We start from the raw sequence: 72,089 nt of genomic DNA on the forward strand, positions 1-72,089 counted from the left end.
TTATCGATGTGTGATGAACATGATCACTACAGCGGATCATGTCCATTGGCACTTTCATAAATTGGCCCCATGGTCTCCTGAACTGTGTGCAAAATTCCAGTATATATACTAGTCCTAGCTAGTTATCTGTTAAGTGACATAAGAACCCTGCTATTCCTGTTATTAACACCTCTCTCAATTCAACTAATTATTAAACTGGCCTTATTAGCTGCACAGCTGCATTGTCTACCAAATTTAAATAATCTGAAATAATATTTTCCAAGTCCTGTTTCACTTTAGGTACAGTCAGTAATGTACCATTGAGACTATAATTGGCCTTTGGGTTTTTGGATCCTATATGCATAATTATGCTCCTGGTAATATTACATTTTAGATCTCATTTATTTGTGCAGTCTTACAGGTTTTTTTTTAATATCACTAATCATCTAATATAGCACCAAGGCAAAGGCAATTCAATCTGTCTCTTCTAGCACTTCATATAGGACATCTAAGTTGAAACATGTCCAAATGAGCTAACAAAGAGTTATGGCTTTGTTTTTTGCACTTATTAATACTAAGTTTACACTAATTATTATGGTAGAATCAACATATATTTGTGCATATCCATCTTTGATTTATCTACTTGTTTCCCCAATGACACTTTGACGATACTCTCAGGCAGCTGGTACTGTGCTTCCTGTATTAAGTGAGTGCTTTTTTGTTTAATGGTTGCATAATTACATTGAATCATCTTTATAATATATCATTTAAATATATTTTGTTGTTTATATGATGTTTATTGATGTTGCATGTATCGTTATATTGGAGGAGGTCTCACATGGAGGTGTAGAGGCTCTGACTGGCTGTGGGCCTTTGTCCATTCATTGTACAGTGACGTAACTTCCAGCTTGCAGTCATGATGATGTTTTGAGAGTTCTATTGGTGGGCTGATGAGCTTCAATGGATGAACGTCTTTTATGGAAGACACCAATCAATCTAGATACACACTGTGAAAGCACCAATCATAGGTACATATCACACGCACACCCACCACCTGGCAATACCTCCCCCTCTATGATTGCTCTCAGTTCTTCCCTTTATAAGACCCTGAGTTACAAGGTAATGTTATGCCTGATGAAACAGCAGAGTTACACGCCAAGAAACGTGTTGCATATTCTTTGGAGACATATATGATATGTACTCCTGGTCAGCACTTTGGTAACTGTGTATGTTTTTATATTTTTTATTAAACCGAATGTTTTAACAAGTTGCTTTTGGAGCTGATTCTTTTTGGTAAGATTGCTGCTGCCTCTGGGCTTGGGGAGTTGTCAGTGTGCATCTGCTAGCAGAAGAGAGTGCTTTCTATAAATGTGAGTATCCTTGTTTCCAGTGTCCTGAAGTCACAGATTGTTGGAGATTAATACACACATGGGTGTCTCTTTGTTTTTTGTATCATTTAAGTGATATAAGAACCCTGCTATTTCTGTTACAAACACCTCTCGCAATTCAACTAAGTATTCAACTGACCTTATCGGTTGCACAGCTGCATTGTCTACCAAATGTAAGTCATCTGAAATAATATTTCTCAAGTCTGTTTCACTTTAGTTAGTCGGTAATGTACCAATATGCATAATTTTGCTCCTGGTAATATTACATTTTAGATCTCATTTATTTGCGCAGTCCTACAGTTTTTTTATTATCACTGCTCATTGTATCTAATATTAGCACCAAGGCAAAGGCAATTCAGTCTCACATGTTGTTCTAGCGCTTCATCAAGGACATGTAAGTTGAAACATGTCCAAATGAGCTACTATTGCCTTGATACTGTATTCTTTGTTGAAATAAGACAATTTTTAAATTTTCTCTTAGTGTACTCATATACATTTTCTTTTACATACTCTTTTGTTTGACAACTTGGCTATCCATCTTTTCTTTTTGGTGGAGTTAGAAGGTGTGTGTTTGGGTAGATGCCCAGTTGAGAGGGAGTCGCTGTGAGTAACATGTACTATGTTACCATATGCATCCATATACATGAGAATTTTAAAACTTTCACTTTTTGAACTTGATTCAAAAGCCATTTGCTCTATGACCTAAAGCAGGGTATCACTTGGCAAACCCTCTTTTGAAGGTTCAGCACTTTCACATTAGAAGTTGCATACTTTTATAATAATAAGGCGATAGCCATACAATGGTGATAAATTGATACATCAGCTAATTTGGGTAAGAAATGGGGCACTAATGAAACCTCTCTCTCTATTTTGACTGAGATAGACAAGTGATCCTTCATTACAAATAAGGAGTCAATTGTAATTTGATGCAAGTAAACATAATGAGAAACAGAGATCATTTGCACCACTGGGAAACAGAGGTGTCTTCTATATAAGAGATCTGTTATAGAACCCCTTTAATCTCTTCTACTTTGCCTAAAGAAGAATAAGATAGTTAATTTCAAAGGGAGCACAGGGAGGCGTTGTCATGATAAATGTATGTTCTTTCAGAGCTCCTATATTCTCATAAAATACACAAAGACAACATTTTGTATGGGGCTCTTTCTAATGAGGGGGTTTCAGACTCCTATTACTTATAGGGAATTGTCCATAAAAGCTCATAAATACCTATTTTCTCTGAGAAAGATATCTAAATGCATTAGGTGAGTGTGTTTTATCTTTTACTACAATAAGATTTAACTATTCAAGAAGTATACAAATATTGTCCAAAAAAGTGCCCATTTTGTGTGAAATTATATTCTTGTGTAATCTTAATAGTGTCTTTTATTCCTACTCATTTTGCATAATAATAAAAAAAAAAAAAAAATATCTCCATGTAAAAGCATAGCTTGTTGTGTTTGGTTAAGTTGAATGAATTCTATGGGATTGATTTACTAAGCAGCGGACGCGGTATACTCCAACAATCATTTCAGGCTCGCCTGAAATGGAAGTTAAGAAGCGGACTGAAGTCATCCCAATCCGATCAGGATGATTTACACCCCTGCTAGTAGCCGATTGGTCGCGAGTTTGCAGGGGCAGCATTGCACAAGCATTTCACAAGAAACGCGTCTGCATTTAGTGAATCAGCTAAATGAGCTACAGCGAATCATGTCCCTACCCAACCTATAGTAAATCTACCCCTAAATTTTTTCATTAAAGTAATTAGACTAATAAATTAATAAAGACTCCTGAGATATTTTTTTTCCTGCACTCTTTAGAAAAAGGCAAAAAAAATAAATGATGTTTGGTAAACTTTAAAGGTGACTTTTGCCATATTTTTATATTTCAGCAGGCATAAGACATAGTAGCCTGGTCACAGACATCATGTGTCAGGAATCAGATATCAGGAGTCCAAAGTCAGGGACCAGACATTTTGCATAAGGCAGGATTTATCGGACACAACGACCATCAAATATCACATCCATCCTTTTAAATTTGGTACATATGATAGTATTTCCATGTTTAGTAGTTATTATAGTACTAAGAGAGCTGTTAATTTTTCACAGGTATAATTGTGTTTGTTCCTGTTTCAGCCACAGTGGGGGAGATTTGTTCCTTCCCATAATTATTAAAGTGATTTTTCTTTTAATTAATTAATTTATTTATTTATTTTTTCAACTGATATATTTTCGCTATTTCAAAACTTTTATTGAGCATTAATATAAACTCAGACCAAGAGACTAAATATGTTCAAAATGTCAAAATCTTATTTCTATTGTTTTTATCAGGCAGCATAATCACACAATCTATCCCCATTCTTTTATATTTTGGAAGTATGATGATTTGTTATTGTTCAGGAATTTGTAAAACATTAGCTCTGTTATATTTATATATAATATTGTATGTCCAAAAATAAATTGGATTGCATTATGGCTTTGATATTTCATTAAACGTGATATTGCATGACATATTACTCCTGAGGTCTGTTGCATCAGGTAGGTGGGATTTGGAGAGGAGAGAACATGGTGTTTCAATGTATAACAAAGTGTGAGAGGGAAGAAAGAAAGAAAGAAAGAAAGAAAGAAAGAAAGAAAGAAAGAAAGAAAGAAAGAAAGAAAGAAAGAAAGAAAGAAAGAAAGAAAGAAAGATGGTCTTTTAATTTTTATTAGTTTTCAAAAACCAAGTACAGACAAGAATTATATATAATCAATAGATCAGATATTGCTTTCTATCTGGTCATACAAAACCAAAACAAATAAGTCCCTATTCAAAAGAAAAGGGAACAGCATAAAACCCAAATCATACAATATTTGAAATCATAAAATATTTGGAGACGCAGCTCCTTTCAATTTATAGACATGTGCTTGTATCCGGTATAACATTTAAACAAACAACATAACAGGATAGTATTCATAACATAAAATCCAGCCCAACTAAGACCTACTACAATTATGTATCCTTGCTAACTCGATCATGTCATATATTCCACAATATATACCTATTACAAAATATATTATTTCTCCATTTCTATAGAGATCTAAATATGAGGAGTGCTCCATTTATTTATTTATGGCAAGGGGGTAGAAGAAGAGAGAAGAAAAAAAATGACTATTCTTTAACAAACAATGTTTTGGATAATGCCCCTACTTCCTATCTGCTGTCTCACCCATTCAGCAGTTTTAAAATATGACACAACCTGCTGTTGTAATCGTAATGGTAGTGAGTTAATATAAGGCTTCCATTTACCAAAATAGCGGCCAATTTGTTTATTATTGGGATTATTTAAGATGAACTGTTCAAAAGTCATCTGATGTTGGACATTATTAGGAAATTCTGATATTTTGGGTCCCTTATGTCCTTTCCAATTTCTCAAAATCCAATTTCTTCCTACCAGGATAGTTATATTAATTAATCTGACATTAGTTATGTGCACTGTGTAGTTACGCAAAAAGAATATCTGTATAGGATCCATTTTAAAGGGAACTTATCTTCATACACCAAAAATAATTTTTTTGCCAGAATTGGAAAAATTTTGGGCATGCCCAGAAACAGTGAGCTATATCTGCATTTTCCAGTCCACACTTATAACACTTCCCTTCCTCCTTCAACCATTTAGCCATTCTGGCTGGCGTAAAATTGGCCATATTTAATATCTTCGTATGTGATTCTCTCCAGCTAATGGGAGCCGCTGCCTTAGTTGCTAATGTCATACTGTGTATAATTTTGTCTCTATCTACATGTATCCTAGCCTTATCTCCTTTAACTATCATATTTGTAATATGTCCTTCTCCATGAATTTTCAACATTAAGTTATAGGGCTGAGAGATGGTGTTCGCCCCCTCGCGACAATTCCTTATTACTACTCCTAGTTTCCCAAGGTCTAGCTCTGAACCTGTTTCTTATCTCAGGTTCCCTATCCAATGTCTTATCTGGAGATAGGCAAAGAAGTCGGCCCTCGGCAGGCCGTAGCATTGTCTCAACTCCTCAAAAGCTTTAACTCTCAATATCTTATTTTCACTTATTTGCCCTACACTTTTCAGACCCTTATCTGCCCACCTCAAAAAAGTCAAAGAATCCAGTCCCGGGGGGAAATCAACATTACCCGAAAAAAGGGAGGAATTCAGTTTTACAATAGCTTAATTGGATTTCCGTGCAATTTTTTTGCCATGTATAAATGATATAGTTAAATGAGTACAATGCCAAAATATTACTAGGGAGTCTAGCAAAAGGACAATGTAAAATTGATTTTAAATCAAAAGAGGTAATCAATCTGGCTTCTATATCATAAAACGTAACGTAACTTTTTTCCGTTATCCAATCTAGCGTGAATTTGGACAGTGTTGCATAATTATAAAATTGAATATTTGGACATGCCAGGCCCCCATGAGTTTTAGCTAGGGTTAATGAAAAAAATAAATACGCGTTTTTTTATTCTGCCAGATAAATTTATTAAAAATGCTGTTAAGGAAGCCGATATCCTTTTTATACAACAAAAGTGGTAAATTTTGCAGAAAATAAAGTAGCTTAGGGAATAGAATAACAAATCATTATTACGCGAGCAGTAATTGAAATTGGAAGCTTAGCCAAATTTTGGAGTTTAGTCAAATTCATTAATGCACTTTGTAAAATTCAATTTATACCACTGTTCCAGATTATTACTCAGATTGATACCTAGGTATTTAATCTGGTTGATTTCCTTGAAAGGATGTGGGGTTACCTGCACTGGTTTATTTATCCAAAGTAGCTCAGATTTCTCAAAATTAATTTTATAGCCAGAAAATGAATTGAACATTTTACATATCTGCAAGAGCTGTGGGATCGATTCTGCTGTCTTACTCAAAAATAGTAGGAGATCATCAGCATAAAGCGATAACACCATACTTTGTCACCCTATCTTAATTCTTTTAATGTCTGTCTCATATAAATCGCAAGTGGCTCCAGAGACAAATTAAACAGTAATGCTGACAATGGGCACCCCTGTCTCGTGCCTTTTTTCAAAATAAATCTATCTGTGAGACCCCGTTAACTATTATTGTTGAAAATGGGGCCCGATATAATTCCCTAACAAATTGTTGGAAGGCTCCTATTAAGCCAAATCCTTCTAATGAATAGAAGAGGTGATCCCAAATGATAGAATCAAATGCTTTCTCAGCATCGACCATAAGAATAGCTAGATCCGGCTTAACATGTGACTTTTTATCCACCTTTTTGTTCCAATAATAGTCTAACACTATTTGAGCCTTACGTAGGTTCTTGACCGGATTCCTTCCGGTCATAAAGCCAGTCTGATCTGGATGGATGATATAGTTTAAACAGGATTTTAGTCTTCTAGAAATAATAGCTGTTAGAATCTTATAATCCTGATTTAACAGGGAGATAGGCTTATATGTTGAGGGTAATTCAGGATCTTTCTCTTTTTTAAGGATCAGCGTTATGTTAGATACAGCAAAGTATGGAGACTGTGGTTTATATTCAATAAAATAATCATTATATAGAGAGCATAATATAGGTGAAATTTGATCATTTAATAATTTGTAAAATTCGGCTGGCAATGAATCAGGTCCTGGGGATTTCCCTAATTTGATTTTAGCTATTGTTTCAGTTATCTCTGGTTCCCTGATAGGTTCATTTAGACTATAATTCCTTATAATAGTTAAAGAAAGCCTGTGTTATCTCCTTGACATTAGTAATTCTTTTATTCTCATATTTCAATTCAGCTATGTAATTCTTCTGTTGCCTAATTTTAGAGATCTTGGACAGATATTTTGCTGAGGTACCCTGTATGCCCGCTTTCTGCTTTTTTTCCTCCAAAATAATATTTTGTTTAAAGAATAGATCACATTCTGATTTAAAGCCTTTATATTTATTCCATAGGGAGATGGATGGATTATTAAGATACCTCCTATAGCTATTTTTAACCGCATTAGCGATTTGTTCCTCCTTCCTTCTCCTTATTGCCTTCATTTTTACTAAATATGCTTTGATCTTCCCTCCAAACACTGCCTTTGCAGTCTCCCAAAATATTTCAGGTCTATCCATATACTCCCTATTATTATCACAGAATTGTTTCCACCGATTTTGAATCCAGGACTTAAATTGCATATTTTGCATGAGGTATTGAGGGAAGAAGAGTCTAGTACTGCCCACAGGTGCCAACCTCCATACCCATCTCCAGAGTAATAATAGCATGATCTGATATCATTATTTATCTGATATCAGACTTTATTTTCATCCCCATCATGTTTTTTGTTAATAAAAAAAAGTCGATTCTAGAGAAAGATCTATGTACCTTTGAAACACATGTATACTCTCTACTAGGATTTTGCATCTGCCAAATATCTTTAAATGCCAATTTCTGGCGTAAAGTCTGTAGTAGTTTTGACTCTTTTTTTTTCCTAGTGGTGTATCTCATGTAAGTTCTATCTAAAGTATATGAGGAAACCATATTAAAGTCATCCACCAGTACTATATTCTTCCCAATAAAAGGGAATAATTTTAGGGTGAGATCTTTCCAGAACTCTTTCTCCACTGTTTTAGGCCCGTATATATTACAGAAGACAAATTGAGTTTTATTTATTTCTATTTCTATTATCTGATATCTTCCTTCTATATCATTGTTTACTGATATTATATGGTAATCCAGCTTCTTATTAATCAGAATATCAAGACATCTTTTAGATTTCTCGTAGGGGTGAACAACACCTCCCCCACCCATTTAGTTTTAAGTTTAACAGCTTTCTGTGGTTTCGGGTGTTTCTCCTGTACAAACGCTATATCTGTTTTTTGTGCCCCTAAATATTTTATCATCAACTTCCTTTTAATAGGTGGTGAGATCCCTCCTGTATTCCCTCCTATAGTATATTGATGCTAGCTTAAGCTTATTCATTGCTTTTTAAAGCGGGGCACCCCAAGAAGAGAAATATATATATATATATATATATATATATAAAACAACCCCCCTGTCCCACAAAAGAACAACACCGCTCCTTCATACTTAGATCTAACTATCTGCAAATCATCACTTTTCTTCATCCATCTTAAAGCCACCTTATTCCACCAGCACAGTCTTAATTTATACATTGTAATAAGGGAAAAATACACAATCTTTTCCATATATACTTTATATCTAGCAACTTTTTACTTTGCACCATTCTTCTGACAAAAAACATAAACTTCCTCTACTTTGAAAAAAGTTGTTATATCACCATCTTTATCTAAGATTATTTTGGCAGGGTAGATCAGTCTTGCCTTCAAATTGGCTTTAATTAACCTGGAGCAGTATGGTGCTATATCCCTGCGTTTAGCCTGTGTCTCTGCTGAGAAATCTTGGAACAATAAGTATTTTAAAGGTCCCTATCATAATATTATTGTTTTTACGGTATAACCTCAGGATATGAAATTTGTCCTGAAAATTCAGAAACTTAATTATTAACGGTCTAGATCTTACTGTACCGTCTGAGTTTTTCCGTAAAGGTCCCACTCTATGGGCCCTTTCTACAGGGATCCTCAAATTATCTAAATTACTGCCTACTAATTGAGGGAGTTTGACTGATGCGAAATTTTAAAGATCTTGAAAGTCTCCTGTCTCTGGGAGCCCAATAACCCTAAGGTTATTGCGTCTAGGCCTGTCCTCTAGTTCTTCTATTCTACGCTGTAAAGTGTGCAATTTGTTTTCCTGAGCTGTATAAACCTGTTCCTGAGCAACAGATCTATCTTTCATATCTAAAACTTGTGATTCTAATTCAGTCATGCGTGCTGAAAATTGACTTCGCCAGTAAGATTAACCATCTGATGTTTTAAGGCGTCAAATTGTGGCAAGCATAATTCTGACATTTGTTGTAGTATTACAGTGGTATCTAAATTTCCTACATTTGTCTCATTATGGATTTCTGTTGAGCTATCCTTGGGCTTAGGTTTTCTGTCTTTATGTTTAGGTGGCATGATAGGTGAATTGGCCTTAGAATGTGAAATATATCTTTTCATAAGGAAAGACACGTGTAATATCAGTTGAAAGTTTCATTGTTAAATTTGCAAATTTAGCAATTTAAAAAAAAAAAAAAAAAAAGCAGAAAAATAGTAATCACTAAGCGGATTACTTATATAAAGGTATATACCTTAGTGAGAGATAAAAAAGAACAAAAACCACACAAACCGTGTAATAGTTTAGAAAAAACAGCAATACCAGAAATAAGCAAAAACTTGCTAACTTCCAATCCCTACTAAGCTGGGATATGTGAGCTGTGAAGTTAAGGATGTACTATTATACAGTAAATAATACATTCAGTTGAAATAGTACATTTATGTCAATATACTTATACTTAAGGGAAAAGTGCAAAGAATTATATAAGTAATATTTGCGTGTTGTGCACGCTCATGCCACTTATCAACCCTTATTAGCCCTTTTAGGCTCCGTCGTATCCTAATGCACTATCACCTGTAGATACCGGAATTAAAAAAACTAATACAACTTAAGTATTCCTTATCCACCTTATGACTATTTGGTTAGTCACTCCTAATATAAGTCAATAATTATATATCCATTAGTGCAATAGCATATACAGTGATAATCCACCTAATAGCATATAGGGTTAAAGCAGAAACATCACAGTAAAGGCAGAGAAACAAAGAATGACCCTGTTAACTTAGCTCTTTAGATGTAAAACTAGATATTTAAATCTTGAACATATTTAAGAAGTGATATAGATATTAAGACTCTTACGGCTAGATTTAGAGTTTTGTCGGTAAGGACCCGCGTAGCTAACGCCGGCTTTTTTCTGGCCGCACCATAAAAATAACTCTGGTATTGAGAGTCCACATAAAGGCTGCGTTAGGCTCCAAAAAAGGAGCGTAGAACATTTTTAACGCAGCTTCAACTCTCGATACCAGAGTTGCTTACGCAAGCAGCCAGCCTCAAAAACGTGCTCGTGCACGATTCCCCCATAGAAAACAATGGGGCTGTTTGAGCTGAAAAAAAACCTAACACCTGCAAAAAAGCCGCGTTCAGCTCCTAACACAGCCCCATTGTTTGCTATGCGAAAACACTTCCTACGTCTGCACCTAACACTCTAACATGTACCCCGAGTCTAAACACCCCTAACCTTACACTTATTAACCCCTAATCTGCTGCCCCCGCTATCGCTGACCCCTGCATATTATTATTAACCCCTAATCTGCCGCTCCGTAAACCGCCGCTACTTACATTATCCCTATGTACTCCTAATCTGCTGCCCTAACATCGCCGACCCCTATATTATATTTATTAACCCCTAATCTTCCCCCCACAACGTCGCCTCCACCTGCCTACACTTATTAACCACTAATCTGCCGAGCGGACCTGAGCGCTACTATAATAAAGTTATTAACCCCTAATCCGCCTCACTAACCCTATAATAAATAGTATTAACCCCTAATCTGCCCTCCCTAACATCGCCGACACCTAACTTCAATTATTAACCCCTAATCTGCCGACTGGAGCTCACCGCTATTCTAATAAATGTATTAACCCCTAAAGCTATGTCTAACCCTAACACTAACACCCCCCTAAGTTAAATATAATTTACATCTAACGAAATTAATTATCTCTTATTAAATAAATTATTCCTATTTAAAGCTAAATACCTGTAAAATAAATCCTAATATAGCTACAATATAAATTATAATTATATTATAGCTATTTTAGGATTAATATTTATTTTACAGGCAACTTTGTAATTATTTTAACCATGTACAATAGCTATTAAATAGTTAAGAACTATTTAATAGTTACCTAGTTAAAATAATTACAAAATTACCTGTAAAATAAATCCTAACCTAAGTTACAATTAAACCTAACACTATACTATCATTAAATTAATAAAATAAATAAAATACCTATAATTACCTACAATTAAACCTAACACTACACTATCAATACATTAATTAAATACAATATCTACAAATAACTACAATGAAATAAACTAACTAAAGTACAAAAAATAAAAAAGAACTAAGTTACAAAAAATAAAAAAATATCTACAAACATAAGAAAAATATTACAACAATTTAAACTAATTACACCTACTCTAAGCCCCCTAATAAAATAACAAAGACCCCCCAAAATAAAAAATGCCCTACCCTATTCTAAATTACTAAAGTTCAAAGCTCTTTTACCTTACCAGCCCTGAACAGGGCCCTTTGCGGGGCATGCCCCAAGAAGTTCAGCTCTTTTGCCTGTAAAAAAAAACATACAATACCCCCCCCTACATTACAACCCACCACCCACATACCCCTAATCTAACCCAAACCCCCCTTAAATAAACCTAACACTAAGCCCCTGAAGATCATCCTACCTTGTCTTTACCTCACCAGGTATCACCGATCCGTCCTGGCTCCAAAATCTTCATCCAACCCAAGCGGGGGCTGGCGATCCATCATCCGGTGGCTGAAGAGGTCTAGAAGAGGCTCCAAAGTCTTCATCCTATCCGGAAGAAGAGGCGATCCGGACCGGCAACCATCTTGATCCAAGCGGCATCTTCTATCTTCATCCGATGACGACCGGCTCCATCCTGAAGACCTCCACCGCGGACCCATCTTCTTCCGGCGACGTCCAACTGAAGAATGACGGTTCCTTTAAGGGACGTCATCCAAGATGGCGTCCCTCAAATTCCGATTGGCTGATAGGATTCTATCAGCCAATCGGAATTAAGGTAGGAATATTCTGATTGGCTGATGGAATCAGCCAATCAGAATCAAGTTCAATCCGATTGGCTGATCCAATCAGCCAATCAGATTGAGCTTGCATTCTATTGGCTGTTCCGATCTTTATTATAGTAGTAGTTAATAAGTGTAGGCAGGTGGAGGCGACGTTGAGGGGGGCAGATTAGGGGTTAATAAATATAATATAGGGGTTCGGCGATGTTAGGGCAGCAGATTAGGGATACATAGGGATAATGTAGCTGGCGGCGCTTTGCGGTCGGCAGATTAGGGGTTAATAAGTGTAGGTAGCTGGCGGCGACGTTGTGGGGGGCATATTAGGGGTTAATAAATATAATATAGGGGTCGGCGGTGTTAGGGGCAGCAGATTAGGGGTACATAAGGATAACGTAGGTGGCGGTCGGCAGATTAGGGGTTAAAAAAATGTAATCGAGTGGCGGCGATGTGGGGGGACCTCGGTTTAGGGGTACATAGGTAGTTTATGGGTGTTAGTGTACTTTAGAGTACAGTAGTTAAGAGCTTTATAAACCGGCGTTAGCCCAGAAAGCTCTTAACTACTGACTTTTTTCCTGCGGCTGGAGTTTTGTCGTTAGAGTTCTAACGCTCACTTCAGACACGACTCTAAATACCGGAGTTAGAAAAATCCCATTGAAAAGATAGGATACGCAATTAACATAAGGGGATCTGCAGTATGGAAAAGTCGCGGCTGAAAAGTGAGCGTTAGACCCTATTTTGAGTGACTCCAAATACCGGAGGTAGCCTAAAACCAGCGTTAGGAGCCTCTAACGCTGGTTTTCACGGCTAACGCCAAACTCCAAATCTAGGCCTTATTCTCCTTTTTATCCATTAGAGTAAACCAGCACAAAGTCCAGTTCAACCAGAATAAAATTTTGTTCTTTATCCAACCAGGTTCTGCAGGGGTTCTATGGAGATTCCAAACTCAGCTTTCACAGCTGTAATATATTGCCAGATTTTTTTTTATTATGCACCTACCCGTAGGTAGTTCTATACCACAGGTATGCAGTTCCAGCAGAGTAGCTTTACAGGGAGTTCAGAATTATTAGGCAAGTTGTATTTTTGAGGATTAATTTTATTATTGAACAACAACCATGTTCTCAATGAACCCAAAAAACTCATTAATATAAAAGCTGAATAGTTTTGGAAGTAGTTTTTAGTTTGTTTTTAGTTATAGCTATTTTAGGGGGATATCTGTGTGTGCAGGTGACTATTACTGTGCATAATTATTAGGCAACTTAACAAAAAACAAATATATACCCATTTCAATTATTTATTTTTACCAGTGAAACCAATATAACATCTCAACATTCACAAATATACATTTCTGACATTCAAAAACAAAACAAAAACAAATCAGTGACCAATATAGCCACCTTTCTTTGCAAGGACACTCAAAAGCCTGCCATCCATGGATTCTGTCAGTGTTTTGATCTGTTCACCATCAACATTGAGTGCAGCAGCAACCACAGCCTCCCAGACACTGTTCAGAGAGGTGTACTGTTTTCCCTCCTTGTAAATCTCACATTTGATGATGGACCACAGGTTCTCAATGGGGTTCAGATCAGGTGAACAAGGAGGCCATGTCATTAGATTTTCTTCTTTTATACCCTTTCTTGCCAGCCACGCTGTGGAGTACTTGGACGCGTGTGATGGAGCATTGTCCTGCATGAAAATCATGTTTTTCTTGAAGGATGCAGACTTCTTCCTGTACCACTGCTTGAAGAAGGTGTCTTCCAGAAACTGGCAGTAGGACTGGGAGTTGAGCTTGACTCCATCCTCAACCCGAAAAGGCCCCACAAGCTCATCTTTGATGATACCAGCCCAAACCAGTACTCCACCTCCACCTTGCTGGCGTCTGAGTCGGACTGGAGCTCTCTGCCCTTTACAAATCCAGCCACGGGCCCATCCATCTGGCCCATCAAGACTCACTCTCATTTCATCAGTCCATAAAACCTTAGAAAAATCAGTCTTGAGATATTTCTTGGCCCAGTCTTGACGTTTCAGCTTGTGTGTCTTGTTCAGTGGTGGTCGTCTTTCAGCCTTTCTTACCTTGGCCATGTCTCTGAGTATTGCACACCTTGTGCTTTTGGGCACTCCAGTGATGTTGCAGCTCTGAAATATGGCCAAACTGGTGGCAAGTGGCATCTTGGCAGCTGCACGCTTGACTTTTCTCAGTTCATGGGCAGTTATTTTGCACCTTGGTTTTTCCACACGCTTCTTGCGACCCTGTTGACTATTTTGAATGAAACGCTTGATTGTTCGATGATCACGTTTCAGAAGCTTTGCAATTTTAAGAGTGCTGCATCCCTCTGCAAGATATCTCACTATTTTTGACTTTTCTGAGCCTGTCAAGTCCTTCTTTTGACCCATTTTGCCAAAGGAAAGGAAGTTGCCTAATAATTATGCACACCTGATATAGGGTGTTGATGTCATTAGACCACACCCCTTCTCATTACAGAGATGCACATCACCTAATATGCTTAATTGGTAGTAGGCTTTCGAGCCTATACAGCTTGGAGTAAGACAACATGCATAAAGAGGATGATGTGGTCAAAATACTCATTTGCCTAATAATTCTGCACTCACTGTATATAGAACGTGGGGTACAGTCTATATGCACACACCATATAGAGAATTATCAATCACCGGCGTATTATATCCTTAATGTGTCCTTCAGGGGACTATTTACATATATAATTAGACCAGTCAGATTTTAACTCCACTTTAGCTGGTTAATTATTTGCCCAACAGCATGAGTCACTCCCTTGCCCCGCTAATCACCACAACAAACTTGAAACAGTACAATATTTCAAATGAACATGGCTTTTTAGGAATTCCATCAGGCACATAAGCTAAATAGTAATTAGCTAAAAAAAAGTACTTGTGTTTTTTTTCTACGGTACGGTGGAGGGAAGCCGTCTGAGCCAGGCACCTCTGATACCAGCGGCCTCAGCTACGCCGTCCAAGTGGCTTTTCTTGCTCCACCTTTGTTACCCAGATACAGCTCCCAAACACAGCGGACCTATCATCACTGCTTCATCAATTACAGCTTCTCCATTCTGTAATGATCTGCATGTGTATTAACGCCCGATGGCATACTGACTCTGCAAAATGAGTCCTGTTGCAGAGAACTTCCCAGCAGCTGTATGGTTCTCCAGAACTGAATAACCAGGCTGGCCCTTGTCTCTTAACTGGCCAAGGATTCAGTGCAGCATGCATGGCTAGGTTGATGTTGTCCTTCACCTAGAGCTCGAAGTTAGCGCTCCCTTTTCTTGCTAACTCCGACCCCGCCAGAAAAGCCTTAGATATATTTCTATAAACAATTTGATAATCATTTCTTGATTTTTCTATTTCTTCTATTGTAACCAATGCAATCTGCACATTAAGTGTAGTTTAACATGGACTTAAGTATGGTGATTCTCAAATACTGCAGTTTAAGTAATCCACCTTAAAAAGAAAAAAAGTCACCATAATAAGGAATTCCTCCTTAAAATTCAATGTGCCAATGACCAATGAACTAACAGAGAAGGGTATTTAAAAGGCAGTTACGAATACCCATAATATGTTTTGAGAAAGCCCTGTCTTAAGGGCAAAACGCGTTAATATTGGATCGCATTACTGGAGCATTTACACACTAATCCCCCACCTAAGGAGTCTGTATGCAAGGACGCAGACAGAGGGGTACTAGAAAGATAATTTTGAATGGCTGTTCAACTACATGCTGACATCACATAGCGTGCTACAGGACTATCATTCTGATGGAAAGGAAAGCCAGATGTGTAAGGAAAGTGGTTGCAGTAATTGCTCATATGACACTTGCTTCAACTTGTGTGACTTGCTTTAAGAGAGTGTGCCTTTAACAGAGTAAAATACATTAATTTCAAGTAGATTACACTGAATTTTCACTAAGTCATGCTACAAGTGGTAAACAACCGATGGACACTAATGATAAGAAGTCAAAACCCAGACAGAACGAGGGTGTAACCTTGGCAGGGGTCGCTTACTGACACAAAAAGAACATCTTGACAACACATTAGTATAGGGGTTAATGCTTAGCTATTATTGTTAAAGGATTAATTATTATTAATTGCAATAGGCTAAGTAATAAAGCCATTATGGTGTTTAGCTATTATTAATTATATCTATGTAAAGATTGTTAAAACTATTATTGATGTATTTGACAGAAGTAACTGCATAAGACCACATAATCAGATGTATAATGTTAGGCAGAAAAACATGAAAGATGACGGCATTTGAGTTTAGGAGCACATCAGAGATAGTACCTGGGCATGCCCTGATAAGCTTGGGTGAGGCTAAGGCAGACTGGCCAGATGCCTTGGGTCACAGCCAACCTCAGAGGGAGCGGCTTTAGGGTCTGTGGATTTGCGCCAAAACTGTTACGTAAGTGAACAGTATAAAGAAGGGTACCTGTGGGCAATCTGATCAGTGTATTTTTGAGACCTGTGACCTGTAGATGGACGCATCTTCAGTGTTGCTTTTCCCATTGATCGCCTTTTTTTCTCCTGATCCAAGATTGCCCAGATGTCCCCTCCCATTGCGCCCCAGCGGCATGGATAGGATGAAGGAACCAAAGATCATGGTGATGTATTATTTGTTTGTTTGAAACTAGCTAGAATTGTTTTAGTGGTAATATAACATAAGATTGTTATCAGTCGTTGCGCAGGCAACTAAACTGTAACTGAAGGCTGCATAGATAAGTGTATAAGTATTGTAATTGCATAAAGTATTATAAGCATGAACAGTGGTTTTTGGTATTTCGTTTCTATAATTATATTGCAGAATAAAACCATTATTGTTATCATAAGATTGCAAAAAACCTGTGTGATGTGTCAGTCGTTTCCTTGCTGAAAAGTGTTACATGATAACATCATATCCTGATAAAAGAACCACATAACACAGACGTCATAGATGTCAGAATGCCACCTGTGCTGGGATCAACGGTCAGAGTAAGAACGCAATGTAACGCCACGCTTGTGGCTGAGGGTCGATAAGTAATTATCTGATTTCCCCGAATATCTTGATACTTGTATACCATCTAAAAGATAGATCCTACTAAGAGAGAACACCCGGGTAAAGCTGCGAGGATAGCGAGGGGTCTCCTGAACCTGTTTATTGCGGCAGCCGTTGCACTACAAGTACTTGCCTAAAGACTACACTCTGAGGGGTAGTTATCAACGCGTCTACTTATACGCCCGCCTAAGCTCGCCTCACATCTCCGCCACGGACCTGCAAAAATTCGCCTAAGTTATCAAAAAAGCTGTCAAAAAGCCACGCACCAAGTACGGGGCGATGAGCAGCGGACTGTGAGAGTTATCACTCATCCGATCTCGCTGCTCTTCGGCTTTTTTACAGCTTTATTGCTAGCCTGTCACTAAGCACCCACACTAAACTACACTATTCTACCCCCTATACTGGCGCCCCCCGCAACTAAATAAAGTTATTAACCCATAAACCGCCGCTCCTAGACCCCGCCGCAACTCTTATAAATGTATTAACCCCTAAACCGCCGCTCCCGGACACCGCCGCCACCTACAATATACCTAGAAACCCCTATCCTGCCCCCCCTATACCGCCGCCCTCTATAATAAAGTTATTAACCCCTATCCTGCCGATCCCGGACCTCGCGGCAACTAAATAAATAGTTTAACCCCTAAACAGCCGCTCCCAGACCCCGCCGCAACCTATATTAAACTTATTAACCCCTATCCTGCCCCCCCTACACCGTCGCCACCTATAATAAATTTATTAACCCCTATCCTGCCCCCCCTACACCGCCGCCACTGTAATAAAATTATTAACCCCTAAACCTACGTCTAACACTAACCCTAACACCCCCCTAACTTAAATATTAATTAAATAAATCTAAATAATATTTCTATTATTAACTAAATTAATCCTATTTAAAACTAAATACTTACCTTTAAAATAAACCCTAATATAGCTACAATATAAATAATAATTATATTGTAGCTATCTTAGGATTTATTTTTATTTTACAGGCATCTTTCAATTTATTTTAACTAGGTACAATAGCTATTAAATAGTTATTAACTATTTAATAGCTACCTAGTTAAAATAAAGAGAAATTTACCTGTAAAATAAAAACTAACCTAAGTTACAATTACACCTAACACTACACTATACTTAAATAAATTATTCCTATTTAAACTAAATACTTACCTTTAAAATAAACCCTAAGATAGCTACAATATAATTAATAATTACATTGTAGCTATTTTAGGATTTATATTTATTTTACAGATAACTTTGTATTTATTTTAGCTAGTTAGAATAGTTATTAAATAGTTATTAACTATTTAATAACTACCTAGCTAAAAGAAATACAAAATTACCTGTAAAATAAACCTAAGTTATGATTAAACCTAACACTACACTATCATTAAATTAATTAAATAAATTAACTACAAATAACTACAATTAAATACAATTACATAAACTAACTAAAGTACAAAAAATAAAAAAAGCTAAGTTACAAAAAATAAAAAAAATAAGTTACAAACATTTAAAAAATATTACAACAATTTTAAGCTACTTACACCTAATCTAAGCCCCCTAATAAAATAACAAAGCCCCCCAAAATAAAAAAATTACCAGCTCTATTACCTTACCAGCCCTTAAAAGGGCCTTTTGCGGGGCATGCCCCAAAGAAAACTGCTCTTTTGCCTGTAAAAGAAAAATACAACCCCCCAACATTAACATTAAAACCCACCACCCACATACCCCTAATCTAACCCAAACCCCCCTTAAAAAAACCCTACCTAATCTAACACTACCCCCCTGAAGATCATCCTACCTTGAGTTGTCTTCAGCCAGCCGACCCACCGATGGAACCGAAGTGGAGATCCGGAGCGGCAGAAATGATCCTCCAAGGGGCGCTGAAGAAGTCTTCCATCCGATGAAGTGATCCTCCAAGTGGCGCTGAAGAAGTCTTCCATCCGGGCGATGTCATCTTCCAAGCTGCGCTGAAGAATTCTTCCATCCGGGCGATGTCATCTTCCAAGAATCCTATCAGCCAATCGGAATTGAAGGGACGCCATCTTGGATGACGTCCCTTAAAGGAGCCTTCATTCGTCGGTAGTCCGTCGGGGGAAGAAAGATGTTCCGCGTCGGCGGAATGAAGATGGATCCTGAAAAAGAAGATTGAAGACCCCGCTTGGAAGATGACATCGCCCGGATGGAAGAATTCTTCAGCGCCGCTTGGAAGATGGCATCGCCCGGATGGAAGACTTCTTCAGCGCCGCTAGGAGGATCACTTCATCGGATGGAAGACTTCTTCAGCGCCCCTTGGAGGATCACTTCTGCCGCTCCGGATCTCCTCTTCGGTTCCATCGGTGGGTCAGCTGGCTGAAGACAACTCAAGGTAGGATGATCTTCAGGGGGGTAGTGTTAAGTTTTTTTAAGGAGGGTTTGGGTTAGATTAGGGGTATGTGGGTGGTGGGTTTTAATGTTGGGGGGGTTGTATTTTTCTTTTACAGGCAAAAGAGCAGTTTTCTTTGGGGCATGCCCCGCAAAAGGCCCTTTTAAGGGCTGGTAAGGTAAAAGAACTTTGAATTTTTTTAATTTAGAATAGGGTAGGGCATTTTTTTATTTTGGGGGGCTTTGTTATTTTATTAGGGGGCTTAGATTAGGTGTAATTAGCTTAAAATTGTTGTAATATTTTTTAAATGCTTGTAACTTATTTTTTTTATTTTTTGTAACTTAGCTTTTTTTATTTTTTGTACTTTAGTTAGTTTATGTAATTGTATTTAATTGTAGTTATTTGTAGTTAATTTATTTAATTAATTTAATGATAGTGTAGTGTTAGGTTTAATCGTAACTTAGGTTAGGATTTATTTTACAGGTAATTTTGTATTTCTTTTAGCTAGGTAGATATTAAATAGTTAATAACTATTTAATAACTATTCTAACTAGCTAAAATAAATACAAAGTTACCTGTAAAATAAATATAAATCCTAAAATAGCTACAATGTAATTATTAATTATATTGTAGCTATCTTAGGGTTTATTTTACAGGTAAGTATTTAGTTTTAAATAGGAATAATTTATTAAAGAATAGTGTAGTGTTAGGTGTAATTGTAACTTAGGTTAGTTTTTATTTTACAGGTAAATTTCTCTTTTTTTTACTAGGTAGCTATTATATAGTTAATAACTATTTAATAGCTATTGTACCTAGTTAAAATAAATTGAAAGTTACCTGTAAAATAAAAATAAATCCTAAAATAGCTACAATATAATTATTATTTATATTGTAGCTATATTAGGGTTTATTTTAAAGGTAAGTATTTAGTTTTAAATAGGATTAATTTATTTAATAAGAGAAATATTATTTAGATTTATTTAATTAATTTTTAAGTTAGGGGGGTGTTAGAGTTAGTGTTAGACTTAGGTTTAGGGGTTAATAATTTTATTACAGTGGCGGCGGTGTAGGGGGGGCAGGATAGGGGTTAATAAATTTATTATAGGTGGCGACGGTGTAGGGGTGCAGGATAGGGGTTAATAAATTTAATATAGGTTGCGGCGGGGTCCGGGAGCGGCGGTTTAGGAGTTAAACTATTTATTTAGTTGCGGCGAGGTCCGGGATCGGCAGGATAGGGGTTAATAACTTTATTATAGAGGGCGGCGGTATAGGGGGGCAGGATAGGGGTTAATAGGTATCATGTAGGTGGCGGCGGGGTCAGGGAGCGGCGGTTTAGGGGTTAATACATATATTATAGTTGCGGCGGGGTCATGGAGCGGCGGTTTAGGGGTTAATACATATATTATAGTTGCGGCGGGGTCAGGGAGTGGCGGTTTAGGGGTTAACATGTTTATTATAGTGGCGGTGGGCTCCAGGAGCGGCGGTTTAGGGGGTAATACAGTTATTTAGTTGCGGCGGTGTAGGGGGGGCAGATTAGGGGTGTTTAGACTCAGGGTACATGTTAGGGTGTTAGGTGTAGACAGCTCCCATAGGAATCAATGGGATGTCTGGCAGCAGCGAACATGAACTTTCGCTATGGTCAGACTCCCATTGATTCCTATGGGATCCGCCGCCTCCAGGGCGGCGGATTGAAAACCAGGTACGCTGGGCCGGAAAAGTGCCGAGCGTACCTGCTAGTTTTTTGATAACTAGCAAAAGTAGTCAGATAGTGCCGCACTGTGTTGGACTGAGTCCGGCGGATCGAAGCTTATGTCACAAAATTCTACTTTTGCCGGTATCTAGCCTTTGATAACTATGGCGAATCAGCCTCGCCACAAATGCGCTGTGGAATTCCAGCGTATTTGAGGTTGAGGGCTTGATAACTACCCCTCTCTGGCTGCTTTAAATCATCATATTCAGAGGTCATTTCACATGCATATCATATATATGGATACCACTAAGACACTTTAGGCATACTATAATTTCTAAAGTAAAAGAACGATTGCATTGGGAAATTAATTTTGTTTAACTAGACACTTCACAATTATTTTCCTTGTTTAATTTAATTTGCATATTGGCATTAGTTGTTGTAACAGATTTGTGATACATTAGACTAGATATATGTTATCCATTTAACATCCACTTTTGATAATAATTAGCTTTTTCTTTATCCACACTTGTATTAGTCACTCACCTGAGTACTAACGATATATATCACATCTAGCACTTAATGAACATTAACTTTTAGCACTTTATATGTACTTTTAGCACATTATATGTACATTATATGTACTAAAAAATTCCCTTATTCCTTTTCTCTATTAGGTCTTATTAAACCTCATTTAATATATGATCTTTACTAATTCTTAGACACCTACGGTAGGGCAAAATTGTTCAATGTGTTATATTAGCATTTATATGCCTTTGCGTATTTGAGACTTTTATACCAGGTATATCAAATTTATGCTGACATAAGATTTTTAGAACCTCTTTGTCTCATTTTTATAGTTAAATATGGTTATATGAGAAAATATTTTTATTTTTCTAGGGGAGACGTCCAATTTTTATACTTTAGCAATGTACTAATTTTTAAATTACTTGTTTGATAATTATTAAACCATTAAACTGTAGCAATATTTTATACTATTGAATTTGTGTTATCACTCTTCAGTCCTCTATTGCTCTACGGTTGAGCGATCCTTGTCTATATATTTTGTGACCTTACTATTGTTTTAACTTTACCTAGGGAAGGGTAGGTTTAGACAGGAGCTTATAGAGGGCATTTCTGAGCGCCTCTTATCCATTTCTTGAATACTTACTATTTCAGCATTATTAAAAATGCTCCATGATCTAAATTTATATCACAGAATTAATTGTTTTTTTTATTATAAAAAAATCAGATTTTAAATTTAAAAAGTGCAATTATTATTATTATTATTATCATTTATTTATATAGCTCTGCTAGCGTCCGTAGCTCTGGGTACAGAGAATGGGGTATACAATAATAAAGATGTTTAACAAGATTATAAAAACATAACAGACTAGGAGGAGGATGGCCCTGCACCAGAGAATTTACAATCTACAGGTTGAGGGGCAGAGACATAAGGTTTGAGGTAGTTTGTCACATGGATTGTAGTTGCAGCAGCGAGTCAAGGCAGTTAAAGACTTGTTTTGGGTAGGATGAAAAGTATAGGAGAGATGATAAGCCTCTCTGAATAGGTGGGTTTTCAGAGAGTGTCTGAAGCTATACAAGGTTGGAGACAGTCTGATTGAGCAAGGTAGAGAGTTTCAGAGCACAGGAGCAGTGCGTGAGAAGTCTTGGAGGTGTGAGAGGGATGTAGAGACAATAGGAGGGGAAAGACATAGATCAGAGGTTGATCGAAGAGAATAGCGTGGAAAGTATTTGAAGTTGAGAGAGGAAATATACTTGGGAGCAAGGTAGTTGAGTACTTTATAGGTTAGGGATAATACTTTGAATTGCATTCTAGAGTGTATGCAGTGCCAGTGTAGAGACTGAAAGAGCCAGGCATCTGATGTAGATTGGGGACTTAATTGATTGAGTCTAGCTGAAACATTCATGATAGATTGGAGGGGGAGAAGTGGAGTTCGGGAAGGCCATTTAGAAGTAGATTGCATTCAATGTGTGGCAAAATGAGGGAATAGATAATTATTTTTGTGTTTTTTTGAGGAAGGAAAGGTCAAATTCTGGAAATGTAGTGCAGATGTGCACTGCAAAATTTGATGAGGAGAGATGATGTGGAGAGAATATGAGTTCAGAGTCAAGTGTGACCCCCAAGACAGTGGACCTGAAGTGAGGTGCTGAGAATGGAGTCTCCAACTGAAAGAGAAATTTCAGGTGTAGAATGTCTTGTAGAGGGAGGAATAAGAAGCAGCTCAGTTTTAGATAGATTGAGTTGGAGGTAGTGCAAAGACATCCAAGAGGAAATTGCAGAGTTGGTAATCCAGTTGAGTAAAGGAGAGATATCAGTAGAGGAAAGATAGATTTGGGTGTCATCAGCATACGTGTTACTGGAACTTAAAGGAGGACATACGTTTTCCATATTGAGGACATATAGATAGAAAAAGGTAAAATAACTAAGATAGAGCCTTACTGTACTCCTACTGAGAGAAGCAATGGATAAGAGGATATGCTGTTAAAGGAAACTGTAAATGAGCTGTTTGAGAGATAGGAAGCAAACCAGGAGAGAGCTGTGTCTCAGATGCACAAAGAATGCAGGATTTTTAAGAGTAAAGTGTGGTCAAGTGTATTAAAAAGTAGCAGAAGAATTAGAAAGCTCTCTTTGCTTTAGCTGATAGCTGATCCTTTGTTACTTTAGTATGAACATTTTTTGTTGAGTGTTTAGGGTGGAATCAGTTTGTAGCGGCTCAAGTAAAGAGTTAGTTGAGAGAAATTGAGTTATGCGATTATAGATCAGCCATGTCAATAATTTGGAGACAAGGGGAAGTAAGGAGACAGATAAATAGAAGGCATGGAGGGGTCAAGCAAGGTTTTTGTTTTAGGATTAGTTTGACGCATGGTTGAATTTTTCAGGAACTGTTCCAGTGGTGAAACACTGGTTAAATAGATAATTTAGGACAAGAGTTAAAGAAGCAGTGAGAAAGGGAAGTAGTTGTGATGGAATAGGGTAATGTGGACAGGTTATAAGATGAGCAGAGGATAAGAGTTATAAGAATTATTCCTCTGTAACAGGAGAGAAGTAACAAAGAGTTTAGTTAATCAAAGGGGTGGGGATGAGGGTTATTTTTTTTTTCCGCTTGCGGACAAACTTCAGTAGAAGTAATCTTGGGTTGTTCACAAGCAAAACCTGATGCCCACTAACCTTTTATTTTCCAGTATTAAATATAATTTTCCATTTACATGCCCATTCTTCTATTTTTTGTAAATCCCCTTGTAAAGCAATTTCATCCTGCACTGACCTAGTGACCTTACACAATTTTAATTATCTGCAAAAATAGAGATGTTGCTATTTAATCCTTACTCCAAGGGCCTATTTATTATGTGTCTGTCTGACATGATTCGATCAACGGATCATGTCAGACAGACAGACATCGCTGAAAGCGGAGAGCAATACGCTCTCCGCATTCAGCATTGCACCAGCAGCTCTTGCGAACTGCTGGTGCAACGCCACCCCCTGCAGATTCGCGGCCAATCGGCCGCTAGCAGGGGGTGGCAATCAACCCGATTGTATTTGATCGGGTTGAATTGTGGCGACGTCTGTCTGCCTCCTCAGAGCAGGCGGACAGGTTATGATAAGTTATCGTAACTTGTGTTTCTGGCGAGCCCCAAAGTCATTAATAAAAGTATCAAAAAGAACAGGGCCCAGTACTGATCCCTGGGGGACTCCACTGATTACCTTTGTCTAATCTGAATACGATCCCTTTACAACTACTCATTTCTCTCTGTCTTTTATCCAGTTATTTATCCATGAGCTAACAATTTCCCAGTCCATTCATTTTGTACATTAAATCCTCAAATGCATTTGCAAAATCCAAGTATATCACATCAACTGATTCCCCTTTATCTATATTTTTACTTATTTCCTCATAGAATCAAATTAGATTAGTTTGACATGATCTATTTCTCATAAAACCATGCTGATTTGAACTCATAATTTTCTTTACATGAATATATTATTCAATATAATCCCTTATAATTCCTGCAAGTATCTTCCCCACTATAGATGTCAGACTCACTTTGGAATATATATATATATATATATATATATATATATATATATATATATAGTATTAGAAGAAAGAAAGACGAGGAACTGCAGACTCTATTCCAAAGTGGTTAGTTTAATGAACAGGCAAGTGAAAGACACAGTCACAGTGTGCAGGGCTGGATCTGACGCGTTTCCCGCATGCTCACATGCGCTTCATCAGAGATCTAGAGGTGTTCACCTGCTATCAGGTTAAATACTGGTGTTAGCCAATAGTGTGTAAGCAAAGCCTAATTGGTATTGTGTGAACAAACATAGTGTACAAGTATTTGGTGCAAAAAAGAAAATCTTGAATGTGAAACTCTCAAAAGGAAAAAGTGTTATTAAGCAGTGATTTAGTAGGCTATGCATGTAATCAAAAAATTAACGTGGTTGTGTATTTATTATGATTAGGTTGGAAAATGGTGGCATATTACTAGGAACTAAATACTAAAGTTTAAATTTTAATAGTTATTTTGTGCATAAAGATGTAAGCACAACTAAGTTCAACAATCACCACAGTGATAAACAGGATTATACTATAGGAGTGTAGGAAAAACAACTATTATCAAAGCTCACATTGTACATGGAAAACTTGTAGTTGGGCACAAAAGATAAGAATAAGAATAAAAATACAGATTGAAAAGGGTAAAGATAGCAACATTGTTGTTTGGGAACAAAAGGGCTTTTCTTGCTAATGCCTGATATTTCACACTATCCATGACCAAGCAGTTGTTATTATATGTTTTGGATTTATGGTAAGTATTTATTTATTTGTTTATTCGTTTATTTATTTGGTTGCCACCTAAATGTGCTGGTTGTTAATTACAATTTAATTGGGAATTTGACATGGTGGCTGCATTGCTGGACATGGTAGGTGTGGTACTTCGGGAAATGTGAAATGTGGTATTCCTGCTAACCTAGGTAGCAAAGTAATTGCTACAGGTTTCAACTATCCTGTACAAAAGGATCTGGTTGGATGTTGAGTTCCTAGGTGATAGCGAGATGGCATGAATAAATGTAGAAGGGTGTGTGATGAGGGTAAGTGTTTATTGGGGACAACATTCATTTGGCATATATATAGTGAATACTTGTAAATTGCCTGTTGAACTCAATCCTAGGTGATCCTATCTGTATGGCACCCAGGTGGTTACCCAAATTTGTGCTTCACACACCTGATGGGCCTATGATGGTGGTGACATCCTATAGGTCCAATATATATAATTTGAAATTTATATACAAGAATAGTTGCTATTAAGGGAGGGAGTCACAAAGGAGTGCAATGATGTTATGAAGAATTTAGTGAACTGATAATAATAAAATGATAAAATCTTTTTAATGGGTGGTGTAGCCTAGAATAAGCCTATATATCTAAAAAAATTAAAGATAAAACACATTATTTTTTTGTATATAAAACCGATGAACACTCATTGGTTGTTGTTTATTATTTTTATTTTTATGTGTGCCAAGGGGCAATGGGATTGCCTACAATACTAGGTAGGGAGAGAATAATATGCTCTGTACAGATAATATTATATATGTTGCTTCCCTTGTTCAGAGAAGCATTGCCTGGTATTTTGGCGCTGGTATTTTGGCGCTGGACTGTCATTGGGCAACGTCAGACTGATATGCTTTAGGATATTTTTTCTCTGTGAAGGGGCATAGTGTGCTAAAGGAACACGCACCTTGAGTTGCATTAAAAATGAGCAGACATGGAAATCTGTTCTATCTCAGGAGTGCTGTTCTTTCCTCAGAATTCTCATTTATTTATGCAAATTACTTTTGGGTCACCTAAGAGTAATGGGGGAAACCAGACGTGGACTCCCTGCACACTTGCCCTTAGAGAGCTGTAACTGCACCTCACTGAGGAGGCCCATATAAGGCTGAAACGATCGTTTGGGGTTGTTGCTTCCCTTGTTCAGAGAAGAATTGCCTGGTATTTCGGCACTGGACTGTCATTGGGCAGGGTCAGACTGATATGCTTTAGGATATTTTTTCTCTGTGAAGGGGCATAGTGTGCTAAAGGAACGCGCACCTTGAGTTGCATTAAAAATGAGCAGACATGGAAATCTGTTCTATCTCAGGAGTGTCATCCAAGATGGCGTCCCTTCAATTCCGATTGGCTGATAGGATTCTATTAGCCAATCGGAATTAAGGTAGGAAAAATCTGATTGGCTGATTGAATCAGCCAATCAGATTCAAGTTCAATCCGATCAGATTGAGCTTGCATTCTATCAGCCAATCAGAATTGAAGGGACGCCATCTTGGATGACGTCCCTTAAAGGAGCCTTCATTCATCGGTAGTCCGTCGGGAAAGAAGGATGTTCCGCGTCGGCGGGATGAAGATTCAAGACCTGGCTTCGAAGATGACCTCGCCCGGATAGAAGACTTCTTCAGCGCCTCTTGGAAGATGACCTCGCCCGGATGGAAGATTTCTTCAGCGCCCCTTGGATGATCACTTCTGCTGCTCCGGATGTCCTCTTCGGTTCCATCGCTGCTCGGTTGAGTGAAGACGACTCAAGGTAGGATGATCTTCAGGGGATTAGTGTTAGGTTATTTTAAGGGGGGTTTGGGTTAGATTAGGGGTATGTGGGTGGTGGGTTTTAATGTTGGGGGGGGTTGTATTTTTCTTTTACAGGCAAAAGAGATGAATTCTTTGGGGCATGCCTCCACAAAATGCCCTTTTAAGGGCTGGTAAGGTAAAAGAGCTTTGAACTTTTTTAATGTAGAATAGGGTAGGGCATTTTTTTATTTTGGGGGGGTTTGTTATTTTATTAGGGGGTTTAGATTAGGTGTAAGTAGCTTAAAATTGTTGTAATATTTTTTTAAATGTTTGTAACTTATTTTTTTTATTTTTTGTAACTTAGCTTTTTTATTTTTTGTACTTTAGTTAGTTTATGTAATTGTATTTAATTGTAGTTATTTGTAGTTAATTTATTTAATTAATGTAATGATAGTGTAGTGTTAGGTTTAATTGTAACTTAGGTTAGGATTTATTTTACAGGTAATTTTGTATTTCTTTTAGCTAGGTAGTTATTAAATAGTTAATAACTATTTAATAACTATTCTAACTAGCTAAAATAAATACAAAGTTACCTGTAAAATAAATATAAATCCTAAGATAGCTACAATGTAATTATTAATTATATTGTAGCTATCTTAGGGTTTATTTTACAGGTAAGTATTTAGTTTTAAATAGGAATAATTTATTAAAGTATAGTGTAGTGATAGGTGTAATTGTAACTTAGGTTAGTTTTTAGTTTACAGGTACATTTCTCTTTATTTTAGCTAGGTAAGCTATTACATAGTTAATAACTATTTAATAGCTATTGTACCGAGTTAAAATAAATTGAAAGATGCCTGTAAAATAAAAATAAATCCTAAGATAGCTACAATATAATTATTATTTATATTGTAGCTATATTAGGGTTTATTTTATAGGTAAGTATTTAGTTTTAAATAGGATTAACTTAGTTAATAATAGAAATATTATTTAGATCTATTTAATTAATATTTAAGTTAGGGGGGTGTAAGGGTTAGTGTTAGACTTAGGTTTAGGGGTTAATAATTTTATTACAGTGGCGGCGGTGTAGTGGGGGGCAGGATAGGGGTTAATAAATTTATTATAGGTGGCGACGGTGTAGGGGGGCAGGATAGGGGTTAATAAATTTAATATAGGTTGCGGCAGGGTCAGGGAGCAGCGGTTTAGGGGTTAAACTATTTATTTATTTGCGGCGAGGTGCGGGATCGGCAGGATAGGGGTTAATAACTTTATTATAGAGGGCGGCGGTATAGGGGGGGCTGGATAAGGGGTTACTAGGTATAATGTAGGTGGCGGTGGGCTCCGGGAGCGGCGGTTTAGGGGTTAATATGTATAGAGTAGCTTGCGGTGGGCTCCGGGAGCGGCGGTTTAGGGGGTAATAACTTTTTTTAGTTGCGGCGGTGTAGGGGGGGACAGATTAGTGGTGTTTAGACTCGGGGTACATGTTAGGGTGTTAGGTGTAGACAGCTCCCATAGGAATGAATGGGATGTCTGGCAGCAGCGAACTTGTACTTTCGCTATGGTCAGTCTCCCATTGATTCCTATGGGATCCCCCGCCTCCAGGGTGGCGGTTTGAAAACCAGGTACGCTGGGCCGTAAAAGTGCCGAGCGTACCTGCTAGTTTTTTGATAACTAGCAAAAGTAGTCAGATTGTGCCGCACTTGTGTGCGGAACATCTGGAGTGATGTAAGAATCTATCTGTGTCGGACTGAGTCCGGCGGATCGAAGTTTACGTCACAAAATTCTACTTTTGCCAGTCTCTAGCCTTTGATAACTAAGGCGAATCAGCCTCGCCACAAATATGCTGCGGAATTCCAGCGTATTTGAGGTTGACGGCTTGATAACTACCCCCCATAGTGTGCTAAAGGAATGCTCACCTTGAGTTGCATTAAAAGGAGCAGACATGGAAATCTGTTCTATCTCAGGAGTGCTGTTCTTTCCTCAGAATTCTCATATATATGTGTGTGTGTGTGTGTGTGTGTATATATATATATATATATATATATATATATATATACCCACATACACATATTTAGACAAATACATTATAGCCTTTTCCAGTCAAATACCTTGACATATACCCTATACATTTTAACTCTTATAAAACATTTTTATTAATAATTATATGAAGTATTTTTATCAGTAAGTGTATATATGAGTGTAATAGTTTATTTAAATATACTTCTGTTGTGTTTGGTGAACGCTATCCGCATTTAACATTGCACAAGCATTTCTCGTGAAATACTTGTGTAATGCCGCCCCTTCAGGGGGTGTCAGTCATCCCGATCGTATTTGATCGGGATAATTGCAGTCCGCCACCTCAAAGGTAGCGGATAAGTTAAGGAGCAGCAGTCTTAAAACCGCTGCTTCTTAACTCCTGTCTCCAGTGAGCCAGGAAGGATTGTATTAAATTGCCCCCTAGGTGTTAAGTCGCTGTCACGAACTGGCACTTCTGCTTCAAGTTTGCTTAAAGGGATAGTAAACACCAAAAATGTTATTGTTTAAAATTATAGATAATCCCTTTATTTACCATTCCCCAGTTTTGCATAACCAATACTGTTATAGAAATATACTTTTTACCTCTGTAATAACCTCATATCTAAGCTTCTGCTGACTGCCTACTTATCTCAGATCTTTTGACAGACTTGCATTTGGACCCTCTCTCACCATTATCCTGACTTGTCTATCTGGTCAGCTTAGCCTCCCATCTCCTCTGGATAGGGTGTGGTCATCATGCATGCTCAGTGTGGCCCCTTGTGTCGTCTGCTTGTGTCCCCTTCTTCCCCTTTTGTGGGTGAGTGTGTATTTTATGGAAAACGTTTAACTCCACCCCAACTGAAGAGGTTAGGTTCACATAAATGCTTGGCTAACACTAATTACAGATTAATTAACATTTTTGTTAATAAGCTAAGATTTAGCTGTTAGAATATTTTTCCCTCGGAAGATGGCACTCGTCACTAAGCTATAACAGACAAATATGTATTTTGCAAATATATTGTGAAAAACAAATCAGTATCTCGATTTGACCATTAACCAAGGCTGAACCCCACTAATGTTTATAGAAAAAGAGACTTACTGGAACCATGTATGACAAACATGGGGATATTTGTGGATATTTATACCAGTAATATAATGATAGGAATCATGCAGTTATGCCAGGGACCTTGAATATCATAGTAACTAATCATGAATTATTTTGATAAAGTACAAAAACTTCACAGTAAGCAATTATATACTGACAAGCAACACTAGCTAATATCAAAATGGTGAATTTTCCCAGACAATTGTCCTGACATATTGCTGACTCTTAAATAACTTTACCTGCATGAGCACAGTGTAATCTATATGAAACACATGAACTAAAGCCCTCTAGCTGGGAAACCTGTCAAATGCATTCAAATTAAGGGCTTAGAAATTAGCATATGAGCCTACCTAGTATTAACCTTCAACTAAGAATAACAAGAGAATAAAGCAAATTTGATGATAGAAGAAAATTAGAAAGTTGTTTAAAATTACATACCCTATCTGAAACATGAAAGTTTAATTTGGACTTTACTATCCTTTTAATTATATGTAGACCTCAACTGCAGGACTAGATTCAAGTCTGTTAATGCTTTTTAGAGTTTCAGGCTTCTGTTGAATTTAATTGTATCTCTTATAGCAAGACAGTAGAATTGCATCATTAACCGCTAGATTTAGAGTTCTGCGTTAGCTGTCAAAAACAGCGTTAGGGGCTCCTAACGCTGGTTTTGGCCGCCCGCTGGTATTTAGAGTCAGTCAGGAAAGGGTCTAAAGCTCACTTTGCAGCAGCGACTTTTCCATACCACAGATCCCCTTACGTCAATTGCGTATCCTATCTTTACAATGGGATCTTTCTAACGCCGGTATTTAGAGTCTTGGCTGAAGTGAGCGTTAGAAATCTAACGACAAGACTCCAGCCGCAGAGAAAAGCCAGGAGTTAAGAGCTTTCTGGGCTAACGCCGGTTCATAAAGCTCTTAACTACTGTGCTCTAAAGTACACTAACACCCATAAACTACCTATGTACCCCTAAACCGAGGTCCCCCCACATCGCCGCCACTCTATTAAATTTTTTTAACCCTTAATCTGCCGACCGCACACCACCGCCACCTACATTATCCCTATGTACCCCTAATCTGCTGCCCCTAACACCGCCGACCCCTATATTATATTTATTAACCCCTAATCTGCCGCCCCCAACGTCGCCGCCACCTACCTACAATTATTAACCCCTAATCTGCCGACCGGACCTCACCGCTACTATAATAAAGTTATTAACCCCTAATCCACCTCACTCCCGCCTCAATAACCCTATAATAAATAGTATTAACCCCTAATCTGCCCTCCCTAACATCACCAACACCTAACTTCAAGTATTAACCCCTAATCTGCCGACCGGACCTCACTGCTACTCTAATAAATTTATTAACCCCTAAAGCTAAGTCTAACCCTAACACGAACACCCCCCTAATTTAAATATAATTTTTATCTAACTAAATAAATTAACTCTTATTAAATAAATTATTCCTATTTAAAGCTAAATACTTACCTGTAAAATAAACCCTAATATAGCTACAATATAAATTATAATTATATTGTAGCTATTTTAGGATTAATATTTATTTTACAGGTAACTTTGTATTTATTTTAACCAGGTACAATAGCTATTAAATAGTTAATAACTATTTAATAGCTACCTAGTTAAAATAATTACAAAATTACCTGTAAAATAAATCCTAACCTAAGTTACAATTAAACCTAACACTACACTATCAATAAATTAATTACATAAAATACCTACAAATAAATACAATTAAATAAACTAACTAAAGTACAAAAAATAAAAAAGAACTAAGTTAAAAAAATTTAAAAAATAATTTACAAACATTAGAAAAATATTACAATTTTAAGCTAATTACACCTACTCTAAGCCCCCTAATAAAATAACAAAGCCCCCCAAAATAAAAAATGCCCTACCCTATTCTAAAATAAAAATATAAAAGCTCTTTTACCTTACTAGCCCTTAAAAGGGCCTTTTGTGGGGCATGCCCCAAAGAATTCTGCTCTTTTGCCTGTAAAAAAAAACATACAATACCCCCCCAACATTACAACCCACCACCCACATACCCCTAATTTAACCCAAACCCCCCTTAAATAAACCTAACACTAAGCCCCTTAAGATCTCCCTACCTTGTCTTCACCACGCCGGGTATCACCGATCCGTCCAGAGGAGGCTCCGAAATCTTCATCCAAGCCCAAGCGGGTGCTGAAGAGGTCCATCATCGGGCTGAAGTCTTCTATCAAGCGGCATCTTCAATCTTCTTTCTTCCGGATCCATCTTCATCCCGCTGGCGCGGAACATCCATCCTGGCCGACGACTTCCAGACGAATGACGGTTCCTTTAAGGGACGTCATCCAAGATGGCGTCCTTTGAATTCCGATTGGCTGATAGGATTCTATCAGCCAATCAGAATTAAGGTAGGAAAATTCTGATTGGCTGATGGAATCAGCCAATCAGATTCAAGTTCAATCCGATTGGCTGATCCAATCAGCCAATCAGATTGAGCTTGCATTCTATTGGCTGTTCCGATCAGCCAATAGAATGCGAGCTCAATCTGATTGGCTGATTGGATCAGCCAATCGGATTGAACTTGAATCTGATTGGCAGATTAGGGGTTAATAAGTGTAAGATTAGGGGTGTTTAGACTTGGGGTACATGTTAGGGTGTTAGGTGCAGACATAGGAAGTGTTTCCCCATAGGAAACAATGGGGCTGCGCTAGGAGCTGAACGCTGCTTTTTTGCAGGTGTTAGTTTTTTTTTCAGCTTAAACTGCCCCATTGTTTCCTATGGGGGAATCGTGCACGAGCATGTTTTTGAAGCTGGCCGCGTCCGTAAGCACTGCTGGTATTGAGAGTTGCAGTGGCGGTAAATATGCTCTACGCTCCCTTTTTGGAGCCTAACGCAGTCCTTCTGTGAACTCTAAATACCAGCGGTATTTAAAAGGTGCGGGGGGGAAAAAGCACGCGTAGCTAATGCACCCCTTTGGCCGCAGAACTCTAAATCTAGCGGTAAGTAAATTGTTTAAGTACATACCAAAAAATATGGTAGCTGTCCCTTTAAGGATTGCAACATACATGCAAAGAATAAGGCCTGCTGCGCAGGATGACAGATGCAAAGGAATATTTGTATAGTAAGAGGAAATGACTCAGTTTCTGCAGGCTGTATATACTGGTCCTTGGTGAAGCTGTGCTATCCCAGAGAAATGGTAATGACAGGTTAAGCACATATTCAGCTATTGCAGCAACAGTGATTCACATAATTCAGGCTCCAAAATCCAGTAGGCAGCAAGAAATCTCAGAAGGGAACTGCAGTTTGCTCTGTCTCATGAAGTGTTAGTTCACATGAAAAAATGGCTGAAAAGAGAACAGAACTCAGCACAGCTCCGACTCAAGTGATTTTATTAAACAAATGGGTAAGTGCAACACACAATAGATTGCACTCACCAGATTAAAAAGTTAAAACACGTCTTATGTCAAAGGAGCATGCAGTTCACACTTTTTAGAGCTCAAAAAGTTTTTTAACGGCTCGTATGGATCAGAGTCCCCTGCGGAGCAGTTAGCGTCTAAGCGTTTGCATGAAGATTCCAAGATGTCAGATGTGTAATATTCCCTCAACGCATTTCACCCGACAGCAGTCAGGCTTTCTCAAGAGGAGTAAAATATGAGAAGTCGGATCAGGTATACCACGTTATTAAAGTAATTTTGCTATAATGGCGAGTGCCTTCCTGGTTTTTGCTTATGTTTGATATATTTGAAGTGCACCCCAGAAGTTATCTTTGAATGCGAGTGCTGGATCTCTACTGTTTTATATATATATATATATATATATATATATATATATAAAATGATATAAAAGTGTAACATTCATTGCAAAAGTTTGAAGTTTGTACATGTTAACGATTTTATATAGAAGAGAAACTTTAAAACAGATCGGCCTGGCAATTTTGATCTTTTTTATTTCATTAAAGGACCACTAAACTTACGGCTAGATTATGAGTTTTGCGGTATGAGTGAAAAAGCGTTAAGACTCTTTTTCACTTCCGCTGGTATTACGAGTCTTGCAGGTTTAGGGGCACCAAACACTTTTTTGGCCGTAACACAACGTAAATTACTGCAGCTTTCAAAAAGTCCTTTTTCAATGGGAGTTCCTTTGCGCTGGTATTACGAGTCTTGCAGGTTTAGGGGCACCACACACTTTTTTGGCCGTAAAGCAACGTAAATTACTGCAGCTTTCAAAAAGTCCTTTTTCAATGGGACTTCCTTTGCGTCGGTATTACGAGTCTGTCTGGGAGGTTAAAAAGTGAGCTGTACAGCCTATACCGTCAAGATCCATACCGTAAACTGAAAGTCAGTAGTTATGAGTTTTACGCTACAAAGCCGTACCATAAAACTCATAACTAAAGTGCTAAAAGTACACTAACACCCATAAACTACCTATTAACCCCTAAACCGAGGCCCGTAAACTGAAAGTCAGTAGTTATGAGTTTTACGCTACAAAGCCGTACCATAGAGCTCATAACTAAAGTGCTAAAAAGTACTCTAACACCCATAAACTACCTATTAACCCCTAAACCGAGGCTCTCCCGCATCGCAAACACTAAAATAAAATTATTAACCCCTAATCTGCCGCTCCGTACATCGCCGCCACTATAATAAACATATTAATCCCTAAACCGCAGCACTCCCGCATCACAAACACTAGTTAAATATTATTAACCCCTAATCTGCCACCCCTAACATCGCCTCCACCTACCTACATTTATTAACCCATAATCTGCCGCCCCCAACGTTGCTGCCACTATACTAAATTTATTAACCCCTAAACCTAAGTCTAACTCTAACCCTAACACCCCCTAACTTAAATATAATTAAAATAAATCTAAATAAAAATTACTATCATTACCTATAAAATAAACCCTAAGCTAGCTACAATATAACTAATAGTTACATTGTAGCTAGCTTAGGGTTTATTTTTATTTTACAGACAAGTTTGTATTTATTTTAACTAGATAGAATAGTTAGTAAATAGTTATTAATTATTTACCAACTACCTAGCTAAAATAAATACAAATTTACCTGTAAAATAAAACCTAACTTGAGTTACACTAACATCTAACCTTACAATACAATTAAATAAATTACATAAAATAAATACAATTAACTAAATTACAAGAACAAACAAACACTAAATTACACAAAATAAATTATCAGATATTTAAACTAATTACACCTAATCTAATAGCCCTATCAACATAAAAAAGCCCCCCCACCAAAAAATAAAAAAAACCCTAGCCTAAACTAAACTACCAATAGCTCTTAAAAGGGCCTTTTGCGGGGCATTGCCCCAAGGAAATCAGCTATTTTACCTGTTAAAAAAATACAAACAACCCCCCAACAGTAAAACCCACCGCCCACACAACTAACCCCCCAAATAAAATCCTAATTAAAAAAACCTAAGCTCCCCACTGCCCTTAAAAGGGCATTTGGATGGGCATTGCCCTTAAAGGGCATTTAGCTCTTTTTCAAGTGCCCAACCCCTAATCTAAAAATAAAACCCACCCAATAAACCCTTAAAAAAGCCTAAGACTAACCCCTGAAGACCGGACATCCATCATCAACGAAGCCGGCAGAAGTCCTCACCAAGCGGCAGAAGTCTTCATCCAACCGGGCAGAAGTCTTCATCCAGACGGCATCTTCTATCTTCATCCATCCGGCGCAGAGCGGCTCCATCTTCAAGACATCTGGCTCACAGCAGTGCTGGTATTGGAGTGGGGTATGGAGCTCAATTTTGCTTTACGCTCACATATTGCCTGCTAACGCTGGGTTTTTGCAAACCTGTAATACCAGCGCTGTAGGTGAGTGGTGACAATAACTTGCAACTTAGCACTGCGCCGCTTATAACGCAAAACTCGTAATCTAGCCATTAATTTTTTAATTATTAATAAAAACAAATAAAATATACAGACAATTCCAAAGCACTTATTTGTAATTTTAAAATAAATATTTTTTAAATTACATTTAAATATTACATGTATTGTTATATCCCTTCACACTGTATCATGTGTCAGCCATCAGCTTTTTGCAAAATGCATGTACAAATATTCTGTGATTTTTGCACATGCTCAATAGGAGATGGTGTCAAAGAAAGTGTGCTTATAATATTTTTTTTATAAAAAATGTAAAATGATCTATATGAATTTATAAAATGTTAGTGGTGTTTCATATGCTGATTACCTTTTCAATGTTCTTTTTCATTATTAATGTTCTCTTGGTTAATTCATTGTCATAACAGGCACTTGGCTAAAGAGTGATTTCTGTTCCTGCTGCAGTTAGGCATACTGTACCTTTAAGAAGGCCTACAAGATCAATAAGCCTTAATTGCAGTAATATATGTTAGATCTGTGTTTTTAGCATGTGTTTACCTCTGTTCTGGCAATTTCTACTTAGATATTTTGGTCTGATTTCTGTATTAACCCTTTGTTTGGACTGACTTGGTATATGACTTTAAAATTCCTTTTATTAAATAAATCAATATATCTTTATAGATCAATGTAAAAAATGGAGATACATCTGATACCAGTGTCCCAAAAATACAGATCAAAATACTCAATTTAAAAGTAAAATCATATAAAAGTACATGTGCATATATTAGCATCTTTTTACTAGATTAGCTATGTTCACTGGTGACTCTACAAAGAATATATGACGTGTCAGTTTATGTGAATCAAATTTGTTGCATAAGTTAGTCCATTGGAAATAGAAGTTTTTACTTCTGAAATGCTTTTAACACTCTGATGTTTGTGAGTAGTTTTATTTGTGCACATCAAAGGCGTTGTTTGATTTTACACTAATTGCGTTTTTTTTTTATGATTTTGAGCTCCAGATCTCTGTCTTGATTTACAACATAGGCCTAGTTTCCATTGAGGTGATTCATTGTGAAAACTGTTGATAAAAACATTTATCTCCTTTAAGGTCTATTGAGATTTCTTAACTTACCACCAGGTTCCACACTTTACAATCTCAATGGAAACTAGGCTATAGACAGTGCATTCAGTAAATTAAAATATGATTTTGGTGTAGTAATAAAATACATATATAAATTAAGTTTCACTGTGCATTCAGTAGATTTCTTACAAATGAAAATCTCACCACTGAAAAGCTGGTGAAACTGATATGGCTGAAAAGGTGCTCCAAAGATAGAGGATAATTCTTCAAAATTAGAAACACCTGGCTATGCTTCCCCATTAAAATACAGGTTACTCCAATGGAAACACCCATGAAACTCCCATGGAACAACTATATATTCATTATTATGCGTAGTTAAATATTGATGTTCGGTAGGTATGAAACAATGCTCACCTTTAAAAACTTTCCCAAAGGTTTATATCAAATGCTAATGTATAAGGTGGCACAAATCAATGCTGTTTCAACTTCAGGGGAAGATGTATATTAATATATTATAGATGACTAAAGATGTGTGGCACTAATTTCAAGACTCCTATTGTGTGGTATTCACTGTTATGTAACTTTAAATGAGAAGAATGAACCTCTATTGGTTTTCAAGAAACACTCTATGGGAGTTTGAATCGATGTGTATATATACACAGTGTATTAAACAGAATCAATATTGAATCAATTTAAAATAAATCAAAAATAATTTGACGATTTTAATTTTAAAACCTCTTAACAAATATAAAATATAACACCAGTGTTATCACTTATCACTTTAAATATGCATAAGTCTAGAAAACTATACATACACTTTTAAAATATATGTGGTCTTAAAAACAAATCCAATTGGTAATCAGCATACAAAATAGCATTAAATATTTGATCAATCCTAATGCAGTATGTAATTTTGATACATTATTTCGATTAGGAATGGTTCATTTCTAATTCCACTATTGCTTAGGGCCTTCCGGCTAAGATACCATTTATTGCAACTTTGTTTCTATGGCTTTGACATCAGAGTTAAAATGTCCCTTATTATTCCTTTGGACAAGTGCAGTAAATATAGCAATTAAAGGGGGGTATTTTTTCTTTTTTGTGTTCCTCTCTGTATGTTTTCAAGGAATAGTATATTATCGTTCCTCTTATTATTCTACAATCAGCAATGTTGTGAATGTCTGTAGAGATTTTAGGTTTTCATAAATCTTCAATATCAATTTCAAGTTTGTACATATGGTTTTGATGTTTAGCGTTGTCTCCTCCGTTCAACAGTGCACTGTTTTACGATCCTTCTTCTTCTGACATGTAGTTCCGGTGGAGTGCCGTGGCTTCCAGCCTCCGTTTCCCAGATGTCTTGATAGAATCTCTACTTTGAATCGCTCGTCATTCCTCGATGTTAGGACTCCTACTGCAGTTTCTACAGACTGTCCAAGTATCTCCTTTGGCTTGCTTGTATCTTTTTGCGAGAGGTCTCAGCCCGGCTTTAATATTTACCGGTTTACTCTCTCAGGAGCCTGGCGTCTTTCACACTGACTTTGCTTTTCAGGAGCCTCACTGGTGTACAGGTGTTCACTTCTCTTTCTGTTTGGAATCAGGTTTCTTCGCGTTTCGGCTTTCAGCCTTTCTCAAGATACCTGATTAGTCCATCTATGGCCTTTTTAAAGCAGTTTCTTATGCCTTCTTTTTTGTAATCCCTTAATTGCCAGTATTTGCTTTTTTTAAACGTCAGTTGACTTGGTTTCTCAACTCCTCTATGTGATTTTGGATCTGAATTCGATAATTTAGATAAAACGCACATAGAATGTGGTATGTTTCAGGTCCACCACTCAGGATAAAACTATGACATGGGTGTATGTAAATCTCCAGGAAATCGAAACTTAGGAACTAATATTATACTATTTTGTTAAGCAACAGCAACAAAGAAACCTGAATATATATACACCACACTACATCTTAAAAAGTAAAAGCTAATTGTTCAAACACTAATCAAGGAAATCCGCAAATCTTAAAGGGACACTGTACCCAAATTTTTTCTTTCGTGATTCAGATAGAGCATGACATTTGGGTTCGGTGTCCATTTAAATGTCTGAAATCAAAACACTAGGTACTATTTACATAAGCTGAACACTATACACTATTAATTATATCTACACGCCATATATATAACGATATAGGGATATGTATTGATCTAATATTGCTTACCTAAAGGGACAGTCTAGACCCAATACTCATTCTTTATTACTTATTGTTACATATTAGACAAGCATCTTGCAACAGGTTCCACATCTATAAGCTTGTAAGAAGTACAAGAAACTTTTAAATAATCATCGTTAGTTAGCAACTGAAAATGGCCACCAAGCTCCGCCCACAGCTTTCTTCTTGTCCATTTAGCTTTTTCCTTGTTTGACAGTTTAGTAGTGCATGTTTAATATTTTTCAGTTAGCTATTTCAAATTGCACATGTTGTTTTTTTCCCTCCTCAACCAAAGATGCAGGGGACATTTATTGTAGGCGGACCAGCATCAGTTCCTGCAAATAGTGATAGTTCTTGTGGCTTTCTGTTTGCTTTTTACTTGAATATTTTTTACTGCAAGTGATTATTTTAATATAAATAATCTTTATATTCTTGTGGTAATGTCATTTATTTTATTCTATAATTTGTGTTATTGTTAATAAAGACTAATAAAGATTAGCTCCTCATTACTTATGAATGTTATAAACCACTGTTGTCCTGATCTCCCAGTCTGTGCTTTTTCTGTTTCTCTCTTAAATTGTATATTATTATGTTTCTTATTTTTTTGGTGAGGTTAAAGGACCTTATAGCCCCACAATTACAATATACTACAGCAACTATAGCCCCATGCATGCAATGTCCAGACCTTGAGGTAGTGTATATATATATATATATATATATATATATATATATATATATATATATATATATATACACTCTTCTTAGTCATTAGGGCACTCATAGGACATCTTACATCCATACAAATTCCAGATATAGTTTGTTAACATTTCAGCTTCACATTAAAGCTTTTGTTAAGACTTTGGGGCATATTTATCAATGTGCGAGTGGACACGATACAAAGTAGCGTATCATGTCCGCCGCACATTGATAAATGCCGACAGCATACGCTGTCGGCATTTATCATTGCACCAGCAGTTCTTGTGAACTGCTGGTGCAATGCCGCCCCTGCAGATTCGCGCTAGCAGGGGGTGTCCGCAGCCTCAGAGCAGGCAGACAAGTTATGGAGCAGCGGTATTTAGACATTATATTTATTAGCTACCTCTTAAAAAATACACATTTATATCAAAACCATATAAATTTATATTTTTTAACAGGTAACTAATAAATATAAGGCCATATTGCATGTGGCCGAGGAATAGGGGGTTAATCACAGGGGTATGGGCTTGTTGGGCTTACCGCTGGTATTACAAGTTAAAAGGATCGCTTAAGCTCAATTGCGATTTACACTAGAATACATATATATATATGCATTTAAACACAAATACATGTGTATACATGTTTATATATATATATATTTATTTATATGTATATATATATATATATATATGTGTGTGTGTGTATATATATATATACTTTATATATATATATATATATATATATATATATATATATATATATATATATATATATATATACACATTGGAGCCATTTCCAGTTAAGTAGAAGAAAACAGGAAAAAAACACATTTATGCACTATTAATTTTTAAAGGGACACTAAACCCCCCAAAAATATTTCATGATTCAGGTAGAGAATACAATTTTAAATAACTTTCCTAATTACTTCTATTTTCTAATTTGCTTAATTCTTTAGATATCTTTGGTGAAGAAATAGCAATGCACATGTGTGAGCCAATCACACAAGGCATATATGTGCATCTACCAATCAGCAGCTACTGAGCATATCTAGATATACTTTTCAGCAAAGAATGTCAAGAGAAATAAGCTAATTAGATAATAGAAGTAAATTAAAAAGTTGTTTATAATTGCATGAGCTTTCTAAATCATGAAAGAAAAAAATTGGGTTTCATGTCCCTTTAATTAATGTTATAGTGTATATTTACTGTAGATATTTCATTTTCCAATGTTCTGCATATAGCAGAATATGTTCTATGTATTTATAAATAGATATTCCTATATATATCTGTATATATCTATAACTATATATAATCATCTATATATTGATATGGATATATATTGTATAAAAATATATAAAGTATATATAGAAATATGTATTTCTGAATAAATAGAACATATTCTTGTATTGGAAAAGCATTGGAATGTAAAATATTAATATTTTCATGTCGTTTTAGAGCACTTGAAAAAAATATGCAATCGGTTTTGTGCGCAAGTAGGGTGTTAGAGTTTTTTCCCCACTTTTTTTTTCTACATTGACTTCTACAGGAAAATATGTGAAAGACCCGAAATACAAGGCAATTATCATTTGACCAAAAGATTTCTAAGGCTTAACCCAGATGTACGTTTTGGCCTATATGGGCCTCATCAGTGGAGGTGCAGCTATTTCACTCTAGTCACAAAAAGCAAAGGGTCCACCTCTGGTTGCCCCCATTACCTTTAGGGAAACTAAAAACACCAAAGTGAGGAGTTCAACTGGGAACGGATGGTGCTCAATAGCCTACTCTATGGGATGATATATTTAACACACAAATATATTTACACACACACACTTTCACATACCCTTAATACCCCACAGAGTATTATCACACATCATATTAGTTCAAAAACAATAAATTATGATCAGAATGCTACAATGTTTAGTCAGTCCCCCCTCTCCACAGACTCCCTTTACACCTCCATACCCACCGAACCTCATCCCTCTCCCATCAACTTACTCAGTAAGGAGTCAAAGTGGAAGAAAAAGCAGCACATACTGGAGACTTATAACTAGTGCTAACCCCCATACTCCAAATAATGATTGTATTAAAAAAAAAATATGGGTTTGCACCATCTAGGACAACACTGCATGGAGCTGACCAAAATCCTAATCACTGATAGCAATTGATATATATAGAGGACCTCACTAGGTGATCTTATATCCCCCCTCCAAACTAAAAGTGAAAAAAAATTAAAATTGTAATTCAAAGAATAAGAATTATAGTAAATGATAACTCTGACTAAACTATGTAAAATTTTATTGATACCCCCCCCCAAAAAACTATAAGTTAATCAGACAGAAAATGTATTTAATTGAAATAATGAATATAATGAAATAATAAATTAATGAAATCCTTTTAGAAAAAAAAAACTACCGGTATATTAAAAATGAGATATCCTTTGAAGATACAATAACAGCGCTTTCTCTGCATGTTCTGAAAAGAATTGTAAAAAGCAAAATGCTTATAGTGCTCAAGCTCAACAGAAACATTGGATGCTGACAAACAAACACACACATACATATATTTATACACTCAAACACAACATACTGTATATATTGAGAGACACCTATAAAAAACATACACATTAACACAGATATTCATAAAACACACACACATATATATATATATATATATATATATATATATATATATATATATATATATATACAAACACATACATATACACACACGCACATATATTTACACACAAACATAAAAAAATATATATTTACAAATGTAAACACACATACACATATATTTACACAAGCACACACACAGTATCACACATCCAAAAAAAACACACACTTGCATAAAAGACCATATTTATTAAAAAAAAACAATACGTGATAATCAGAAAGTTACAATGTGCAGTCAACCTTTCCTTCAAGCACCTGCCCTTTACAAATTCGTAATCACCTGACCTCATCCATTCCCCCTCCTGACTGCCATAAAAAAGATAAGGGGTAGGAGAAGCACATCTGGGAGGTTAATAACTAGTATCAACACCACACTCCCAGTAATGATTATTTTAAAAAAAAAATGCTTTTGCCCAATCAGGACAACTTTCCATGGAGCTGCTCAAAGTCCTCATCAAAAAGACCAAGTGAAATATCTAGAGGACCTCACTATAAGGGCTCGATTTATCAAACTAGGGGGCGGGCAGGGGCGTACATATTCGCCCCTGTCCGCCCCAGCTCACCTGTGGCAGGAAGCAATCCGTTGCTGGGATTTAGCATTACACATGCGCATTACTTTGCGCTCTTGTGCAACACCGCCCCCTGCACATGCACAGCCAATCACGCTGTCCATCTCCCCAGGTTGGACGAGACAGGGGAGATTGCCATTCTCCCCCTAAGAGTTGGAGAAGAGGTTAGGAAGCAGCGGTCATTAGACATGCTGCTTGATAAATACTGACTGAAGGTTCTCTTGTGAGAACCAGCAGTCATATCGGGCGAACGGCTTGATAAATCAAGCCCTAAGTGTTGCTACAGTTCCCTCCACACCCAATTCCTCTCCTAATCTCTAGGGTGCGTGTTTCTGATGTAAGTTAAAACATTTGTGGTGTCTTAAAAAAAAAAAAGTCACAACCTATCAAGGAAGGTAAGTGACAATTATTAGTATAGTAATTAAAGTGATTTTTTTAGCCCCAAAAAAGTAAATGTTATGCAGAATAACAATATTATTAATATTTCATAAATTGATCAAATCTAATTTTAAGATAAAATAAAATAAAAACATACACAGAAAACATACAGAGAGGCAATAATAGTGCAATCTCTAGATGTTCTGAAAAAGATTGTTCCTCAAGCTCATCACAAACACTAAATGCTGACACACACGCACATATATATATATATATATATATATATATATATATATATATATATATATATATATATATTTACACACACATATAGCTCCACACCGCCCCCAATCCCTCTTCTCATCTTTGTGCTTCCCTTTTTCTGATGTAATTTTACAAATTTGCAGTCTCTTTTAAAATAAAATAGCATATCAAGGAGGGCAAGAGATAACTCTGAGTATACAAAGTAAAGTGAGTTTATATCCCAAAAAGGTAAACGTCAATCACAGAATATTCATATCATTAATAATTCAAATTAAATTTTTAGATAAACTTAAATATATATATATATTTATTTTAAAAAGAGAAATTCTGAAGAGGTACAGAGAGGTAATCACAAGACAGTGTATGCATCTTGTTAAATGAGTCACACACAAAAAAATGCTTAAGGCACTCAAGCTCAAAAGAAACACTTGATACGAACACACACACATACACATATATATACTGTATATTTAAACATAAAAAAGAAAAAAAACATTTATATACACATATATAAACACACGTTTACACAAAAACATATTCATAAAACACACATATACATTTAAACAAAAAACACATACGCATATATTTACACACACATTTACACAAACGCACACATTTACACAAAAGCATATTCATCAAACACACATATACATTTAAAAAAAAACACATACGCATATATTTACACACACACACACATTTACACAAACACACACATTTACACAAAAACATATTCATAAAACACATATGCATTTAAACAAAAAAACACATACACATATATTTACACACACACACACACACATTTACACAAACACACACATTTACACAAACACACACATTTACACAAAAACATATTCATCAAACACACATATACATTTAAACAAAAAACACATACGCATATATTTACACACACACACACATTTACACACACACATTTACACAAAAACATATTCATAAAACACACACATATACATTTAAACAAAAAACACATAGGCATATATTTACACACACACACACACACACACATTTACACAAACACACACATTTACACAAAAACATATTCATCAAACACACATATACATTTAAACAAAAAACACATACGCATATATTTACACACACATTTACACACACACATTTACACAAAAACATATTCATAAAACACACACATATACATTTAAACAAAAAACACATATGCATATATTTACACACACACACACATTTACACAAACACACACATTTACACAAAAACATATTCATAAAACACACATATACATTTAAACAAAAAACACATACGCATATATTTACACACACACACACACATTTACACAAACACACACATTTACACAAAAACATATTCATAAAACACACATATACATTTAAACAAAAAACACATACGCATATATTTACACACACACACACATTTACACAAACACACACATTTACACAAAAACATATTCATAAAACACACATATACATTTAAACAAAAAAACACATACACATATATTTAAACATGCACACACATATTTACACAAACACACAAATATATATTCATAAATCACACAAACACAAAACATTAACACACAGATATTTACACACACACACACATATATTTACACCAAAGAACCCACAGAGATTAATACACACACACACACACACATATATTTACAAACACATATATATTTACATAAAATACACACTGTCACATACTCAGAATAACCCACACACTAGCTTTACTCATCATCATTATTCTAACACTACGTGATGATCAGACAGCTGCAGTGTGCATACGGCCTCCCCTCCACACACCCTCCTTTTACACATTTTTAAGCACAGGACCTCATCCCTTCCCCCTCCTACCTGCCCGGTAACGGAGCTAAGGGGAGGGAGAAAAGGCACATATGGAAAGCTTATAGCAAGTGTTAACCCTCAAACTCCCAGTAATTTTTGTTTAATTTCACCATCCAGGACAAGCTACCCAAAGCCCCATCACAGAGAGTAAGTGAAATATCAATAGGGACTTGCTAAGTGGTGTTATAGCCCCCATGCCCCCAATCCCTCTAATCATCTCTGGGGTGCATACAAATAAAAATGTCACTACCTATACAAGGAGGCAGGAGGGTAAGTGATAGATCTAAGTATAGAAAGAAAGTTTATAGCCCAAAAAAGTAAACGTCAATCAGACAGAAGAGCAATGTTATTAATTTTTCATAAATTGATAAAGCACGATGTTTAGACAAAGTAAAAACATACAGAAAAAAACATACAGAGGTAATATTCTTATGGTGCTCAATATCATCACAAACACTAAATGCTGACAAAACACACTCATATATTTATATACACATACACACTGTCACATACACAGAATAACCCACAATATTACCATATTCACTCACATACAATCATAAGACAGCTAAAGTGTACAATCAACCTCTCCTTCACATAATCGGGACCTCATCTTTTCCCCCTCCTGCCTGGTAATGGAGGTAAGTGAAGGAAAAGCACATCTGGGAGGTTAATAAATAGTGCTAAGCTAACCCCCGCAATACAGGTAATGATTTTTTTTTTTTAAATCATTTTTTTTTTTGCAAAAATCTGGATTTTTAGTTGCTCAAAGTCCCCATTACAGACGCAAAGCTAAATATGTTGCAGACCCTGCTAAGTGACCCATCCATGATCCCTGTCTTCATCTATGACGGGGTAAGTGTTTCTGAAGGTAAACTAAAAGATTAGGGGGTTCTGCTAGGTATCTGCAGACCACTGATAATGGAAATGGGCAGATTGTGTAGCGCACAGAGCTAATGGGCAGATTGTGTAGCGCACAGAGGACACGGAACGATAATGTTAACTAAAATTACAGGGGAATAATTTGAATGATACACTCAAGATGTCCACATTGCGCATGCGCAAAATATCGTGTGCGCGCTATAAAAGTTATTTACGAGTCGATGCTAATTGGACTAAGCATAAGCTAAACAAATAATACCAAGCAGTGGGCGGAGCCTGGCGGACATTTTAGATTGCTGAATAAGAATTTTTGTTTACGTTTTAAGCAACTTGGAGCCTGCTGCAGAAGGATACACCAAGTACATCAGACATGATTTAAGAGTTTGGTCAGGTATGTACCCATTATTGTAGGGTGTAGACTGTCCCTTTAAGATAAAAAGAAGTATCTATTAAGATGAGGAAAATAACATATTTGTACAAGCTAAAGCTCCATGTATCATTAATTATATGTATACACCACACATCACTATCATTTAAAATAGGAGGTATTTTTCCGTTTTTAAGGTATTTCTATATTTTTTATTATTTTTTACCAATTATATATATTTTTGGCTATGATTTCTGTATAAATTATATTACACATGTATATGAATATTTTTTCCAACAAAAATGGACACAAAGCAATTTAGAGAAAGTGAATTGAACAAAATCACATAGAGGAGTTGAGAAAGCAAGTCAACTGACTTTTAAAAAAAGCGAATACTGGCAATTAAGGGGTTACAAAAATGAAGGCGTAAGAAACTGCTTTAAAAAGGCCATAGATCGACTAATCAGGTATCTTGAGAAAGACTGAAAGCCGAAACGCGTAGAAACCTGATTCCAAACAGAGAGAGAAGTGAACACCTGTACACCAGTGAATCTCCTGAAAAGCAAAGTCAGTGTGAAAGACGCAAGGCTCCTGAGAGAGTAAACCGGTAAATATTAAAGCCGGGTTGAGACCACTCGCAAAAAGATACAAGCAAGCTAAAGGAGATACTTGGACAGTCTGTAGAAACTGCAGTAGGAGTCCTAATATCAAGGAACGACGAGCGATTCAAAGTAGAGATTCTATCAAGACATCTGGTAAACGGAGGCTGGAAGCCACGGCACTGCACCAGAACTACATGTCAGAAGAAGAAGGATCGCTAAACATCAAAACCGTATGTACAAACTTGAAATTGATATTGAAGATTTATGAACACCTAAAATCTCTACAGACATTCGCAACTTTGCTGATTTTAGAATAATAAGAGGAATGATAATATACTATTCCTTGAAAACATACAGAGAGGAACACAAAAAAATACGCCCCTATAATTGCTATATTTACCGCACTTGTCCAAAGGAATAATAAGGGACATTTTAACTCTGACGTCAAAGACATAGAAACAAAGTTGCAATAAATGGTATCTTAGCCGGAAGCCCCTAAGCAATAGTGGAATTGGAAATGAACCATTCCTAATCGAAATAATGTATCAAAATTACATACTGCATTAGGATTGATCAAAGATTTAATGCTATTTTGTATGCTGATTACCAATTGGATTTGTTTTTTAAGACCACATATATTTTAAAAGTGCATGTATAGTTTTCTAGACTTATGCATATTTAAAGTGATAAGTGATAACACCGGTGTTATATTTTATATTTGTTAAGAGGTTTTAAAATTAAAATCGTCAAATTATTTTAGATTTATTTTAAATTGATTCAATACTGATTCTGTTTAATAAACTGTGTATATATACACATCGATTCAAACTCCCATAGAGTGTTTCTTGAAAACCAATAGAGGTTCATTCTTCTCATTTAAAGTTACATAACAGTGAATACCACACAATAGGAGTCTTGAAATCAGTGCCACACATCTTTAGTCATCTATAATATATTAATATACATCTTCCCCTGAAGTTGAAACAGCATTAATTTGCGCCACCTTATACATTAGCATTATATATTCATTATGTCTGTGATCTCCTTTGTTAATAAAGACCAAAAAGAAAAATACATATTACTATTAAACCTATAGGAGCAGTGGGGATGATTTCTGTGATTTTATTTTAACTTTGCTTTGTGTAAAAAGTGTTTTTTTTTAAATTGACAGTTTTTAAAATTATATTTTTATTCATTTCATGAAGCTCTTACTGCATAGTTTGTGTGCTGATGGTGCTTCCATAGGAAGTTTGGAACTCTGTTCTGAGTGATGCAATAGATGACAGGCAATTTGTATGTGCTGCAAGATTTATCATTCGGGAACACAACTCTTTAATTTTGGGGGCTCTACCTCTTAATGGATGTGCTGTTATTGCTTATAGACAATTCAACTTACAGTTGATAAGGAGTAGGACAGATTGAGTAGGGTAGAAATTTCACAAGCTATGACAATGCCAAATTTAATGTCACTTAGCTGTTCAGTATGACCAATTGTACTGTCAGTGTTTGTCTGTGGAGATTGAAAAGCTATGTGCTGGATTTTAAGCACCTATTAGCAGTGGATGTGCCTGAAACACCTGAAAGTAATAATTAGGAGTGTCCACATACTTTTGGTTATACAGTCTATGTTGTATAGACATATCAAAGTAGATGAAGTTTAATGAACACAAAAGTCCATTGAGTTTCACAGTTCCTGTTTCATCCCTGATTTCATTATAAAAACTCTACCAAGCGTACTGACATTAATACATTTAAAAAGCCTTCCAGTTTAACACAATTTAATATAACCTTGGATTCAATGTTTAGCCAAAAATATACAGTATCTAAGCACTTTTTAAAGTTATCTTCCTGAAACTCTTCAAGCCAATGGTTAGTTTTGTTGCTGGTTATTGCTGAAGATTAAGGCCCCTATTTGTCAAGGTTTGTGCAGACAAGGTGCACACCTTCAGGGACTTTATTTATTTTTTTAAAAATCAGTAGAATGGGTAAAACCACAGCCAATGCTTTTCCCAGCTGTAACATCTCATATTTAATTAAACGTATCCTTTTATTGGCGCCTCTTTCTAGTTGAGGTACGCAGTTAAATTAATCTGATTTATGTGAGTTTATTCAGAATACAAGAAAATTTAGCAAACAGATATGTACACTGCAGACACATGTACATTTTTCAAAGCACTCCCAAGTAGTTTAAACTCTAAATAAACCCAAAATACCTGTACAGCACTATGAATAAATATTCCACTATTGTAGATAAGAAATAAAATACAAAAAAAAGGTCAAGCCTATAAAGTGCTACAGTGATGGGCAAAAAATGATATTGACACATTATAAGCCAGAAATGTCCAATAAATATGAGAGAAATTTTGGTTTAAATTATATTTGTTCCAGTGACTCAGTAATGAGGTGTGTCCCTCCCCACATGTTTTTCTGACATATTCTGCATTTTTAAAAGGGGGTATCCTGGTTACTCTCGAAATGCCTCAGTTTATACCCTGTGTACAATGGTTATTATAGCAACATTGTAATGTTTTTAAAAAGTCCCTTTTTTCTGTACTTGAATATTATATATTGATGAATGATTTGAAATGCCTATATGGGAGAGTTGCAGTTATCCTCAGAAATGATAACTGATACAATCAAATTAAAATAAATTCTAAAATTATATTAGATTATACCTGTACTGGATATAACAGTTTAAAAAGGCAAACAAATTAAATAAAGAATAACAGTTGAATAAAGCAAAATAAGATAGTGACAAAAATAAACTATACCAAATCAACAGATTTAAATAGTTACTTTTACTCAAAAAGTAAACATTATAAAAAATCTATTCAGAACATAGCTTATGACCAATTTAAAGACTGAGATATAACTGTCCACAAAAGGAAGATTTTTAATTAGCAGTAAAACAGATATTACATTTTCAAATACTAAAACATGCATAAAATATGTTTGCATGATACAAAATGGACCATAAGCTATAGAGCGTGCTATAGACCATTACTGGTCTAAGAAAAGTTGTATTTGAAGCAAGATACATTTCATTTTTTTTCCACAATAAGTTAAACAGTAAGATAGAGACACAATGCTGACAGAAAAAAAAGTTTAGCCTTTATATGAGGATGTCCTATGCTATGGAGTTTAAGCTGGATAATTACACAAAAGCATTTCCGTGATAATACCTTATCATTTCTAGGGAATGATATTATCCTCATACTTAACAGCCTGCAAAGAGTTTTATGACATAGACTAACATTATAAACCTTTCATCAATCTATCATCTGCACTCTAAATTCCAATCCTCTTAGCTTTTGAAATCTGGTAGCAGTTTGTGCTTTTACTTGATATGCTTTCATTGCAACAGCATGACTGCCATTTTATTTATTGTGTTTGGTGTTATTGACTTTTAACCCTCTTAGGTTTCTTTGCACACAAATAAATGGTTGAAAATATGTTTACATTGTGAAATAAATGGTTCTTTTCAGTATATCAATAGGAATGAAGAAAACTTGCATGTGTGTTTATTTTACTCTTAAAAAAAATATATATAAATATTTTCTGATGTGTTTAAAATTGTGTATTAAATGGTTTCCCTAAATGGTTATTTGTAGCATGATTATAATTTCAGGCAAGTTGTACAACAATATTATTTTATCTCAATGGCAGGGCAGAATTTATCTATCAATTATATGTGCTGCAAAACAGTTACCTCTATATAAAAACTGCTTGGTTTTCCACAATTCAATCAAGCATGCAATTTAACTATCAAGAGCAATCTCTAAACAAAATGTAGGGCTCCATGTACTAAGCAGCGGGCGGACAGCTTCTCAACTCGAGAAGCTGTCCGCCCGCCTTTGCTACACACGGGCAGCGGATCTGATGATCCGCTTGCCCGTATGTATCATTACACATTCATTGGAGTGTGTAATGTCACCCCTTCATTTGCGCGACCAATCACGCAACTGAAGGGGCTGTCAATCACAGAGAGCGAGCGAGCTCTCTGTGATTTTCCCTCGCCACCTCAGAGGTGGCGTAGGGTGTAAGAAGCAGCGGTCTAATGACTGCTGCTTCTTACATTGTGGGAAGCAGGCTCGCATATGCGATCCTGCCCTGCAAGGGCTCCTGAGCAGCTCTCACTGCTTCGTACATGGAGCCCTTAATATAAAATAAATAAATATAAAATAATAAAACAAGCGCTCAGAAACAAACAAAATAAATATAATCCTAATCCTACAATAGTAGAAATATAAAGAATACATTGTAGTTTAATATATTCCCATAAATAGTATCCTAAAGTGCAAACTTATCCAGTACATCATTCCTCAAACAAATATAAACATTAAAGTGAATTACTGCTAGATGCAATACAAGTTCTGAAAAAATGTCCTTACATAGCCTGATTACATATACACAACTCTCCTATTTTATAAAGGATTAAACCAAAATCCAACAGGTTACTCCGAGTGATGTAATCATTTAGCTTTCTTACATAGGTTATACATCTGTTGACTACGTCCACAGTGAATGGTGGCAAAATGTACTTTGGTGCTGGTTACATGTAGTTTATGTTTTATTTGAAGGAGTACTGGTTTTGATAATTGCATTTCAAGAACACTTTTTATGGATTATAATAAACTAGTCCTAAAACCAGTTTACACGGGCCATTTTTTGCAGTACAGCGGTCCCACCCCTTGTTCTCTCCACCTCTCTTTTGTGCTCTCTCCCCCTCTCTTTTGCGCTCTCTCCCACTCTCTTTAGCTCTTTCCTATCTCTTTTTGTCTCTCCCCCTCTCTTTCTATTTTGCTCCCCTCTCTCTCTCACCTACTGTGCCCGGCCACGCCCCCACCACGTCCGACCATGCCCCCGGTCATTCCCATGCTCCCATCCGGCCACGCCCACGCTTCCGCCCGCTCATGTCTACTTTCGTCGCAAACAGCATGTCAGGTAAGGTTAAGTGTGTTTGTCCTCATGCTGTCTCTACTGCGCATGACAGCTTCGGACAAACACACTTGGCCTTTTATATTATAGGATTACTGTTTATCCTTTAACTTGAGCATGTAATGATACATACGGACAGCCGTATATAGCAAAGGCGAGCGGAAAACTTCTCCAGAAGCTTGTTCGCTCACTCCTTCATACATGGGTCCCTGTGGGGGGCCTAATATAACATATTAAGGACATAATATAACATATTAAGGACATTAAGAATGCACAGTATATACTCAGTTTAAATATACATTCTTCTCCTTATCTTAAAAAGCCATGTCAAAAGGATATATTTTACTGAGTAAAATGCTTTAATATCGTTTTTTACTATCTTTTTAAAGATAATTTGCATTGGTGATCAGTGATTGGACAATGCCTCATGGAATGCCCATTTTCCAGCTTAATAACAAGCACTTTTTTGCTTATCTTAACAGTGAGATTACGAGTTTTGTATTAGAGGCTATGTGGTGCTAACGAGCATTTTTTTCTCCCCGCTCACTTAAGACAACGCTGGTATTACAGGTTTTTTTAAACCTGGCGTTAGCCGCAAAAAGGTGAGCGTAGAGCAGAATTTAGCTCCACATCTGACCTCAATACCAGCGCTGCTTAAGTCAGCGGTGAGCTGGCTGAACGTGCTCATGCACGATTTCCCCATAGGAATCAATGGGGGGGAGCCGACTGAAAAACCCCCACTTCTGCCCGGTTGGGTGAAGACGTCTCAAGGTAGGGTGATCTTCAAGGGGGTAGTGTAAGGTTTTATTAAGGGGGGATTGGGTGGGTTTTAGAGTAGGTTTGGGTGTGTGGGTGGTGGGTTTTAATGTTGGGGGATTTTGTATTTTTTTTTTACAGGTAAAAGAGCTGATTACTTTGGGGCAATGCCCCGCAAAAAGCCCTTTTAAGGGCTATTTGTAATTTAGTATAGGGAAGGGATTTTTTTTATTTTGGGGGGCTTTTTTTATTTTATTAGGGGGATTAGATTAGGTGTAATTAGTTTAATATTCTTGTAATTATTTTATTTTTTTCTGTAATTTAGTGGGGGGGGGGGGTTCGTACTTTAGTTTATTTAATTTAATTGTAATTAATTGTAGTTAATTTAGGAAATTATTTTAATTATAAGGTAGTGTTATGTCTAATTGTAATTTAGGTTAGGATTTATTTTACAGGTAAATTTGTCTTTATTTTAACTAGGTAGTTATTAAATAGTTAATAACTATTTAATAACTATTGTACCTAGTTAAAATAAATACAAAGTTGCCTGTAAAATAAAAATAAAACCTAAGCTAGATACAATGTAATTATTAGTTATATTGTAGCTATCTTAGGGTTTATTTTATCGGTAAGTATTTAATTTTAAATAGGAATAATTTATTTAATTGTAGTAATTTTATTTCGTTTTATTTTAATTATATTTAAGTTAGGGGGGTGTTAGGGTTAGACTTAGGTTTAGGGGTTAATACATTTAATATAGTTGCAGCGACATTGGGGGCGGCAGATTAGGGGTTAATAAATGTAGGTAGGTGTCAGCGATGTTAGGGACGGCATATTAGGGGTTAATAAAATTTAACTAGTGTTTGCGAGGTGGAAGTGCGGCGGTTTAGGGGTTAATATATTTATTCAAGTGGCGGCGATGTCCGGTCGGCAGATTAGGGGTTAAAAAATTTACTTAAGTGTTTGCGATGTGGGGGGGGGGCCTCGGTTTAGGGGTTAATAGGTAGTTTATGGGTGTTTAGTTAAGAGTTTTATGTTACAGAGTTAGCCCATAAAACGCTTAACTACTGACTTTTAAATGCGGTAGGAGTCTTGACAGGAGAGGGTCTACCGCTCACTTCTTCCAAGACTCGTAATACCAGCGTTAGGCAAATCCCATTAAAAAGGTAGGATACGCAATTGACGTAAGTGGATTTGCGGTATGCTCGAGTCACGGAAGAAAAGTGAGCGGTACACCTGTACCTGCCAGACTCGTAATACCAGCGGGCGTTAAAAAACAGCGTTGGGACCTCTTAACGCTGCTTTTTAAGGCTAACTCAAGACTCGTAATCTAGCCAATTATTTTTTCAGATATATGAGAAAATATTGGGACACGTTGCCATGAAATACAAACCAAACACTATCGGATAGATTACGAGTTGTGCATTAGGCTGAAAAAGCAGCGTTAACAGGTCCTAACACTGCTTTTTCACTACCGCTGGTATTACGAGTCTTGCAGGTTTAGGGGCACCGCACACTTCTTTGGCCTTACCGCAAAGCGACTTACGCAAACTTCGTAAAGTCTTTTTTCTATGGGACTTCCATAGCGCTGTATTACAAGTCTGTCCTGGGAGACCAAAAAGTGAGCGGTACACCCTCTACCTCCAAGATCCGTAACTCATTTTAAAGTCAGTAGTTAAGAGTTTTATGGTACAACGCCGTAACATAAAACTCTTAACTAAAGTGCTAAAAACACCCATAAACTACCTATTAACCCCTAAACTGAGGCCCTCCCACATTGCAAACACTAAAATTAAATTTTTAACCCCTAATCTGCCGCTCCGGACATCGTCGCCACTATAATAAACATATTAACCCCTAAACCGTTGCACTCCCGCCTCGTAAACACTAGTCAAATATTATTAACCCCTAATCTGCCATCCCTAACATCGCCGCCACCTACATTATACTTATTAACCCCTAATCTGCCGCTCCGGACATCGCTGCCGCCTACATTATACTTAGAAACCCCTAATCTGCTGCCCCCAACATCGCCGACACCTACATTATTTTTTATTAACCCCTAATCTGCCGCCCCCAATGTCGCAGCAACCTACCTACACTTATTAACCCCTAATCTGCCGTCCCCAACATCGCTACCACTATTCTAAATTTATTAACCCCTAAAGCTAAGTCTAACCCTAACCCTAACAACCCCTAACTTAAATATAATTTAAATAAATCTAAATAAAATTACTATCATTATCTAACTAATTCCTATTTAAAACTAAATACTTACCTGTAAAATAAACCCTAAGCTAGCTAAAATATAACTAATAGTTACATTGTAGCTAGCTTAGGGTTTATTTTTATTTTACAGGCAAGTTTGTATTTATTTTAAGTAGGTAGAATAGTTATTAAATAGTTATTAACTATTTAATAACTACCTAGCTAAAATAAATACAAATGTACCTGTAAAATAAAACCTAACCTAAGTTACAATAACAACTAACACTACACTACAACTAAATAAATTAAGTAAATTAAAAACAATTAAAAAAAATAAATTAAAATTAGCTAAATTACAAAAAAAACACTAAATTACAGAAAATGAAAAACAAATTACAGATCTTTAAACTAATTACACCTAAACTAAACTATCAATAGCTCGTAAAAGGACCTTTTGCTGGGTATTGCCCCAAAGTAATCAGCTCTTTTACCTGTAAAAAAAGAAATACAAACACCCCCCAAAAGTAAAACCCACTACCCACACAACAAACCCCCCAAATAAAAAGCTAACTAAAAAAACCTAAGCTCCCCATTGCCCTGAAAAGGGCTTTTGGATGGGCATTGCCCTTAAAATGGCATTTAGCTCTTTTTCAAGTGCCCAAACCCCTAATCTAGAAATAAAACCCACCCAATAATCCCTTCAAAAAGCCTTACACTAACCCCCGAAGATCCACTTACAGTTTTTGAAGACTGGACATCCATCCACAATGAAATGGCAGAAGTCCTTGTTGAAGCGGCAGAAGTCTTCATCCAACTGGGCAGAAGTCTTCATCCAGATGGCATCTTCTATCTTCATCCATCCGACACGGAGCGGCTCTATCTTCAAGATATCCGACGCAGAGCATCCTCTTTTTCCGATGACTACCAGACGAATGAAGGTTCCTTTAAGTGACGTCATCCAATATGGCATCCCTTAGATTACAATTGGCTGATAGAATTCTATCATTCAATCGGAATTAAGGTTGAAAAAATCCTATTGGCTAATGCAATCAGCCAATAGGATTGAGCTTGCATTCTATTGGCTGATTGGAACAGTCAATAGAATGCAAGCTCAATCCTATTGGCATACAAGCTTATAAAAACAACTGATAGGTCCGATTAGACTCATTAACAAATTTTATATGCTTTCAATTTATTTTAGACACTTGGTCATTTTTATAGGCTGGTTTGAGGTTATTGCACCTGTGAGATGGGCCCATGTCCCTATACACATTTAACATATGAGTTTAGAATATAATTTGAAATGGTGCTTATTTGAAATCACTATTAGGATTATGCATCAGCTGTATGAATGAGTTAATATTGGAGTAAACAAATATATGTATACAGATGGGATTGGTTTGGGGAAAGGGGGTGTGTAGGTCCGATTAACCTATGATAAGGTTTTTATGTGTATATAGTAAGTGTATCCAGTTTCATATTTTTTATATTGTATAGCCTGAGGAAACAGCCCTTGAGGGGCTGAGAAACGTGTTGTTCTGTTTTTAAATAAATACTTTTTTGTGATACACTTGCTGTCTCATTGTGGATATATCTCGCTTGGATACACGCTGTGCGGCTGGCGTTTGGAGTCCACTCTACCTGAGCACAGTTTACTGGGTGACTGAGAGGTCCCAGTTCACCTTTACTGCACCTGGTGGTGCGCCAATAAGTGTGAGTTTGAACATTAATTGATCTATATACAAACTGTACTGGGCTATGGGTGTTATCTTATATCACCCACATGATTAGAAGCTTGGTCTGCTGCTATCACTTGCGTGCTATCTTTGCTGCCACCATTTGAGTGCTATCTTTGCTGCCACCAATTGAGTGCCTTAATTGTGGATAAACAGTGAGCTGGGCCACTGCTAACTGATCCAGCCTGCGTCATTTGCACCTTGGGGTGCTTCACTTTTGTGAGTACCATATCGCGTTGTATTGTTCCACCCTTGTGCACACGTTATTAGGCCATATTGGCGCCTCTGTTTCTCTTTCAGATTAATCACCACCAGGTATTGACCATCTTTTTGACAGAGTACTGCCTCAAGTTGGATATTGATTACTAAAGACTTTTTGCATATACTGTATGTATACAGTCTTTTTTTATGTGTTATGTTTAGTCTAATATTGTATATCTACAACAGGTATTGTTTTAGGAAGCGCCCCCTATTGGAATTATATGGCTGACTCTTCCCTTTTTCTTCTATGATTACATGATTGCCTCACCTGTTTCACATCACCTTCTTATTTTGACTTGTCACATCGCTATTAATCCCAACTTTTTTGGAACGTGTTGCAGTCTTCAGATTTGAAATTAGTGTATATTTTCAAAAATACATTAAATTCTCAAAGTAAAGCATCAATTAATGTGTTAATAATGTGTTTTCAATATAGTACATATATATATATATATATATATATATATATATATATATATATATATATATATATATATATATATATATAAAAATGTGTGTGTACAGGGCCAGATTTCCCATTAGGCACAGTAGGCATGTGCCTACAGGCGCCTTGCAGTGAGGGGCGTCTGCCTGTCAGTAGAGGGCATTTATTTTAGTAAGAATTGTACTGTCAGGTGCCTACAAAGTCGAGTGTTTCATTGGGAATATGTTACAGCAGTTGAGGGAGCCTTGAAGGAGAGAGGGGCAAAGATTAAAACTAAACTCCTCCCATTTTCAGCAGGCATGTTTAGTTTCACTTTTATTTTATGTACTTCTGTTGCCTCACACAGCCAAGCTCCATGCTGATGTGGTGCAGAAACTTTTTGTTGAGGAATGAAAGCTTCAGAACAGGTTAGGACTGTACAAGGCTTCTAATGCTGCCTAGAATGAAAACATAACAAGCAGAGCATTTTAACCCCTTGGCTACCAGAGAGGGTTGCAGTGTATTCACTTGTTATGTGCTGTATTCCTTTTTTATAGCCAGGAGTTTAAATTCTGCTTCAGGATGAATGTTTTTGTTCTATAAAGGCCTTGGAGGTGTGGAGGTTATGTGGGACTAGCTGCTCTGCTCTTTATTACAAGCTGCCAATTGTGATTTACAGCCTTTAGGGCACTTTGAAATCAAAGTTTGTAGACTGTAAGGCTGTAAAATGTGTATGTGTGTAAACCACTCACATGGCATATTTGTTTGTATGTATGTATATGTATGTGTATATATATACATATATATATATATATATATATATATATATACACACACACACATCACACACACACACATATATATATACACATACACACACATCACACACACACACACACACACATATATATATATATATATATACACACATACATCACATTAAAAATTGTTAATCTGTTCTTTTATCAAGTAAGTGTGGTATTTTTGTATTGTGGTAAATTGAATTTCTAAATTCTAATTTTAAACACATTTGTTTAACCCGTAGATTACATATAATCTACAACATTCCATGTTTTCCATTGAGAGTAACATCATATTATACTTATATTTCAGAACAAAATAAATGTAACATCTGTGTGTATTTGTACCAAAAATATCAGAGTTTACAAGATTTTTTTCATGTAGTAAAAAAAAATGCCTACATTTTATATTTTCTTCCACTGGCTGCACAGGTTGTTGATGGTGATGAGCTTGCATGCTGCTAGTTTTAATATTGCTATTGTTTACACAAAACTGTGTTTAACTCCAACAAAATGTTAAGCACATAGTTAAAGGCATCTCCAGAAAAGCAATACACTAATGGCTTGTCAATAAACATGTCCTATGAGCCCATCTGGGTCTGCACAGATGTGTATTGCTGTCTCAGAACTGACATTGACTATGTGTTTAACTCTTTTGCAAGAGGCTAACACACTTCTGTGCAAGCACTAGTGCAATAATAAAATGCCCATCAAACTGTCACTTTTTGTGTCCCTTTAAATAGGGTTTTCTTTAGAATATTTTGCATTAAAAGTTTAACATGATTTGTTTTTGTTATACATAATAGAAATGGTATGGCCATTTGAGTCAAGTGAATATTGATTTTTGGTGTAGCTTCAATTACAACAAATATTGCAATTGGTGTGTGCATTTGTGTATCTCCATAAAAGGGAAAATGTAATTTTACATCTAATATTTATTTTTAGTTGTCCTAAATAATAATAAAAAAAAGTCCTCATTTTTTCCACTTTTTTTCTGGGGGGTGGGATGGGGGGGGGGGCGCATCAGGTTTTTGTGCCTACAGCCACCTGAGATGTAAATCCGGCCCTGTGTGTGTATACATGTGTATTTATATATATATATTTTTTATATATATATATATATATATATAGACATATATACATACATAAAAACATAAACACACACACACATATATATATATATATATATATCCTTCAATAGCTTAATTACCTCTGTGTGTAATCTAACAACCATAAATGTGCTCAGGTGTCATCGGGACCTGTCTCTAGCCTTCCCCTGAAAAAATAGAAATATATATCTATACCATATAGCTTTGGAATGCACATAAACCATCTTTCAACACCAATGAAGGGTAGAGTAAGTTTGTTATTTTTTGTGATAAATATGCTAAAATGTGTAAAAAAAGGTAATATGCCACAATGGTTTTAAAATGCACATGGTAGATATCACATTTATATTAAATTCTATTAATTTAACACTAATTATTAAAAATATACGTTATTACAAATAAGAATAAGAAACAACTTTAGATGAAAAAGTAACACAATGCAAGAAAAAGCGGTTGCAATTAACAAAGCACCAAAGGTAAATCAAATAGCATTGTTTCTTTAAATTCTAATGAATGGAAAGTATTCACCTGTATTCACAATTTGCACTGCCTATAAATGTGTGACTTAAATGTTGTTGTAATCACTTGGCTTGAGAAAGGTCACTGCTTGAAACGTTGCCTATGTGTGTGTAAAAATCACAAAAGAAAATTTGGAGTGCTGCAGATCCTTCTTCAAAAACTATATATATAAATATATATATATATATATATATATATATATATATATATATATATATATATATATATATACACACTCTATGTACATACATAAACACACACACACACACATATATATATATATATATATATATATATATATATATATATATACACATATGCACATACATAAACACACACACACACATATATAAATATATATATATATATATTATTTTTTTCTTCAAAGCTGATGAGAGTCCATAGCTTCATTACTTCTGTTATGTGCTTTCCATTACCCTAGTGGGTAATCTAACAGCCATAAATGCACTCAGGTGTCATTGGGACCTGTCCTTAGCCTCCCCCTGTGGGGTTACAGGTATAGCTGTAGTGTCCTCTGCAGTCTATTTAGTTGCACTGGATGTGCTCTCTACTGAATCAGCAACCTCTTAGAGAGAAAGGCCTCAGAATGCTGGTAAGACACAGTGGAGGGGTGCTTAAGTCCAGTTACGTAACTCAGGAATTACACATCCCAGGAGCTATCCAATAGTTCTCCCCTTACAGGTGCTACATAGCTGGGGGTCACAGCCTTACACCTGAGGAACTTTCCTATGTGTTTAAAATATGAATGTGGGGGAATGAGGCACAGGATAGTTTTTATCTAGCATCCTTAGGACTCATTAGCAGCTCAATTTACCCTTTTTACCTAAAAAAAATATTTTTTTTAAGTGCAGTTGGGCAGAAGGACACAGGGGCCTCAGGAGAGGTTTTTTTTCACAATTTTGATAGTTATTCTAAATTGCACAGGCCTTTGGCCTGCATATTGTTATGATCCGTCCCCTCACCTTAACAACCTTTTCCCTTCTCTGCTTCAGCTGTTGTCAAATTGATCTGTTGGATTCTAAGTCATTTTGTTTTTTTATTCTGGCAAGTTGAACCCCTTATATGTCCTGGAAGTGGGTGAGTAGCTCTTACAAGAGCTGCTAAGGGGGTTGGCTGTTTAGAAAGTTTTTCTGTGATACTTAATTTTCATATTCAAGGCGTGAGAAATTGGGAAGCAGCTCAGACAGGAGAATGGGTGCTTCATTAAGACATATTCAACCAGCTTATTTTATATTGGGTTCTACCCAGGGGCGTATTTAGGTTTTGTGCTGCCCTAGGCACCCAAAATTCTGCTGCCCCCCCCCCCCCCCAGGTTTAAGGCCTTTTTTTAGACATAATGTTTTTTGGGCAGGGTGTAAAAAAAAAATTAAAAAATGTCTTTTTAAGTAGATGTTCACCAGGGCTTGCATTCACTCTGGTCACACACACACACACACACACACACACACACACACACATATATATATATAAAGACATTATTTTGCAAGTCAGATGATTAAAGTGTTTGTATCAGAAAAAAATATCCTTCACTGTATGATAGTTTGTCAGTAGGTAGTTATTTAACCTTAAACATCTTCTTTGGTGATTGACAGTTATTTAAGCAAAATATCTGCTTGGATAAATATGTATGTAAACTGGCCTTTAAAAGTACTTAAAAAATATTTTCAGTTGTGTTTTAAGTCACATAGTTGTTTAGATTCCGCAATAAATACTTAATCTTTGCATGTATGACAGATAAACAAACAGTAAATGTACAAGTATTTAGTGACTAATCTGTTTAAGTATTTTAATGCCTAATGAAGATGTATTGAAGGGAAAAAGGCATATGCAATGCTGTTTCCGTTAGAGCTTGCCTGCAGGCTGGGATTGAGCAGATTGGCCTATATTAATTAATATTTCAATTCTTTGTATTTGACGCGCTGCTTACACATGGAACATGATGCATATTTTTTCTGCTGTGCCAGGCTGCTCTAAGAGAGACTCTCTCCGCGTCACCATTTACCCTAAGTTCTACTTCTTACCTAACCTACCTCACTGTCTCTAAACTCATCTGCGGTGTGCGTGTGTGGTCTCGCCATCTCCCATTTCGCTGGGTGGGCATCATCACTCTCCTCTCCCACCTAACATGGCGTAGCTGATTTTCACAGTGGTCACGGTGTAGTGCACACTGCACTGTGTAGTCTGTGTGAGTCTCAATCACGCAGTGAAGCCAGGAAGAATACCGCATTCCCTCTCAGTCCAGGCCAGGCTGCGCAAGTGAGCTCCGCCTCCAGTGTCACACATCATGCGCACCCACATACAATCCCATAGGATATCAATAGCCGGGCCAGCCATTTAAGTCATTTGTAATTGGTTGATTTAGCCACCCAGCCCTGAGTTCAGTAGAGTGGCCCTAGGGAATTCTGATGCCCCTCAAAATTGTCCCCTTGTTGGCCTATGCTTTAATAAGCCCCTGGTTCTACCATGTATAGATCTAATGTATAGATCTAATGGTGTACAAACTGAATTACTGCTTCAGTGAAATATTCAAGCATATTTTGCCAGCTATAGAGAATTGAGTGCTTTATGATAGATGCTTTATTTTTTTTCCTGAATATTTCATTTAGCGTTCCTGTTTTCCCAATTTGTTCATCTTTGAAGAATCATCACAGGAATCAAACAGGATTAAGCTTCAGTAATTATCTTAGCTCTGGTGTTGGCCTGCAGAACTTGGTATGCAGACTTAATACGGATGTCTTCTCTTCATACATGGACCCTACTCTTAAGGAAGGATCTTTTGTCTCAAGGACCTCTGTTTCACCCGGATCTCAATTTGCTGAATTTGACAGTGTGAAAATAATAAGACTTAGACCTCAAGATCAGGAGTTCCTCAGACTTGGACATCTATAATTTGCTTCATGCAAGGCAGTGAGTTAAGGAAATAATTTGTCATAACATCTGGGAAACTTAATTTCTTTGGTGTTCTTGAGGATTTTTTCTTGGAAATCCTTTGAAAATTCCAGAATACTTCAGTTCCTTCAGGATGAAATAGATAAGAACCAATCAGAGAGTTATCTAAAGGTTTATTGGCATTAACTGTTATGTTTCCCAAAAAGTTGGCTAAGTGGTCAGATGTTTAAACTTTTGATCAAGCCCTGGTGATAATTTGTCCTGTTGTCAGATCAATTTCTCCTCCTTGGAACTTAAATTTAGTTATCTCTGTTCTCTCTGTTTCTTTAGCTAGAAGAGTTTCTGAATTATCTCTATCTTGTGATCCTCCAAGATAAGGGGGTCTTGTGAACCAAATATGATCTTCTTCCAAAAGTGTTATCTTCAGAGAATATTTGTCAGAAAACAGTTGTTTCTTCTTTGTGTCCAAATCCTTCTAATTCAAAGAAAGATTTCTTCACAACCTAGATGTTGTCAGAGATTTAAAGTTCTATATTCAGGCTTCTAAAGATTTTAGACACATTTCCAGATTATTTGTCCACTACTCTGGTCCTAGGAAGGGTCAGAAAGCTAAGGTGGTTGCCCTGGCATCCTGGCTAAAGCAGATTATTGGTAAAGCTTACTTGATTGAAGTAAAACTGCCACTGAAAAGATTGAGTGCTCTTACGAGATCAGTATATACTTCCTGGGCTTTCAAGAATGATGCCTTCTTGAAACAGATTTCCAAGGTGGCAACTTGGTCTTCCCTTACACTTTTTCCAAATTTTATCATTTTGACAATTATGCTTCTTCTGATGAAGCTTTCGACAGAAAAGTTCTTCAGGCCACAGCAAATAGGAACTGCCTACTTTTTGTCCCACCCATACTTAACATAGACTCTCAGATTGGGTATTGTATCCCAAATGTAATGAAGCTATGGAGTTGATGAGAGTCCATAGCCCCCACCCTATTTTATATGGGTAACAGTTCTCATATGCAACTAGAAACCCTGCTTTCTGTCTTTCCTACTTTTTATTCTGTCTCTTTCCTCTGCTCAGCTATACATAAACCGGAGAGCAAGTGGGAGGGACTAATGCTTTATAAGGGTTTTTGACCTCCTCCTGATAGGCTGGAATATATCCTACATGTTATGAGATTATGGACTCTCAACAGCAGTATAAATTCTTATATATATATGTATATATATATATATATATATATGTATGTGTGTGTTTGTGTTTATATATGTATATACATACATGCATATATACACATATAAGCATATGTGTGTGCATAATATATCAAATTTGTAGCCCTTTCCACTCAAATACCTTAAAAGTTGGGAAATCATTTTAATCAGTTTTAATATTTAATAATATGTTTTAATGTTATTGCATTGTACATTTTTAATATTCAAATATTCTTCACATAGAAGAAAATGCTCTTTGTGTTTTAAATATATTTTTCTATATTTATATATATATATATATATATATATATATATATAAATATCTGAATCACGAAAGAAAAAAATTGGGTTCAGTGTCCCTTTAATACATAACATTCTTCTCATAGTTAAACCATTGGCCTCTATTTACCAAGTAGCTATGCTGCTTCGGAGGCTCATTGCCTCAAGCTCACCTAAAATAATAGTTAAAGGGACATTCCAATCAAAATGTAAATGCACATAGATTAATTATATCTTTAAAAGAAACATTTGAAATATAAATGTATTAGCAAAAATGCTTCTAGTAAAAGTTATCACTGTTTTAGTGTTAACATTTTTCTCTGCACGTTAATGTAAAGCATAGATAGATATTGTCACTGCACCCACATTTTAAATAATGCAGCTGCTCAGAGCACCAGTGGGGCTTGTATCATGTCAGCAATTAACAAATTGAGTCATTACCAGATGGTACAAGCACCTTAGGCTCTCTGAGCAAGTGCTGTGTTTAAAATGCTGGTGCACGGTGCATACTTAAATACACTTTTGAAACAGCTAAAGCTTTTATTAGAAGCATTTTTGCTAATACATGTATACTACAAAAATGCTTCTGTTCAATACTTCAATGCACCCATGTGGTTTCCAATTTTTGGCGGAATATCCCTTTAAGTAGCAACGATCTTATGCTGTTTGCTCAAAGCTATGTCTGGTGCACATGATTTTATATAGCGAATCATGTCTGCCCGACGTTTAAAGGGACACTCAAGTCAAAATAAACTTAGGATTCAGAAAGACCTTGCCAATTTACTTCCATTATCACATTTTACACAACCTTGTTATTTATACATTTTCTGGGGAACAAGATCCTACTGAGCATGTGCACAAGTTCACAGGGTATACGTATACTAGTCTGTTATTGGCTGATGTCTGTCACATGATACAGGGGGCCGGACAGTAGGGGAAAAAATACATTTGACAAACAAAAATCTACAGCTTTTTTGACATTCAGAGTAAGTGTTAAATCATTGTCTTTCTATTATGTACTTGATAATTATTCAATTCTACTGTATTGAGTGGTCCTTTAATAAATGGAGCCCATAGAGTATATGCCTATCAAAAAATGTGTTCAGAATAATAGAATCTTGACTTGTTCTGGCATCTTTCTCATTTGTCACTAACTGTGTTGCCCTAAAAAGGGTCCTTTAATAAATGGAGCCCATAGAGTATATGTCTATCAAAAAACGTCTTCAGAATAATATAAATTTTACTTGTTCTGGCATTTTTCTCATCTGTCACTAACTGTGTTGTCCTAAAAAGGGTTGAGAAATAAAATCACCATGTGTGATGATTTCAGAAAACATAAAAATCGCAAAACATGAAAAAAAGAAATGTGTCATTCAAATAATGCAAGTGTTGCATATGGGTAAGTGGATCTATAATGCAATCATGTGAATTCATAAACCACATAAAGGTCCATAATTGTTCTCGACAGACAGACAGATAGATAGATAGATAGATAGATAGATAGATAGATAGATAGATAGATAGATAGATAGATTTAGATAATACAAGTTCACTAATATTTTGAAATTCTTATATGGTAACTGCTAGTATTTGGTTTTTATATTATACTTACATTTGCAGAAGATTTAAATAACATAATCTTTTTTAACTTCTTCCATCTGGTGATAAGTGATTAAATTACAAAATTGAGCTACAGTGTTTTTAAGATATTAGCAATTGAATTGTGCAGGCAATTCTCTTAGACAAAGGTTTCAAACACCATCTGCTTGGCAACATACCTTTAGTGTTATAGGGACAGAGCATACAAAACAGTCTAATATCTGCTAAATCACAGGTACATATGTATGTGTTAAAGAAGGGCTTTGGCACTGAACACATTTTTGCACTAAAAATAATACAAAGCAAAAAAACCTCATTGAAACTTGTATTCATTTCTCATTTAATTGCCAAAAGGACAGTGTGCAGATGGAGCAGCGCTATTAACATTATTCCTATGTAATCTTTACTGTGATAAAAAGTAACTCAAAGAGTAATAAAAAGCAAATTGTGTCTGCTTAACTACAATACATTGAGCTAGGAGCTAATGAGGATAAAGAGTCTCATAAAATTCAGAAGGGATGCATTACTACAATTTTAGTTTGCTTTTTAAAAGATGCACTTTCTCCTTGCATCAAAGTGAGCTGATTGCAGTAGAGCTGTGTATTCATGATGTGAAACTAAATCAGCAGCGAGATGTACTTGAGACATTTTTATAAAAAAAAAAAAGATAACAAAATATTCATCATTCGAGTTGAGGTCAACAAAGTTCCAACAGAGCAGCGAGGATATTAACAAAAGATGAGGACAATGGGGATATTTCCATTAGATAGACAAACTGATAGACAGGCAGTCAAAGATAGAATGATATATATGATAGATAGATATATGGATACGATAGATACTATAAATAGATAGATGATAGACAGATAGAATAGATATATAAATAGATATGATATATATATATATATATATATATATATATATATATATATATATATATATATATATATCATATCTATATATATAAAGAAACAAATTAAGGTTTGTATTGTTTTTGAAATTTTCTTTGACATATGTGAAATATTTTTTTAATCGGAAAATAATTATATTTTAACACTGAATATATAATTCAACACCTCTAGGCACTTTATAAGTAATTGAAGGGCCCTTTTTTAAACTATTTTACAGCTATTATCTTGCTCATGTCCAAAAGACTCTAAAATAGTTAAGGTCTTTTAACATTCATGATATCAATTCATTAAAACTCTTTTCCTCCCATTTTTGAAAGGCTGTATATAGTGGGAAGGGCACACTTTTAAATATATATATATATATATATATATATATATATATATATATATATATATATATATATATATATATATATATATATATATATATATATATACAGGGACAACAAAGGATTGAAGACTGCTGGATCAATTTCAACCAAGTGGTTTATTCAGGCATAGGTGATTGAACACTCAGTGGTATACAAGGTAAGGTGTCATAGATCTGACGCGTTTCGCGCATGTGCAATGCGCTTCATCAGAGATCATACAGGTGTGTTCAACTGGTGAAGTGATATACATTGTGTTAACCAATCAGGAGCGTTAAAATACATTTGACCAGGTGTTGGTCTTGTTAAGCATATTTTCTGTGACACATAAATAACAAGTGGTGTGGTTTGTACAGTGAATACAAATAAAGAAAACATTCTGTTGTGTTTGCAAAGTGCATGCTTATCAAAACCTTTTTGCATAACATTGCTTATCAACTTATAATGATAAGGAAAATGAATTATATGTATACATAGGTTATGCAAAGAATGTATAAAAGGAACTACCTAATTGTGATGTGAATAAGATAATGGTATAAGGAACACTAAGGAGCCATATAACATGAGGAACTCATGTATATGTTTAACACTAAGGGAGCACGTTAAATGTGTAAGAAAATTATAAAAATTAATAAAAAAAAAGTTTTATTCAGTACCATTAAACAACCTAGGGCTGTGCACATTTCCTGTTGTTTTTTCTTAACCTATATATATATATATATATATATATATATATATATATATATAGTGGGGCAAAAAAGTATTTAGTCAGCCACCAATTGTGCAAGTTCTTCCACTTAAGAAGATGAGAGAGGCCTGTAATTTTCATCATAGGTATACCTCAACTATGAGAGACAAAATGTGGAAACAAATCCAGACAATCACATTGTCTGATTTGGAAATAATTTATTTGCAAGTTAAGGTGGAAAATAAGTATTTGGTCAATATCAAAAGTTCATCTCAATACTTTGTTATATATCCTTTGTTGGCAATGACAGAGGTAAAACGTTTTCTGTAAGTCTTCACAAGGTTGTCACACACTGTTGCTGGTATGTTGGCCCATTCCTGCATGCAGATCTCCACTAGAACAGTGATGTTTTGGGGCTGTTGCTGGGCAACACGGATTTCAACTCCCTCCAAAGGTTTTCTATGGGGTTGAGATCTGGAGACTGGCTAGGCCACTTCAGGACCTTGAAATGCTTCTTACGAAGCCACTCCTTCGTTGCCCGGGCAGTGTGTTTGGAATCATTGTCATGCTGAAAGACCCAGCCACATTTCATCTTCAATGCCCTTGCTGATGGAAGGAGGTTTGTACTCAAAATCTCACGATACATGGCCCCATTCATTCTTTCATGTACATGGATCAGTCGTCCTTTTCCCTTTGCAGAGAAACAGCCCCAAAGCATGATGTTGCCACCCCCATGCTTCACAGTGGGTATGGTGTTCTTGGTTGCAACTCAGCATTCTCTCTCCTCCAAACACGACGAGTTGTGTTTCTACCAAACAGTTCTACTTTGATTTCATCTGACCATATGACATTCTCCCAATCCGCTTCTGGATCATCCAAATGCTCTCTAGCATACTTCAGATGGGCCCGGACATGTACTGGCTTAAGCAGGGGGACACGTCTGGCACTGCAGGATCTGAGTCCCTGGTGGCGTAGTGTGTTACTGATAGTATCCTTTGTTACGTTGGTCACAGCTCTCTGCAGGTCATTCACTAGGTCCCCCCGTGAGGTTCTGGGATGTTTGCTCACCGTTCTTGTGATCATTTTGACCCCACGGGGTGAGATCTTGCGTGGAGCCCCAGATCGAGGGAGATTATCAGTGTTCTTGTATGTCTTCCATTTTCTAATTATTGCTCCCACAGTTGATTTCTTCACACCAAAATGCTTGCCTATTGCAGATTCAGTCTTCCCAGCCTGGTGCAGGTCTACAATTTTGTTTCTGGTGTCCTTCAACAGCTCTTTGGTATTCACCATAGTGGAGTTTGGAGTGTGTTTGAGGTTGTGGACAGGTGTCTTTTATACTGATAACAAGTTCAAACAGGTGCCATTAATACAGGTAATGAGTGGAGGACAGAGGAGCCTCTTAAAGAAGAAGATACAGGTCTGTGAGAGCCAGAAATCTTGCTTGTTTGTAGGTGACCAAATACTTATTTTCCACCATAATATGCAAATAAATTCTTTCCAAATCAGACAATGTGATTGTCTGGATTTGTTTCCACATTTTGTCTCTCCTAGTTGAGGTGTACCTATGATGAAAATTACAGGCCTCTCTCATCTTCTTAAGTGGGAGAACTTGCACCATTGGTGGCTGACTAAATACTTTTTTGCCCCACTGTATATATATACACACACATATATATATATATATAGATCTACGTTCAACCCCAAGGAAGAAAACAAACGCTTCACTCTCCGGTCTTTTTCATCGATGTTTATGGGAATGCTGTGATATAATTTTTGTGAGCAATAAACATCGATGAAAAAGACCGGAGAGTGAAGCGTTTGTTTTCTTCCTTGGGGTTGAACGTAGATCTACATATCTTCCACGCAGCACCCTGGCAGATGATCTCAGGAACAGTGAGTGCACTTTAACTGATATTGCCTATATATATATATATATATATATATATATATAATGATAGCAAAAACTTGCACTCACTGGACTTTTCAAACACCAAACATTAAATGTAACGTTTCGGAGACAAAGTATCCCCTTCCTAAGAAGCTCCACCTCTTCTTACTAGGCGTCACCATCTTGGATCTCAGGTGTTCTCAAAGCCTGTGACAGAAGCAGTGCATACTCACAGGTCACTTTTTACAACTGTATCATTTGCTTGGAGTTAGAGTGCACGGTACATCATACAAGCTTTACTTTTTTGCATTTTTTACACAGTTTTACAGTTACACTATATATATATATATATATTTATTTATTTAAAGAAGCACTGCAAAAAGCACTGCAAAAAGCACTGCAAAAAGCACTGCAAAAATGTAAAACTGCTGCTCTGTACCATGCACCCTAACCTGAAGCACTTAAACAGCTGTCAAAAATGTGACAACCTCACTAATATGTAAATGCACAGTGTGTGAGAATACCTGCATTTTAAGATGGCAGCCCCCAGTACAAAGAGGTGGAGATTCACCATCGGACAACATTTCAGGGGTTAAAATAAGAACAGTGCTTTAAAGAGTGCTGCTGCAACAGAAAGAAAAGCAATTGCAAAAGGATGAGAACTTCTGAAATCCTATTGGCTGTTCAAAAGAGTCTCTTTTTTATGTTGTGCAAAAGTGGCTGCCATTGATTGCTCCTATCAAAAAGACGTTCCATTCAGAAGGGTATTTTTTTCTGGAGCACTGAAAATTGTTGCTCCTGTCCTAGGCTAAATGATGAGGATGTTGGTGATGTTGTGTTTAATAGATTCTGAAAATTAAACTATTGCTATTTATTATTTGTGCATTTTTGTTTAGTTTGTATATCAGATTATAGCATTTAGAATTTGCTGTGGGGGGGCGCACATTTAATAATTTGGCCCTGGGCGCCAAATTGCCTAGAAACGGCCCTGGGCGGATTAGGGGTTAATAGTTTTATTAGGTTTATTGCGTTGTGGGTTTATGACAGATTAGGGATTAATAGTTTTATTAGGTTTATTGCATTGTGGGTTTATGACAGATTAGGGGTTAATAGTTTTAATAGGTTTATTGCGATGTGGGTTAATTGCGGATTAGGGGTTAATACATTTATAA

Source organism: Bombina bombina, chromosome 6 (assembly GCF_027579735.1).
Source record: "Bombina bombina isolate aBomBom1 chromosome 6, aBomBom1.pri, whole genome shotgun sequence".
NCBI classification, from domain to species: Eukaryota; Metazoa; Chordata; class Amphibia; order Anura; family Bombinatoridae; genus Bombina; species Bombina bombina.